This window comes from Cheilinus undulatus, linkage group 16 (assembly GCF_018320785.1).
Source record: "Cheilinus undulatus linkage group 16, ASM1832078v1, whole genome shotgun sequence".
NCBI lineage: Eukaryota > Metazoa > Chordata > Actinopteri > Labriformes > Labridae > Cheilinus > Cheilinus undulatus.
In genome coordinates this window covers 19,439,351-19,509,731 of record NC_054880.1, presented here as the reverse complement: position 1 = coordinate 19,509,731, position 70,381 = coordinate 19,439,351, and the positions used below count along the sequence as shown (strand labels likewise).

Genomic DNA, 70,381 nt, shown 5'->3' with positions numbered 1-70,381 from the left:
CTTTGTGAGAGAATTGATGCTGTAGTTGACTTCTTAGTGTCTTAAAGCACCATGCACTGTGAAGGCTTCATTCAAGAAGTCATGATAACATGTAAATCACAAAAAGTTTTAGTCAAAATCTTAACCATTATTTACAAAAAACTGCATCTTTCTACATTTAAGGTTAGTTAGACCATAAAATTATCAGGACAATGTTTACTGTGGAAGTAAATTAACTCAGAAGTTGAGTTTCTAATAGACTGCAATACAGTCCAAGTCCCAGTCCCAGTCTTTAGTTGCTTTTTTATAATCTCCCTTAGAGATCAGACGTCGGGGGTCAAAGGACCTGTTGAAGGTGTGCGTGTTGATGGAGGCTAATGAGGGAACCATGGAGGAGGGTCAGGCTCCCCCGCTACAGATATACGATGTCCCGTATGAGGGGAGCGGTGACATGATGGCAGCAACACGACCTGAACTGGATCCTCGACCACCAGCTGAATACGAGCTTCCTTGGGAGTGGAAGAAGGAGCAGATTGTTCGAACGCTGTCAGGTATGTCACAGATACCATTACACAGTGAAACCTAAAATGACACAATTTCTTTGTATAAAGTTGAAGTGAGTAAGGTATAGCTTCTTTAAACACCACAACTGAATTTCCTGTGATTTAAAATTCATAAAGGAGCTCAAATAAATAGAAATATATCACTTACTTAAGGCTGTCCTAGTTTGGCTAAACTATTAACCACTGTTATATAACATACTTCTAACCCTGCCTCTTCTCTGCCTTGGATCAATATGAAGCATATTTGTTTCGAAAACAACTCAGGCCTGCTTTTGCATGTATATTTTATACGCTGCATAGACCAACAGCATACTGAAAACATCGTGCATGAATCATCAAACCCCCTGTCTTCTTATTTTAGACTTACTGGAGGCTTCTGCACCCGGTTCAAACTTGGGCTTAGAGACTGTCTTTTCTTTGCATAACTACATATCCTCTCTTGTCGTTCTTCTTCCCTTAGCACAGTTTGACAGCCCAGCTAAAGATGACACACCTCACCCCACACTCAGCAGGAAGCCCCAACATCCACCAGCCCAGCCACAGCAGCAGCAGAACCAGCATCTGAGGCAGAAAAGCTGGACTCAGAAGATCCTACGATCCTCCCCTCCAACCCTGCTGCCAACCTCCACACCTGAAACAGAGGCCCGCTGTGTTGACCCCTCCCTGCCCCTGGAAAAACAGAGGTGAGGAGGAAGAAATGGGCAAAAAGGGGGTTAAATGAAGGGATTTCCCTGTAGATGTCTACTTAAACTGTTTCAGAGGGAATAAATGTGTCAGAATATTTCCTGTTCCTTAATAAACCCCAACAGTTGAATAGCTATAAATTTTAACGTTACGTAAGAATATTGCTCACTTCCAAGGGGTTTTATATGAAAAGAGGCTCTAGACTTGATCGATAACAGATGAAAAATAATCCCTCCTCTGTCTCAGCTGGTACCATGGCTGCGTGACTCGGCAAGAGGCGGAGTTTCAGCTGCAGTCCTGCAAAGAGGCCAGCTTCCTGGTCAGGAACAGCGAGTCGGACCACAGCAAGTACTCCATCGCCCTCAAGTGAGTGTAACCTGAAAGTGCTGTTAGTTGTGTCTTAAGGGATAAAACATAACCTGGAATTACAAACTGTATTGCACAAAAATATCCAGAGTATCATACCCAGTTGTAACTCTTAATTCTAAAAGTATATTTTAAAAAAAACAACACTTTTTTCGAACAGAAACTTTGGATTTGTTAAAAAATCAATTTAAAGGGGAAAAAACAGTGTTAAACTTAAACTTAATCATATTTCAACCTTAATTTCAAATTAGCAACATTGAAAACTATCCCTCATCTGATCTTTAGTATCTTATATCAACTGCTAAAACTGAAAGATCAACTTTATCCTTGAGCTTTCAATTGAATTGACTAAATGCTTGTAATTTTAACATTATTCTAACACTATAGCCTTATTTTTAAATAGCAAAAGTTACAAAATATTAATTCTGTCATGTTTTTCAATTGCAGCAGATAGATAAAATGCTTTTAGTCATTTCACTCTAACAGTCCTGTTTCTGACACTTAGGCACAAAATACAGTAATCCACTGCTTTAAACAGTCTCTCAAAGCCATTAGTTTCCTCCTGTTTGATAAGTCTAGTGAAGCCTGCTGCGTGTGGCTGTTGTAGGAAACCACTTAAACCACAAGACCTCATTTTTGGAAGGTCTGTTTGGACTTAATACATCCTAAAATATCACTGACTAGAGCTACTACTTGGTGGTTTTATGCCCCCATGAGGTATAAAAATTAAATTACAGTGTACAAAGAATAAGGGTTGGGGTGGTTTCAATAGGAATGCAATTCATAGAGACTTTACAAGACCTTTCATTGACCTTTGACCTACAAAAGTAGGTTAATCTCTGACTCAATGTGGTGATATGAGAAAATGTGAAAGAAATTCTCTCCCTCTCTGTGACATTTAACATCGACCTATGAACTTCAAAATGTATTTAGTCTATACTTGACTCCATGTGAACATTTGTGGAAAGTCTGAAGAAAGTCCGCTAAAGCATTCTTGACAAATTGATACTGTCTAGATCTAGATGTACAGTGCCATGATCAGCCCCCTTTCTGATTTCTAATTTTTTGCATATTTGTTACATTTAAACGTTTCACATCATCCAACAAATTTTTAAATTAGACAAAGATAACCTGAGTAAATACAAAATGCAGTTTTTAAATAATAATTTAATTTATTTGATTGATCAACCACATTATGGAAAGTTGAGTTAAATTGTTAAATCAGAGAAATAGGCTCATAAGGGAAGTAGGCTAAAAGATCTCAAAAAGCAAGTAGTCATACCAGCATCTAAAGAAATTTAAGAGAAGTTGAGAAACAAATTCATTGACATCTACAGGTCTGGAAAGGGTTACAAAGCCATTTCCAAGGCTCTGGTTCTCCAGTAATCCACAGTGAGAGCCATTATCCACAAATGAAGAAATCTTGTAATACTGGTGAACTCATCCAGGAGGTCACAAAATCCCAGAAAAGCCTCGTAAAGACCTGCAGGCCTCAGTTAGGGTCAGTGTTCATAATTCAACAATGAGAAAGAGACTAGGAAAAATTGTATCCATGAGAGAGTTCTGAGGCCCAAAACCACTGCTGACCAAAGAGAGTACAAAGGCTCATTTATATTTGCCAATTAGTTATTAGGTTTAGGGGTCAACAACTTTTCCACACAGGGCCACGTAGGTTTGGATGTCTTTTTCTCATAATAAATGGCATCATAATTCAAAAACTGCATTTTGTATTTACTGAGGTTATCTTTGTATTTTGATTTAAAAACAAATTGTTGAATCTATATCTGTGGTCTAGAAAAACATATAAAACCAATGTGATTCCTGTAACAACTTTCCTATTGTTTGTTAATTCCCATCCCTCCTCCCTGTGTCTCAGGACGAGCCAAGGCTGCGTTCACATCATCGTCGCTCAGACCAAAGAGAATGGCTACACCCTGGACCAGAGCAGCTGTGTGTTCCCCAGCATCCCAGAGGTGGTGCACCACTACTGCACCCAGCGCCTGCCTTTCAACGGCGCAGAACACATGACCCTGCTGCACCCAGTGCCTCGCGTACACTGAATTCACCCCAGCCAAGCTTAGGTATACAATTGGACACATCTCCAAGGCCAATATGGACAAAATGTTCCAATAGTAACCTCACCTCTCATCAATGTGTGCTTCTGCTTCCTGTTTAACTTGGCTGTGTGACCCTATATATGTGTTATTTTTATGATCTTTATTTGATCATCAGTTTGCAGCTCGCTCTGAGTTTAAAAACCCTAGATGCCTTCTTGTTCTGTCTTTATTTCCCTTTGATGTGCAGCTGATGCAAATCATCTAAGCTGCTGTTTTGCATGTGAACAAGGGGGAGAGGCACAGCACAGCCGAGGAGAGCTATTAATGATTCAGTCTGACTTGTACCCAGATGTGATGTTTTAATTATCCAATGTGCCTCAGTCAGAAGCTGCATGTTATTTTTTAGTTGTTGTAACTAAGTGAAACTGAAGCAGGAAGTCCTTTTGAAACTCTTACAGCTCTCTTCCTCCCCCTGGTGGATGTGCCGGTACACTACACCAACAAGTCAAAGTCAAAAGAATTTTCTTCTTCCTTCAAAGTTAATTAACCTAACCACAGCGGATATCATTCCTCTGATCAAATATGAACAAAACCCTTCATTTTATCTCTGTGCTCGCAGCATTTTTCTAATTTATGCTCTTAAACTTGTGAGTTGTGTGTAACCGCTGTCCCCTGAGGATTTCCTCTGTTGTACTGTGAATGAGGGAGTTGTTTCTACTCAATTATCTGCACTGTGAAGAGTGGGTGATTCATGCTGATGCAATGTGCTCCAAGACACTTGGATTTACAAGATTTTAGGACCCAAACTGAGACTTAGGTTCATGTGGAGTTTTCTGTAATTTTGACTAATATCTGTAAAATAAACCAGCAGATTATTGGTGTCCCTGCTAAGAAAACATTGTAAAACATGGCTTAAATATGTTTTTATTCACAGGTTCAAATGTAAGAGAAAAAGGCAAGTACTCAGACAAAACAAACAAGGAAAAGAGAAGTTCAAATAATTGAATTTAAATGTGTTAATGTTCATTTAGACCCCTTGTTGCTAAAAAATTAATGCTCTTCTCCCCTAGAGTATATTGTTTCCTTGGTGCTAAAGGGCAGAAACAGAAAAGAAATGGCTGTATTTTATTCACTTTATCTTAAGTATATTAAATGTAACCCAAAAATATAATACTTTATGTCAGTACTTCCTCAACAATGGTATACGGCCTCCTGGCAGTCTATGGAAACACGGCAGAGGTCGTTTACAATAATAAAAACAGTAACTAATTTGAACTTTAGATAATCTTGAAATACTAAATAGCATGTTTTAAAATCCCAAAACCAAATAATCACAGTCAAAAGATTGAACTCACATGTCATCTTTTGAATCATCAACTTGTCTGATGTGGTGTCATGGTTAAACTGGTGTTGAATTGACCGGTGACATTCAGTTAAACATTCTACTACAACAGCTGCTCCCCAGTAATAAGAATTTTAATGGTGCCCTCCAAGATGGAAATGTTAACAGTTTGAGGCACATTTAAAGAGGTGAATATTTGAAAAGTAAATATAGGTGACTTTCCAGATTCCCAATCAAAATGGCACCAAAGGTTATGGCTTGTTAATTGTACTTTGCAAACCCTTTGGAAGAAATGTTAGTGACTGAAAAGTAAGTTTTTTATTGAAGTCCTCTGTTATGTAATAAAAATAGGGAGATAAATACTTTGTGACTCATGTTATGGTTGTGTGAGGGTTTTAGTGGGCCTAATTTGAGATCACTCTGGCTGCATAGCGAAGCTCTCGGATGCCCCCTCTCGTAGACTATTTCCGCGAGGCACTGTATCACTGAGAAGGGAAATACTTGCTAAAACCTTCAAAAGAAAAACAAACAACAACAACAACAACAACAACAAACCATTCAAAATTTAAATTGGAAACTTCCAGTTAGGTTAGGGTAAAGTTAAGGCAACGGATAGGATACCAAAAGTTAAAAGTTAAAAACCTTACCTGCAAAACCCGATTACAAAACATTTAATGAGGCCAAGTAAACTGTCCGCTTACAGGAGAAAAACTTGTCCTCTGTGAAAACATTTTGACAGCAAATGCAGCTTATGTGGCTTGGTGAGTTGCTGAAACACTGTAGATAACTTATCTATGTTACTAAAGTAGCTAAAGCTCACATAGCCAAAGCTAACCTAACTAGCTAACATATGTAAGCGTTGATAGTACATAGTAGCTGTGTTAGCTTTAGCTAAAGCCAATGAAGCTAAGGTGTAATTAAGGTTAGACCTTTGCAGCCTTTTACACCAGCTATGAGTAAGTTCTGTCTAAAGTTATGGTGTGATGTCACACTAAGCTCTACTTTGAAACTACTTGAGTTATAACTTAAGTTGTGCCACTGTTCAGCTGCACCATGGAGACATAGGGTTGATCTAAACTAGCAGAGCTTTACATCCAAATTAACCAAAATATTGTTACAGATGACATTTTCCCTTGATTCAACCAATCAATGAAAGCATTTTTTTAACCGTGTTTGTTACTGTACCGCCTTTCATCTCTAACTGTCTCTAAAATGGCTAACAGCTAAAAATAATTTACACTACAGTGCCGTGAAAAAATATTTGCCCCCTTTCTGATTCCTTAGTTTTTTGCATATTTATCACACTTAAATGTTTCGGATCATCAAACCAATTTTTATATTTCACAAAGACAACCCAAGTAAATAAAAAATGGAGTTCTGAATGATTATGATTTTTTAAAGGGGAAAAAATCCAAACCTATCTGGCCCTGTGTGAAAAAGTAATTTAGTATTTAGTAGTTGTAAGATTTAAGTTATAATTGAAGCCTGCTTTTAAACTATCTCTGCTGTTGCAACATCTTAAATGTTAGTAGAGCGTAAACTCCGTTGTAAGAAGAACTTGCTGTCATGCTAGCCTATGTTTGCCCATAGCTGACCTTTTTTTCTGTTTAATTTATGAAATACTGCTTAGTCGGTTAAGTTTGCAATGCAGTTATTTCATAAATGCAACTAACAGACTTTGTTTATGAATAAAATTGAATTAAAATAAATCTTAAACTGGAAAAACGTTGTACTGGCAAATGATGCCACGCCACTCTGACAGCAACAGTGTCTCACAGTAGTGCTCTGCAAGAGGAGGTGTCTGAGATCTCTGGTCTGCAGCAGGACTGTCTTTCCTGATTTGGCCGGTTTATGTCAATGCTGGGTGATGAACTGAGTTTCAGTTTTAATTCTGATTTTGGCTGTCCATGATCATGAACATAAGATAATCTGTGCCACATGCTGTCCTGCACTTGTTTAATCAGTAGGTCTGCCCAAATGTCCGGGCCCCTGAAAGATCCAGTAAGCAGTCCCTGACTTAGTCTAATTCAATCAAATCAATACATGTGTCTAATTGCTCAGCATCCTCTCCAATACACTAACAAATACTAGTACATGTCTGGCTATTCAGGCAAGGGTAACCACATGAACATTATCTGAGTGTTTTCCTACTTCAGTAAATAAAGTCATGTGTAGCCAGCCCACAATGAAGCTCTTGACATTTTGACATTATATCTAAAAAGAAAAGACTTTCACTGTTTTTAAAAGAGGGTAATGTCCATCATAAAAATGGCTTTATTTGTGGATGTTTGGATTTAAATTTACATTACTTAATTGCCTACATTTAAGATTAACAAAGTCATAGCTGGCCTCCATGGGTCCGCTTAGCAGGTGGGCCAAACAAAGCACCCTGCATGTAAAATAAATAGAGAGCATCCTCCCTTCCTTTAGAGCACAATGTGTACTAAAGATTAATCAGCCATTGGGGGTTAACAAAAAAGATTAACCTTGCTTATATGGAACTACCTTGGTTTTAATTAATCACTTAGATCAATGCAAAATGCTGCCTCAAACCAACAAAACAAATTTATTTCATCATTTCAATTTGACACACAAAGTTGTCTCTTCACAATCATGATCTCAAAATTAATCAAAATAAATGCGGTTAGGATTTTTGCCATCATGGAGCATTTTGCTTCCTGTGCACTTTTAAAGAAGAGATATACTGGGAGTTGTTGCAACACTGCCTGCTAGCCTTTAGGCTGACAATAAATTATGTCAAAACTACGATTAGACGTTATCTTATACATTTCTGGAGGTCTGCCATTCCCACATCTCTCCACAGATTTAAATGATGTTAGGTTGTAGTTCTTGGCAGAGACTTGGGGTGACACACCTGCTTTGCATTTTTCATCCCTGATATGTGGAGGCCTGCTGTTCAAACATTGTAAAACAGATTAAAATGAAAGGTCCTGAATCTCAGTGCTGGAGATCCTCTGTGAACTTCACTCTGATCTTAATAAATCAACATGATAAACAACCAAAATGTGCGGGTGTTTTTTGTCAGGGATGTTCGCTCTGAAAGTCAGTGATCAAAGCATCAAAGTGTCTCATCGTCTCAGAGGAAGAAGCCTCTTCACACATCCTGGCATGACTGAATGAGGGCATTTTTGTGCATAATGAATCTTTAAATGAAGACTTTGATTGTGGTTTCAGCAGTTTGGTAGTTTGTTCGGTTGGTTAGAGTTTAATTTCACTAAAAGGGGATCAATTATTGTGCCAGGCAAGAGAGAGTGAGAAGGTGAGGAGATAAGGTTTTAAGCTGAGGATCATGTTGAGGACAAATATCTTAAGGAGCACCCATGCCTTTGCAATGTGTAGATCAGAGCTAAACGCAGCTCTAAAAGAGACAAGGACTCTTAATGCGACAGATAAAAAGAGCAACTGACACCATCCCTCTGTCTGTCTCGACTTTTATTACGCCCTCTCCTTTACCTTCCTCACTTTGTCAGTGTCATCCGAGGCAGGTATCACCGGTTTCTCCTTGACCTTCGGAGAGGACACTCACACCGGTTGGTGCCAAGAAGAGTTTGGGGTTTTATTTATGAAGGAGAGCTTCCCTCAGGTTTAGTTTCATTACTCTTAAACCAGCGATGACATTCAGGCCAGTCTTGTATGTTGTTTCAACTAACATAACTGTTTGCTGCAAGCTTTGAGAACCTTTGTTCTCTTTGGCAGCAAAAAATAATTATATTAAGTTAAAAAAAAACTTAATCACAAGTAAGGTGAGATTAAATCTGAGTAATATTTCATTCAACATAAAGAAGAGCTCTTTTGCCTTTAAAGGTCATAAGACATTAGTCTGTGTTTCTGTTAAAGAAAGATCTTCCAACTACTTTACGGTTTGGTGGTCTAGTCCAATCAGAAACCTTTTATGGCCAAGAGATAATTCTGAGAAGACTTGAGGTGATGAATGCTGAAAAAAAAGAGATTTTTCAGCAAGTTTTTAAAATTTGTTCAGTCTTTACTTAATCTTGTGTTATTTAGTGTCACAACTACAATAGCCCTAAGTACAGATGCCCTAAAGGAACATAAATTGATGCACTATTGGCTTCTCACATGTTCTCTCTGACACAAAGTAAAGCTGGTTAGATTTTGGCAGCCAAAGGTCAACATTGGGGCTTACGTTCATCTCTTGCTTTTTTTAACTTTGAGAGCCAGAGTAGCACAATTAACTTTAGCAATGTGAGATTTCTGAAGTCAAAGGTCTATGTCATTGGGTCTCATGTTCATCCCTTGCTTATGAATGCTAAAATGCTTTGAGGTATTTTCTTCAAACTTGCCACTCTGACTCCAGTCAAAGCTTGTTAGATTATGGCAGTCCAAGGTTAAGGTCACTGGGTCATGTTCATCCCTTGCTTGAGGATGTCAAATCTCAAGAGTGCCTTGAGGGATTTTCTCCATACTTTTCACTGAAGTCCTCTGACTTAAGAATGAACTGACTCAATTTTGGAAGTCAAAGTGAGGAAATCAGGCCTTATGCTCATTCCTTGCTTGTTAACACGAAATCTCAGGAACAATTTCAGGTTGTTTCCTCAAACTTTGAGAAAAAGTCAATGCTGACTCATGAAGTGCATTAATTTGGAGACTATGTGCCAGGGCAGGCCTGTCCACAGAAAATACTGCGCCGCTCATTGACTCATTTATAAGATATAATTGTAGGCATGAATCAGCAACGTCCTGGCTACAAAGCCTTATTCAGACCAGCTTTGAAGCAGACTGAAAACAGATTGTTAAGCTCTTGTTGGTTGTATGCACCTCCTTTTCATGTTCTCTATTTTCTTATGTCCCAGCTTTTGTTCAGGTCCTGGCATGGCTGTACAAGTTCCAAAATGAAATTGCCTAAAGGTTATGTTGAGATACCCAATCTGATAAATGTTGAAAAAACAAAGTACATTAAATCACATTTATGCTTGTTTTCTGGTATCTTGACTCAATAATGTTGGTTTTTTAGATAAAAACACTGGTTTTCCTGCAAGACATTCTAAGAACATTTAGATTAAATTGTTATTATGGGAGACTAAAGAAAACAACTATATTTTGTAACATGTTGAAATGCTGGACTGAGACAGCATCGCCATTTTGTAGGCTTGCTCTGAATGTTTGACTGGAATGTTGTTTTCACAGGAAACTGCACAAAATGTGTCATGCGCATATTCTCATATATAAACTGAGGGTAACTAAAGATCTAAAATTTAGCTCTAATCAAGACAAAATTGTTCTCTTGACAGGCAGAAGAAAGGAAAAGAAAAAAATAACAGAGAAGTAAAAATGAGGTCAGGAAGGGGAAAAACTGAGGTTGACGTTGAATGTAAGTACGACAGTGGTGATCTATGGGCTGCTTGGATAGGAACATAGATTATGTCCCCTTTAAATCAGGATGTCAGAGATGGTGACAAAGTAGAGAAACCCTAGTATTGTTCTGACAACTTGGCAGTGTTCTGTTGGTGGACTGTAGTCTCATTAGCTCTATCCAGAAGTCTTCTACAGTGGTACCTGTACCTGTCTAAAGATCACTAATCATATAAGCAGGTAAATAAAGCTTACCATCAGTTCAAGCAGGAAGACTGTGTTCATTCCCATTGATCCTGTCTTCTGTTTCCCACCCTGGTAATCAGCTGGTGTGGGTGTTTACTCACTGAAACTCTGAAGCAATCCCATTCTTCTGCTGCTGCCAAATTTTAAAAGCTGCTCTCCTCTCTTCTGCAGTCAGTCTTTTGTTTCACCACAACACCCCCCCCCCCCAGCCACCTCCATTACAACTCATCAGTGTTCAGGTCCAGCTGCTTGTGCTATCCAGCATCTCTTCAACACCCTCCCAAGCCATCTCATCAGTATCTGAGTCAAGCTACTCAGAAGTCCACTTCTCATCTTAACCCACCCCTTCCAACACCACCACCAGTGTCTAGAGTATCCTATCTTGCTTTCAGCCTCACTGTCCCTCGAAGTTCATAATGTCATCACAAAAGAGTCAGCTCACCAAAGACGTTTCATATTTTCAAACATTTCCAAACTTGTAAAATAAACCATTCTGAAATTCAAGTCAAGGCTCTCCTGGTTGAAATTATACCAGTGGCACAAACATCATAGATTATAAAAACCTTTGAAGAAAGAGTGAATTATCTGTGGAGGGTAAATTTAATCCTCTTCACTTCGCTTATGAAGCAGGGAGACGTTTGGAGGATGCAAAGCTATTTATCTTGAATTACTTATTTTACATAACTACACTCAGAAAAGCTACATTCCCACGTTCTGCTCTTGTTAGAATATTTTTCATCCTCTTGTAACACCGTACAGCCTCATCTTTAAACAGAAAGAATGATCTGTGATTTTATCTTATCAGCCTGTCATGGACTTTTTGACTGACAAAACCCACAGGGTGTTAAGACTCCCTAACAACATCTACAGGTTCGCCACAAGGGTGTGTCCTTTCCCCCCATCATGTACATCAGTTGGTTCTTACACACAGGAGTGCAGCTACCTGATCACATTTTCAGGTGATAAAGCTCAGCTGTCTTTCCTTTCCAAGTCCAGAGTCAGAGCATAGAAAGACTCTGATTTCACTTCCTGGTCTGACATTAACTTTTCAAATTTTAATGTATCTAAAACCAAAGAGCTGGTCTTTCAGTTTAGATGCAAAAGAGAGTAAGAAAATGAGTGCATCATGATAATGAAATATGTAGATTTCCCATTAGATATATGGGTAGGTATTTAGGTGATAATCTTATACTAGATTTAAACATTGACACAGTGAATTGATTGGACATGAGTTGGAATGGCACACTCCTCTCTTTAGAGGCCTTACAACTGGCAATGTATATCAGAGCAGAAACCAAGCCATGAGGTCAAAGGAACTACCTGCAAAGCTCAGAGAAAGGACTGCTGACAGCCACAGACCAGGGGGAGGCTACAAAAACATTCAGCTGCACTGAAGGTCCCCAAGAGCACAGTGGCCTCCATAATTCTCAACTGGAGAAGTTTTGCAGAATGAGGACTCCTCTAAGAGATGGTCATCTGGCCAATCTGAGCAATCAGTGAGAAGTGGCCAAGAGCCCGATGGCCACTCTGACTGAAGACGAAGATGGGACAAAGTTCTAGAGGGACAAACATCACTGCAGCCTCCACCGATCTGGGCTCTATGGCAGACTGGTGATGGATGGAGGCCTCTCCTCAGTGCAAAATACATGAAGGTCTGCTTTACATTTGCTAAAAAGCACCTGAACGACTTCCAGGGCTGATGAAACCAAGATTGAACTGTGTACATCTGGAGGAAACCAGGCACAGCTCATCATTTGTACAATACCATCCCAACAGTGAAGCAAGGTGGTGGCAGCATCATGATGTGGGGGGTGTTTTTCAACAGCAGGGACTGGAAGACTAATCAGGGTTGAGGGAAAACTGAATGAGGCAAAGTACAGAGATATCCTCAGTGAAAACGTGTTCTGCAATGTTCACAACCTCAGACTGGGCTGAGGGCTCACCTTTCAACGTAACAGTGACCTGACGCATGCCATTAAGTCAGCATAATCTCAAACATCCAAAAAATAGTCATGGCAATTTTTTGTTTGCCATGAAACAGGAAGTGTTTCAGTCTTAAAACACTGATAGAGCCATGAATCTTAATATAAAATCTTTGAATGAGAAAAGGAAGACTGATACCAGTGTTGGAAAATTCAGCAAAATTCACTCTGTTAAGATTCATGGCTCTACCAGTATTTTAGAATTCTAAAAAAACTACTTCCTGTTGCTCCTGAGGAATCCCGTTTCAATTGCTTGAACCTGCAATCTTGTTCTTTCAGACATTACCTAGAGTTCATGACCATATGTGAGAACTGGGACAAAGACTAACCGGTAAATTGAGAGTTTTGCCCTCTGGCTCAGCACCCTCTTCACCATGATGGTGCAGTATAACGTCTGCAATACCGCAGATCCTGCACCGATCCACCTGTCGATGTCACAGTCTACTTCCACTCTCACTCGTGAACAAGACCCCAAGGTACTTGAACTCCTTCACTTGGGGGCAAAGACACCCTCTCCACCAGGAGGGATTAACCCACCGTTTTCCAGCAGAGAACCAAGGCCTCTGACTTTGAGGTGCTGACCCTCATCCTGACCGCTTCGCACCCAGCCACAAACCACCCCAGTGCCTGCTGGGGGTCTCTGGCTGAAGAGGCCACCAGTACCACATCATCTGCAAAAAGCAGAGATGGAATTCTGAGGTCACCCAACTGAAAACCCTCCTGTCCCTGACTGGGCTTTGAGATCCTGTCCATGAAAATCACAAACAGACTGGTTGGGCTCAGTCTTAGAGATAGGGTGAGGAGCTCGGACATCCAGGAGGATCTCAAAGTAGAGCACCTGCTCCTTCGCGACGAAAGGAGCCAGCTGAGGTGGTTCGGGCATCTGAATAGGATGCCTCCCGGTCGCCTTCCTGTGGAGGTCTTCCGGGCACATCCAACCGGAAGGAGACCCTGGGGTATACCCAGAACTGGCTGGAGGGATTATCTCATCTGGCCTGGGAATGTATTGGAATCCCCCAGGAGGTGTTGGAAAATGTTGCTGGGGAGAGAGATGTCTGGGTTGACTTGCTTAGCCCGCTAGCACCGTCACCCAACCCTGGATAGTGAAAGAAAATGGATGGATGGATACTTCCTGTTTCATGGGGAGCAAAAAAAGTGCCATGTCTATGATTTTTTTATGTGATTTAAGATTAAGATGACTTGAACCCCTGGCAGTTGTAAAATGGCTTCAACAAACAGCAATGGCCATAAACATTTAGTTTTCATTACCTTCTCACAAATGCGATCAACTCCTGCAGATGTCATAGTTATTGTGTTTGTTGGTAACTGACATTGCATTTGTGGGAAATTGATTTTGCTTGTGGGATTATTAAATTAAAAACTGCATGGTATTTTGTTTGTAGACAGTAAATGCGTTTCAAGTGTAACACAAACCTGCTCTACCAACGTAGTTATACAAGCAGCCTGAAATCTGATTAGTTACATCTCACCACAGCCTGGTGTATCAAAGTCCAATCTTTATGAATTAAGAGCACCAGGCTCTTGTAATTCATATGTCTCCTGTCTCCTCTCTGGCATTGAGCTGCAGTCATAAGGTCTTCCTGTGGCCTTCTGTCAAGATGGATTTCATGAACCTGAGGAAAGCAAGCCTTCTCAAATTCTCCCCAAGAGCGATCCAGCTACACCTGGAAAGGAATTAATCATCACACAATATAGACCTGGAGCCACCTCTGCTACTGTATACTTGAATGAATAATCCCATTTCATCTCACATGTTTTGCCACACTCCTCATGCAATCGCTGCCCCATCTCAGGCTTGCATGACAGCCTGGCGTGATCGCACCCTGACTTCGTCTGATGGACGTTGTGGCTTGACATCTGGGTGTCGCTTGACCTGATCTGTTGGTAACCGAAGTGTTCCTTATCAGATGCTTCAGGCTCAGTGCCCGTGACACGGCCCGGCTTTGTGTTGCTCATCTCCTCTGCTCACACAGAGCTGCAGCGTCTGCCATGCACGATCCATCAGCAGAGACTCCTGCCATTAATTTTGAGTCAGCTCACCTGGTAAGGTCAGCCGTGCTTTTAGATACTGTTTGCAGGATGTCCCAGTGCTATTGTTTGTCCCAGTGTGATTAAAAAGTCAAGGATGCAAACAGCTTTAATAATGGAATCTGATAAATCCGAACTATTACCACCTCTCACTCAACTGGAAATTAATAGATACTCAAAATACAGAGGTAGATGTGCCCATATTTCAACAAATAACTTATTTGATACTCCATTAGTTAGCCTCTTCTGATCCAATAGCCACCTCCTAGCTACTGTTAGCTTGTATGTGTGTAGGTACTAAGATTAATTTTGTAACTTTTACATAACACTAATCTCTGAAATGAAATGAGTAGTAAAAATATATATAGAGAAATAAGGCAATATTCTGACCAAAAATATATTAGCTCACTATTTTTCAGGCCACTAGTAACAACCACTTCCTTGCCAACATCACTTTTAGCCTGGAGGTCTTTTAAGCTAACATAGCTTTTCTAGAGTTTTACACAATATAAAAGTAAATGGATAGACTCACTCACTGTTAAACAAGAAACCAGATCTGTAGCAACTTTAAAAATGGGAATTTTAAGTACAAATGACATTTAGGCTACCATATTGGCTAGCACCAGAAAAAAGTCATTGTTAGTATTTAAATACTTAAGCTTACATAGCTAGCTTAATGTTAGCTCTTAGACATGTCCTAGCTCTTTGTTAGTCAGGAGGTGAATCCTATTATTTAGAACATTCTGACTGAAAGCAGCATTAAGCTTTATATGGTGGTCTAAAGGGATAGAACAACAAAATTATATTCATCTAAACTTTAATATTTTTATCCAGCAAATGTTAGCACTCGCACAAGCTACTATATCGACTTTATTAGCTTGGAAGAGACTTGCATGGCATGCTGTGTGGAAGAGACAGTAGTCTTAGCACACTCAAAAAATGACGTTTACCATAATTAAATATTTTATGGAAACTTTTTCCTCCTAAAATGTTTAATTTTATTAAAAGCAAAAATTTTAATTTAATGTTAGTCCATAAACTTGTGCTACAGTAATGTAATGATTTTTAGTTAAGCCCACTTAAAAGATATACTTAACATTAACTAGAGATATTTAAGTTGGCCTGAATTAATTTCTTTATGTAAGACCAACTCAAAAAAGATGTGTTACAGGAGCGCAGATGATCAAGTGGTTTGGGGCGCTACCCATGTGCGCGGGCAGCCCTGGTTTGAGTCCGGCCTGTGGCCCTTTACTGCATGCCTCTCCCCACTCTCTTCCCTGTTTCCGAATCTATCCACTGTCATTCCTCTATCAAATAAAGGCATTAAAAGACCCAAAAATAAATATTAAAAAAAAAAAAAGATGTGTTACATCAACATAGCATGTTGACCTTAATTAAATATTTTATGGGAACTTTTTCCACGTAAAATGTTTAATTATGTTAAAAACAAAAAAATTTAATTAAACCCAGAACATAGTTCAAAGACCACTGTAGTTCCCAAATGCATCAAAGTACATTCTAAAGTCACTTTACCAGTAACATCAAAACAGAGTCAGAGCTGCAATGAATACAAGATATTTATTAAAACTTAATAGTTTTACATTACATGTTAAAGCTTTTCAAACATGAACTGTGATAGCTATTATATCTTTTCTATTAATAACAAACTTGTTTTGGTATTGAAGATAGCATCAACCTAAATATTTAAAATTGATCTCATTAGACTAAATTAAAAGAAAACCAAGTATTCTAAAAGGGGCATTAAAGCGGGCTTTAAGGCCCAATCTGAAATCTACATCAAACAATGTAATGCTGTTTGAACAAAGTTACTCTATTTTTGCAAGGAACTACAGTCACTTATTTATTGTTAGGAGAATTATAGATGAACTTAAAAACACCATGGGTGAGGTAAAAAAAAGGAAATCTGAATTATTACTGTAACTTAATTTAAGTTCGACCAGCCACATATTCAACTGTTGCATTGTATTTTAAAAGACAATTTTAATTTCAGTGAGGAAAATTCTCACCTACAGTACATCAGCTGTTACCTTTTCCAAATATTTGGTACAGAAAAACAATTGGAGCCTGTGAGTGGCAGCTGGCTGACTTTGATAACTGTCAGTAGTTATGAGTAATATCAACCACAAATCTGAATCGACATGTTAAGAAATAAAGCAACTATTCCTAAAGATAAAAGCAAATGTTGTAAAAGCACAATAACCAACGACGTACACAAAATTCCAAATATTCGGATAGAACTTGTGCACAGTCCTTAGAGTCCATTGATAGTCTTAGGGAGGATATGTGAGAACTGACTGAGCTGTTCTTCCTGTCATGGACCTTCCACCTTTTTTGGCTGATGAGGTTTGTTGTCTTGGTGCCTGCCACAGGTGAGGCCAATTCACGCTAACCACCTGAAATCACATGAAAAGAAATAAATGATATATCATTTCAAAATATGTTGTTATTCATTACTCATGGAAGCAAACTTTACAGAAAGATTAAACCCCCCATTCTGCCTCGAGAAGAAAGTTACCTTGTTTGATTCCAGTGTGATAGAAGCTTGCTCTTGACACAGCAGAGTTAAGCTGTAGAAGCTTCAGGAGAAAGCTTCAAGCCATGCTGCAACATTTGGATGTGGAGGCACATGCGCCTGAGCCTCGATGCTGGGAGCAAATCACCTGAAAAAATAATCATATTCTTTACTTGACACTCAAACAAATATACAGTTAATTGATACATGGCTTACAAAAATTTTCAATTATTGCAATGCTTTTAAACAAATTAAAATCAAAGTATGCTTACCTCAGACAGTCTTGGACAGTCAGGAGGCCTTGGTGTCAGCAACTGATGACAATGACTATGACAAAGATGGAGAAAAACAGCAATCAAAATTTACAAGTCACTGCTCTGAGCTTTACTGCTGGAGGTAAATGAATAATAAAAAAATCTAAAACTTTAACATATTGTAATTCAAACTTAAGCTGAAGCATTTAAAAAATGTGTGAAGTGAATGACAGATAGCTTTTAATTTTATTAAATTAGCTTCTCTATTTTAGAGGATAATAAAAAGCAGTGAAACATATCTTCAGTCCACTGTGCTCTGAGAGGCCTCAGACAGAGGTGAGATGATGACAGGGAGATCCTTCTCTCTGATGAACTGCAGGCCAGATTTGGTTTCCACCGTGGTTCTTGCTGTCTGATTTCGGTGGGACTGTTTAACCTCTAGTAGGATAGATAAGTCTGCGAGCACAGCTAGCTCTTCATGATAACGTACCTGAGGGAGTGATAAAATATTATTTTAAAGTTGTACAGATATTACTCCATCTATCAGCTATAATCCTTCTTCTGTGGCTGTACTACAAGAGTTACAGCAACAAAATTCAATAAAGAGATTATTTTTACAAACCAGCTCACTCAGCATGGTGTAGCAGGGCAAACAAACTGAGTTTAATTTCACTAACTTAACAGTTAAACAATCACTGAGTTGATGGTAAATCACAAATATGATTCTACAGAAAATTTAAAACATAAATAAATACAAACACAAAACATTAAATGACCATTGAATGTATTAAAATCATGTTTACTTGATCCCTACTCCATCAGCTGAGTCTCTTACTGCTTATGTCCTACTGGATGCCTGTAGCTTAATGACCAAATACAGACAGAAGACAATTTGGGACTTATTTCTATGTTTACAGTCACTTGACATGTAGATAATATCAAACATCTGTCACTTTACTCATTTCATAGACAGCACCCCTTCACTGAAAACAGAGCTCTGCTATCAAAATAACTTGTTTTTGCCAACTGAGATGAAATGTCAGCGACATTTCATGTTCATGCTGAGGAATTTAACACCAGCTGAATTGAAAAGTGTTAATAACTGAGTCAACCGGAGTCTTACATTGAGACAGACAGTATTATTTTAATGTTGCCTGAGAAATCAATCAATGTATAATTGGATCTGGGTGATAGTTAGCAGCTTTTTAAGTCAAACTCGACTGTTTCGGATCACCAGCTTCATTTGAACGGACTTTTATGTCTTAAATAACAGGCTCCACCAAGTGTTTCACAGTGGAAACAGTTTTTAAAGACATGCAGAGATCAAGTGGTTTCATTTAGGTCAATGTAAGGCTAGCTTAAAATATTCCAAAATCAAAGTTTCATTGTGTCTCAAAAAGACGTACAAAAAACACAAACAAATGCACTCAGGAAAAATACTCAGGTTTAGAGAAGCTTTCTCTTACCTCTTTTAACTCAAGGATAGTCAGATAGTCCACCAAAATGTGAAGATATGAAGCTGAACTACTATGGAGCAGCTGTATGCCTGTGTAGTTGTCATCGTTTCAAATGTCTTCTTCTTTTAAAGTACTGGCCTATAAATCTAACCCAGTTAAAGTAAAAGAAATAGGCCTACTTCATTTAAAGTTTACTCAAAGTATTGAGTACTTGTTACACAAGAAATAATGAATCATTTAAAAAAAAAAAAAAAAAAAATATATATATATATATATTTATTTTTTTTTTCCGATTTGGAATAAAAGGTACTTCTACACAGATCGATAGTGGCACAGTTGTAAACTTACAGGCCTTTCTGCTGGCATTTTGTTTTTAAACCTTTTAAGTACTATAATATAAGAATAATCAAGACAGTCTTGCTGCAGACTGTTTCTGTTGGCCACTCTTGCAACTGTTCATCTGAGACACCATGTATCTCAGAACAGAAATACACGCTAAAACTTTAGAAATACAAGATTAAACTTCATTTAAGGTTAAGGTAAGGGTTAAGTGCTGGGACAACAAAAGCTAAAAGTCAAAACCCTGACCTGCAAAACCTGATTACAAAATATTTAATAGCTAATAAATTAAAAGCCAAGAAAACAGTCTGCTCACAGGAAAAAGCTTGTCCTCCATGAAAACATTCAAATGCAGCCAGCATTGCTTAAGTAGCTCCGTTAGTTGCATAAGATGTGTAGATTACAGAACTACGTACCTAGCTACTTTACTAACTGAGCTAAAGCTAGACTAACAAAGCAGCTATTTAAACTACAAAAGTACGTTATCTGTGTAGCTAACTTAGCTTTAGCTATGTTTAGCTACCTTTGTTAAAGCTCATGTTGCTAAATTTATCTTAGCTACATCTTAAATCTTAACATTAGTTATGAAGCTAGTGTAGCTAACAGATTTATGTCGCAAACAGAGCTTAAGCTCCGCTTAAAAATAGCTATGTAAGCTACATATCTTTACATTTCTGTGTAGCTAAGTTATTTTTAGTTATTTTCTCAAGCTCACCTTGACAACATATTGACAACAACTTATTGAATTTCCCTTAGGGATAAATAAAGTTCTTCTTGTATTGTATTGATTAGCTAGCATAGCTACATAAGCTTTTATTTTAAGCATAAGCAGTTTTATTTATGAAATATTTTCTTAGTCTATAATGGTCACTTTTGGTGGCAGCGGCATGGTGGCAAAAACAGTGACAAATGTGGGGTAAGAGTGGCAGATAGTAGCAAAAGTGAAATTGAAGTGGCAAAAGTGGGTTTAGAGAGGCAGAAATTTGTTAAAAAGGGGCAACAAGTGTCAAAAAAGTTGCAAATGTAGGTTTAAAGAAGAAGAAAGTAGGGAAAAGGGTAAGAAGTGGCAAAAAATCTTGCAAATGTGGGTTTAAAGTGGCAGAGTAGCCAAGACGGGTGAAAAGTGCCAAAAAAATGGCAAACGTGGATATAAAGAAGCAGAATGTAGCAAAAATGGTTGTAAGTAACAAGATAGCGGATGAAATGGGTTAAGTTGTTAAAAGTGGCACAAATTTGTTATTGATGGCTGGAAGTTGCAGAAATTGGTTAAAATCAGCAAATGTGGTGAAAATGGCTTAAAAGTAGCAATAATGGGTAAGAGAAGTGTTAGCACCAATGCTACTGATCCATCACACATACACTGATAAATTACATGTAGGGAGGGCCCATTCACTGGGTTTTTCAGGGGCCCAGCCGATTGTCTGGACAGGCCTGCCTGTATTTAATGTTACAGACAATGGATTGGTGATGAATGTTATATTTGTACAAAATTTTAGCGCACTCTTTACTGTAGGTTAACTTGGCTTACGTTGAACTCTTTGAATTTTAAAGAGGCAGTTTTGTCATAACTTTAAAATAGAGCTCCAGGCCATATTACATGTTGCATTTCTTTCTCTCTGAACAGATGCACCTGCCATTGCTTTTAAACCCAAATTTTATTTCTTCATTTTTAATTTCTTCTCCTCCTACTTCTGCTTCTTGTTATTGTTATCAGTATTAATACTGCAAATGTTTCTGGCTGACAATGTGTCTCTGTTTTTTCTCTTCCTTCTTTCCTGCAGCTGACTCATCGATCCTTTGCAATGAGAAAGTAGGTAACAGGTTATTTCTTTTCCCTTAGGCTACAACAGGTTTCATGTCATCATGGACACTGTTTTGTTTTGAATTGTTTACCTCTCTGCAGGCAGCGCTTTCAACTCAAATATTCAAACCGTCCAATCAGAGGACTTGTTTGGAGAAAACAGCAGGGCTGAGGAATGAAAGCAGATAGGAACCACCCCCATAAATGCTGGCTGACCTGGAATCGGTTTCTTTTTTATTGCTGAAGGTAAGAAGAACAGACGAGTATGATCATTATTGTTCAAGGACAATTACACCCAGGGTGAAGGAAGGAGAGGGTCTGTGCTTCAGCTGCTCAGCAGTTCTTCCTGGCTCATATTTTAAAAGTGACGAGCTGCTCTAAAAGCCAATGAGGTGGAAGAAGACGTGCTGATTTACTGATGTGTGTTTGAGACACCGAGGGACACAAAGTTTGCTGAGAGTCACAGAAACTCGAGCATTCCTGTGTGATTATACCGCTGCTTTCCAGCTTACATACTTGACTAATGCGCTCCATAAATTGGATTCACTCCCTGGGTCTATGCAGCCCTTTCTCCATTCACAAACACCCTTTATCTCCCCTCACACCCTCGCTTTTTTCCCTCCCTCTTCCTCTCCTCTCCCTCTTTTGAAGAAGTTTTTTTTCCATGCAGATCCAAGTCAAACATCTGGGTCAGCTTATATCTAGTGGAACAAGACTTGCAGGATATTGTTGGCAGGATGTGTGTGCTGGAGCAGTTTACTCTGTGGGAATCCCCAATACACACATAGACACATGTGGACATGCACACTGACACACTAACACAAGCTCACTCGCGTAGTTTGCTGACATTGTTTCTCTCTTTCACCATTCAACTTGATTTCCAGGTGCGGCAATTCAAGTCGGACATGTGGACGAAGGCTTCAGCAGCATGAGGGATTGTTAAATATGGGAAAGCAAACACACCACATGGAATAGTTGGTTAAATGCCATGTTTAATATTTTGAAGAATGCTTTGGTTATTACCAAAAAGGATTACAAAAAAGGCGCAAGAAAGGGGAGAATCATCTAATATTCAACACTGAGTACATAACAATAATATGATCATGTTTCAAGTGCAAGAATAGCGCTAACATCCTGGTGTACTTTGTCATACTTTCACGCCTTATTTTGAAAAAAAAAAAAAAAAAAAACGGCTATAATTGAGTAAAAGAAAGTTGAAATATACCCTGTTTTAGCTAGCTAGCTCCAGATGTGCTGTGGTATGACAAAAACACTTAAGTTACTCCCTCTTTTTTTGAGAACCCACAAACTATCTGCTGGGCCGCTCCCCTCATGTGTAGTTTGAGTGTTTACAAATTGCATAAGACAAATCTCTTTCCTCTATCTTCCCTGATTTACAGCCCCCCCCCCACACCTTCTCTTTTTCCCTTTTTCCGCCCCCCTCTTCCTCTCTGATTCAATCTTTCTTCTCCGCCGAGCTGCCGTCTTTCGGTTTCTCGTCTGTTTTGAACTCCAGGAAAAAGTCGTTGCAGGCGACAGTGAGGGCACCCATCAGGATGATGAACTCGGTGAAGTCCACCTCCCCGTCGTTGTTGGCGTCCAAGTCGTTCATCACCTTCTCCACTGCTTCATTATCTTTGGAGTTCTGTCAGTGGAGAGGATACAGAAAGAGAGCCAGCTAAGAATGTGTCTGTAATGTGTGTCGACATACATCACTGCACAAGCCTGTCTTAACTTGCGCTTCTAAGTATGTGAGCGCATACCTTCACTTGCGTATTTAGCATACAACCACATATTTGCCTCTTTCTCTTACCCCTAAGTAAGTCCCCAGCTCCTCTAGTAGCAGCTCCTTCAGCTCTCCTCTGCTCAGCGTGTACTTGTCACCCTCCTTCCCCGAGTACTTGTGAAAGGTCTTTATGAGCATCTGCATGGCACTCTCCAGGTTGGAACTGGGCTCCTTGGACATGCTAGAAAAAGGTCAAAAGGTCAGACTCTGCTGCAATATGCCCGCTCCAGCCCCAGGCTGCATGTGCGGCCACATAGCGAGCCCAGGGTGAAGCCACCTCCAAGATAAAGTGATAGTTGGACAGACAGATAGTTGGATGGATGGGTGGAAAGAAACCAAAGCAGAGAGGTTTTCCCATTTCTGCACAGAGGGGTTGAATAACGCTCTGCGTGTGTGACGCACAGAGGCTATTACTGACCCTAATTTAGGCATTAGCGTGGTCACTGTGTGTGCGTGACCTTACTGGGTGTTACATTTCAGAGGTTTTGGATGGAAAGGTGGAGGAGAGCTTTGGGGAAAGCTTTTCGAACAATCTTACACACATTGTGTCCGGCATCCTGGAACTTCTTGTGCTGGATGCGTGGAGAGACTGTGCACACAACAGACACAGATAAGTCACTGTCAACGATGCAGAACTCGACAAACAAATGCAAAAAAATAAAAGGGTATTTTGAGGAGCTTTTGGCCTGAATTGGCAACCCACGTCTGGGGTTATAAGTAGCAATAAGCACTGTGCAATCAGTGAAAAGGTCTCAGTATAAAACATGTGATTAACCTGTTGAGCATCCTGATCCAAATTTAAAAGCAGCACACAAAAATGAAGGAACTAGCAGTCTGAAATTAAACGACATAAGGTCTCATTTATCCTAAGTGCAATTCATTTACTTAATGGCAGTTAGTTGTTCTTCTTGTACTATTATTGCTCATTTGCACATCTTCACATTGCACTTTTAATCTGAAGTCCAAGTCTGCAGCAGAATTTCAAGGCTAATCCATAACATGCAAACATACAGCAGGACTCAATCCATCCGTCAGTCTACCCTGTGCATGATTTATTAACTATCAGCTGCTCATACAAAAGGAGCCAGAGATGCTCATGTCACTTCTCATCATGCTGCACAGCATGGTTATTGTCAGAGAGGTCAGTGTTGCAGGCAGCAGAGACAAAAGACGAAGTGAGTGGACACCAAAGCTGGCTAACTGGAAAATCTATAGGGGTCATCTGTCTTAGTGCCTGACACGATACAAAAGGGAGCAATGGAGACCAAAAGGCTGTCAGTAACACAATATTGTGTATGGTGATAATGCATATACGCTATGTCAGATTAGTGACGGAGCACATGTATGAGGAGCTAAGAGGACAGAAATAGGAGGCATAAAAATAACTTTGATGCTCATTAATTTTGTTAATGATGGAAATCTACTAGAATAAAATTAATGTAGCAATGACATGCCCATTCACAGCAATGACTGCATTCCTTTTGATGACATTTTGTTCAAAATTAATGCAAGCAGTTTGCAGCAAAAAGCTTTTTGGCTAATGTATACATTTAATGTTTTAAAAGTAGACAGTCAAAACTTCAAGGTGTCCACAAATGGACAAAAAGTCTTCGAATGACCCCCCAAATTTTGCTCTAAATTCCCTGAATCCAGTCTTGATTCGACAGCTACTTGAAACCCTCTTAAATTTTCTTTATTTCCACCTTCATCTGATACAGAGGAGAAAGTAAGGCAAAGCGAGCTGTCTGTCTGTCTTACCTGAGTGCTGATGGAGGGCCTCCTTTGTCTCTGAAGAGGTGCAGGGGACTGAGCCAAGCAGAGATGGATGGAGAGAGAGTTCGCCGGTGGCTTAAATATCACCTGCCCCCCCCCCCCCCAGCATCACCCAACTCCTTCACCCACTTGTACAGTCCTTGCCTCTCTCTCTCTTTGCAGGTGCCCCCCCCCACCCATCTTCTCTCCAACACATAAGCAACACAAGGCCACAAGTAAAACTATGTAAATGTCACAGTTTTATTCATTATTAGCCTTTAAACATGTTAGAATAAGCACAAATGATACAGCTTAACATATGTTGAAATCCAAGCATAGTGGAGTTTATGGTTTTCATGGGAGACAGGAATGGGCCTCACGGTTAAACACACAAACACACCCTCTACTGTAGTACATGGCGGGAAATAAACAAGAGAACATCCACACATAATGAACGCCCGCATGGCATCCTGGGAATCACAAAACATTTTAAGCCTTTAAACATACGCTTGTATGTACAATATGAAGAGAATTTATTAACACAGGCTTTTATCTTCATGGACTGAATAAATGAGAGTTATTGTGAGGCTGCTAACACTCCCTGCTGCAAATCTGCTGTATTTCGTTCCAGCATGTTTTTAATCTACGCGGGGTTAAAGTTGGGTGGGGTTTACACTTTGGAACCGTTACAAAACTGTGCAGACAGTTCAACCTATTGAAAAAAAAACTCCTCATACTTTACATCTGCTATTCCAGAAAGCTTAGAAGAAAACATAAGCTGAGATATAATAAATTCCAGACAATGTTTAACACGGGTTTGCTCACTCTCAGTCTGGTAGGAGTGCAGGCAAACTGTCTGTTAAGTAAATTAAGCTTTGTCCAGTTTCTTTTTACAATCTTGTGCTTATAATGATGGGTTGCGAGAGGAGAAAGAGCACAAAGATGCATGAAACACACCCGGTCTATGGGGAATAGCAAATAATTAATATAGCCTGCCAGTATATACAAGATGTAAGCGCCTGAGGCCTGTGTTGAACAGAAATCTGGCTGTAGATGGTGCAAGAGAGTGATATGTTTTTCATTATTCACAGGAAGTACCATGGTTAGAAAATGTCTGACATAATAAGGATATATGTTTCTCTATAATGGCAGCTATAATACAGATTAAAAAGGCCCAAGTATGTGGGTTAGTAAAGAAGCATGAGTGCAATGAAAGCAGAGCAGAGTGTAAATGAGAGAGTATTTGCAATGGGAGTGTCGCAGTGAGACAGAAGGACCACGTGACAGGTTTATTTGTCTTGCCCGTTTTACTGCTGAGCAGTCTGAAGTGCCAGGTGCTTTTACAGTGAATAAGGTGCACATTTGGTAGCGTGCCCACAACATTGTAGTCGCCTTAAGCACCAAGCAGGCTGGCCAGGTAGACCTAGCAGGGGCTGCAACATGAGCCTTTTTCTCATGGCTGCATTATTGATGCCGAGACAATTTACAAATCATTAAATTGTAATTAACAAATTGCATATAATGTGACAAAGACGTGCATGTTCAAGTGATCTCCATAGTGGTCCAAACAAGAAAGAGTTAGTTAAAAAAATTAAATATAAGGAGACCATTTTCAACTTAAATACTGGTCTCAATAATTGCAATACAATGGTAATACTAGAAAATAAATTTCTGATAGCATGCAACCTTTTATGTATACGCCTTTTGTAAAAAATAATAATAATAATAAAAATCACACCGTATAGATTCATATTGATGGCTCAGTATTCTTTTTTTTTTGTTGCTAAAATTAAAGCACGACAATCTCTCTGATACTACCACCTTGTCTGATGGGCAGGATCACTCGAGCCCAGGATTACTTTCATGTAATTGTTTGTCTCCCAGGGTGTGTTACCCATCCAGTGCCTAATCCAGTTGTTTCCCAATGACTGGGGCTAAAGGATCCAGTTGCAGGTCAAACAGGGTCTTTAAGCAAAATAAGGGTGTGACTGATAAACAAACACACAACCTTGAACAAGTAAAACCAGCAGCAAGAAACAATGAGAACATTTGATAAGAGCTCCCAAAATGATCATTAAGTTTCTGCCACTCCAAGTTACTCAAGATAATGTACCATCAAGCACCATCAAAGCACAAACGGACCATCTAAAATGTTATTTAGTCTGAAATACTGCAAATAAAACGCACCGCAGAGTGCATACAACCGCTTTCAAATGACTTGAATTATAAAAGGGTTACCAGGTTACTTAACATCTTTGTGTTTGTTGTCGTGTTCTGGTTATCCAGGTGGATTAGGTTGCATGAAAACCTTCTCTGACCTGCTCCTCTAGTCACCAGCCCACTCCCATGAGACTATTTTAAGTCCCCTTTTGACTGTAGGGGTCCTTCGGTGTGGATTCCATTCTTCAAAATTAATTATTTAGATAAGGGCCACACCTGATCTTCAAGATCCTAATCCCTGGTTGACAACAAGTGCTGAGAATAAGGCTCCACATGAAGTGAATTATCTGGGAAATACAGGAAAAAAGAGGAGAGAGCCCATAAAATGGATTAGAAGGAGAGAGAGAAGAGGGTGTGATGGGATGCTGAGTACACAATGAAGATGAGCTAAAGTAATGCAAAGCTTCAGCAAAACAACGTGTTTATTGTCATGCCAAATCAGCTCCATAGCACTGTGAATTCAAGGATGAGAATGTAAAAAAAAAAAAAAAAAATGGTGTTATTCATGCAGCCCTTGTGAAATAGTATGAGCTTCTGGGAAATGTATCAGCCACTTTTCTTGCAGAGTGTTGGATGAGAAGACTTGTGCGGTAGAAATTAAGGTACACCAGCAGTGATTAGTAAATGCTTAAAACTGGGGATGAAGCTAGCTTGACGCTAAACTAGTTTCATTGCCATTTAATGGCAAAATGGATAGACTATTGCTCACCTACTTGGGAGTAGAAAATAGCTAAGAAGTGAACAAGCGTAAGCATAGGCTGGCATAAACACTAGAAAGAAAAGGAATGGCTAACTACCCATGAAGATTCTTTAATATGGCTTCTCTGAGTAGTTTAATCTTGTTTACATGTTCTCTTTTGGTAAACTAAATCAGTGATTTCCAAATTTTTCAACCGACAAACCCCTAAAATAAAGGTTACAGAGACTGGGGACCTCACTGTACCTGAAAGCGGTTGAGTATACATTCAACAGTCATGTAAAGACTCACATTTTAAGGATTTTTTTAAACAGAACTCTGATTTCAGTATACATTTAACCAAATAGCCATGTTTTAATTTTACATTTAACTAACTGATGCATTTTTTTTTTAATTTGGTAAGATATTTATACCTGAAATAATTCAAAAATATTATTTGTTTTTGGAAGGCATCTGGTGACCCCTTTTCAGTGTCTTGTGGCCCCTTGAGGGGTCCTGACCCCCATTAACAAGATTAAACATTACAGAGGGGTTAGTGAATGTTTTATGCTAGCTTGTGAGAGCTCTTTCTGTTCTATATATTTAACTAATCTTACAACTTACAGGCAGCAAACTATCTTAATGGTTGTCTGTAGAAAATGAGCTACAGCTAGCATAGCCACAAATGCTTGAAACAGGGTGAAGAGCTCGCTCACCTCTAAAACTTTTACTAGCTGTTGAGTGAAAACAAGAACCTGTGAGGTGGGAATTGAGCTAGCTAAATTGTGGATTAGGAGGCTAAAATGGGGGGAAAAAAAGGCAATGCTACTTTGCCACTCAAGCTAGCTGTTTAATATAATTTAAGGGTTTAATCTTGTTTGATAAAGGAGATATAAAAGTTACTTTGCAACTTTGTAGGGGCTTGTAGATGTTTTTGTGAGATGGGGGGAAGCCAGGCTAGCTTGTTACTTAAACTGTGCTAAGCTATTGCCAGCAGTTACTTTACTTAGCTGTGGAAATAAGATGCTGATTAGCATACAACAGAAATGTGGGAGGAAAGCTAGCATCCAAAGCTAACTATATAAATATTTAAGAAGACTTTCTGACATTTTATTCAAGCAGAGGTGCTTGAAAACACGTTTTATATCTCCAGATAGAGCTAGACTGCCTGGCTTAGTCTTTATGCTACATTTAGCTAACCAGCTGCTAGCAGTAACTTCATGTTACCGTATTGTGAGTTTTGTTTAGTCTTATCAAACATTCAGCAAGAAAATTATTCTCCCAAAATGCCAAATAAATGTTTAAAGCCATTTTTTTTAGCAGAGTTGAAAAGAAACCCAGATAAAAAAAAAAACAAAAAAAGTTGGGAAAGGATGGGATTTACATAAAACATTTTGGCTGCAGTGGTGTGATACCATATGCGTCAGTGTGCTGCAGGTAAACCATATTCTGCTGTAAAGATTTCACAGGGACATGGCATGCATATATTGTACGTCTGCATGCTATCATAGTATATTATCATAATGAGGTAAATGTGCTATATAGTGGGATGGACATGCTGTACATATGAACATAGTGGTAGTACAAAGCAATAATTCTACTTTCATGTACATGTTACATTATTTTTCATCAAATAAAACGTACTGGGTTTCTTCTGTAGTGTTTGAGCTTTTATCAAAACTTGTTTCTATTTGGAAAAAAAAATCTTTAGTGGCTTTCATTCTCTCTTGGCATTAATGCTGTGTTCTGTGTAGTGTTATGTGTAAGTATGTGGTATGATTTTTGGTTATGAAATTGATTGTCCCCTATGAGGTTGCCTCATCTATCTTCTTCTCCACTTCCTCTCCCACAGCTGCCACCACCTTCTCAGCAGCATCCTCCACTTTTTCTGTTTCCCCTGCTTTCTCCTCTTCTTTCACAGGATCTTCCACCGCTGTCGCCGCCGCCTCTACTGCTGTTGCCACTGCTGTTGCTGCCACCACCGCCGCCGCTGGGCTCTCCTCCTTCGGTGCCTCTGGCTCAATCTCCACCTCTGGCTTTGCTTCTACTTTTACTTCTATGTTTCCGTCTGCATTTGCTTCTACCTTTATTTCAGCAGTCGCCTCTGCCTTTGGCTCTTCATTTGCCTCTGGTTTAGCTTCCTCCTTTGGCTCTGCGTTCGCCTCCGGCTTCTCCTCTTTGTCCTGGGTGCATTGCGCCACTTGTCCCGAGGCAGCATTTTGGGCGGGTTCTTCTTTAGTGCGCTGGTCGCTAAGTGAGACTGCCAGGTAGCCAATCAGCTTCATGTACTCCTCAAATCCGACCTTGCCGTCTTGGTTGGCATCCAGTCCCTGGCCCATGTTGTTGATAGCTTCCTTACTGTCTGTGTCCTGGGTTGAAGGTACACACAACCATGAGACAAAGAAGCATGATGATGAGTAACTCTACCTGGACTCTCATTAGATAAATTACCATAAACGCTTAGTAAATGACCCTCTATCAGTGTCTCTATTTGCATTATAATGCTGATGAATGTCATTCTATCATATCAGATCACTTTCCTCATTTATATATTGTACATTGCTCCACGTTTGGTAACAGGGCTCATGTTAGGAAATCTTAATAGTTAGACTGGCAAGTGCTACAGCAAGTAGACATGTCTTGACAGCGTTTTGACCCCTCCTGATACTTATAGACTTGAGTGCTGACTGACAAGGATGCCAATAAGGGAGGAGGGTAAAGGTCAGAGCTTCCCGGGGTCCATGAAGTTCAGGAAAATCATGGTTTATTGTAAAGTTAATCTGCGATATCCATATTTTATTTTATCTATAACAAGATTTATCAATGCAACAAAAAATGAATTGTATTTATATATTTATTTAAGCTTTAATATAGTATAGCCTTTTTGTCAAAATGTAAACCCCTTAAAACAAAATTGCCTCTTTGGTAATGTTAACAATGTGGATGGGCACACTGATGTTAACCATTAGGAAAGTAATGCCAGACTTCATGGCTTTAATGTGCAAAAATGCCAGGGTGCCACAGAATAAAGTATAAGGAACTCAAATAATTTTAAGGGAAAATTAATTTCATAGTTGCAAAAGAGGCAAAAGTAAAAAAACCCCCCAAAAAACAGAAAATTGGCAAAAAAGGCAAAAAATTGGCAGTTAAAAAAAGTGTTAAGTGTTGAAAAGTAGTTACAGAGTGGCAAAATTGGGCTAAGAAAGGCAAAAAGGTGCAAAAATGTGCAGAAAAATGGTGAAAAGCTGTGAAAAAGTGGCAACAAAGGGTTACAGAGGCAAAAATATGGCAAAAATGGGTTGAGAGTGGAAAAAAGTCAGCTAATTCTGTTGACAGGCCTGCTGACTAACAGGATTAAAACACTGCATATTGTAATGGAAAAACAATAATTTGCTTTCTTTGCCAAACAGTACATTGTTGATAGCATCGTTCTGTTATGCTAATGTGACATGGAAAATGATCTAAGCCAGTATTATGGGAAGTCAAATTATTTATAGTAGTGCACTGATGTATTAGCTGACATATATACTAAAAACCAATATTGCCCTTCTGGTCACCATGAAGCCAGGTAGTGGCTAACACCAGTACTAGTATGGGTGGGGGCACAACCCTAAATGTAAGACATTTAGGTGTGTTACTGTGAGGTGATGAACATACAACAAGCGTCGGTGACATTTCAGAGGTTCAATTGAAGTTTTCTAACCGAGAGGATGTTGGAGAGCTGGCCTTTGACAAGGTTCTGGAATTCCTTCTTTCCTAGATTCTCTTTTCCCTTGGATGACTTCAGGTAGACCTTCACCAGCGTTTGAATGGCACCCTCCATGACTCCTCTGTATAGGGAAAGAAGAAGGTCAAACAGCAGTGTGAGATAGATTGATAGGTAGATTAATTCATGGATACATGAGGCAGGAGTGATTAAACTCGCTGCAAATGTTGTGAGCAGCATGAGGCAGGAAGTCCCAAGATGCCCTGATGCGAAACACATTCGAGAGCACATCCAGTGGAAAATGAAACAGAGGCTCTCCTCTTGTCCCTGCGAGGCCTTTCGACTCGTGCGCTGAGCCTGGAGTGGCGGTGAGGGAGGGGGACAGTGACGTGGGATCAGTGAAGAGGGCGAGAGGGAGTCTGATTGAGAGACAAGCCGTGATGCACAATGGAAGTTCTGATCTTTGATAGGTCATCCGATCTACCGAAGCTATCGAGCCTCAGATTACCCAAGGGATTACCTAGTCCCTGTCTGTTTCTCTTGCTCTCTCTCTCTGTCTCTCTCACCTGTTGCACCTACCTCTCTCTTACAATGCCACTGTCCCCTTCTTGTTCTCACCTTGCTGCCCTTTCTTCTTTACACTGTTGCACACAAATAGACATTTGACAGTGACGCTTGATAATGAAGATGCTCTGGTACCCTTTCTTTCTTCCTGATGACATTTCTGATACCTGGACAAGGTATTTGTCCATAACTAGCACTCCTCAAGTAGTAAGGCAAGAAAAATATCCAAGTTAATGGCAGAAAACCACTGATTTCTAACCAGTTTTCTTCTAGGACTATTTGAAGGATAATTTACCCAAACCAGTGGAGCCCAGCTGGTTATGGTACTGTACTGGAGCATTAACAGACAAACAGCCTGATACTCCATGCTGCACTTTAGGCCAATACTGTTCTAGGGCTTTTATTGCGCAACAGCAGTGAGTTCATTCAGGGTACAAACAGGCACAAGTAGCCTATGTAGAGGTTTAACATGCCTTAGACAGTGTCACAATCATGAATTAAGCTCTCAACAGATGCATAGATAAGCTGCATGTTACTCAAAATGTAGAACATGCCAGTAGGTGACACATCTTTGCAGGAATTCCACTCATTGCTGTGTGCGGAGATCACTTAGACAGGAATTTACAGGCCAACTCCGAGTTAGTTTGCCCCAAAGCAGTGCGAGGAAATGTTCCAGGCGACTGTACTCGTCTGTCAACTTGAGCAACACAAACGCTGCAGAGCAAACAACGGTTTGTGTCGCTGAAAGAACACACCGTAAGACTCTCGACAGGATGATTCCGTCGTCCCCGTGTCAGCTGATGGGTCATTTGTAGGCAGCAAACTAATACACCAATTACTGAAGTGGGTGTCGCACTCAAACACCATCCAGCCAGGCAATTTCCCCACAGCCTCACTATAACACGAGAGACAGAGAGCTCTGACGTAGGGCCATTAAAACCTAAGATTTCACTTGACCCCTTTGAGGATTTACGCACTGACCTACTGATCTCTAACTGTCACTTTGCTCTGCTACCACATGAGCACAATAAAACCACAGGTTTGCATGCAGTACAGGAAGCATATCTGGTCTAAATGTCAACACAGCTGCCAGAGAACAATAGTAATAAAGATACACATAGATTCATAAGGAAGCAGGCTGATTTGACAAACATTCCAAGGAATTCCAATCCTTCAGTCATGTTTTATCAGGATTCATTGTTAAAGACACAGCCCTTGTTTTGTAGGAACTTTAGGGGACTTCTTCCTGCTAGGTGACACACCCTCCTAAGCTTGAGTAACTGAACACAGGGGCCTGAGCAGCTCTGTCCAGAAACACCCAGCCGACATTATTCTTTGACTGTCCACTCTTACATCCATTATTCACCTTGTGACCTTTCTTAAGGCGGTATTACCTGATGGGACAGAGTCTAAGCAAGTAAACTCGTTTCAACAAATGAATTCAAATCAAGGAACAACACAAAGCCACAGCCAGTCACGCTCAGGAGCAAAACTACCTGCTTTATTCGCCCTAAAAGGGACAAAAAAACAACTGCGCAAATAATTAAATATACAGGCCTACAACCAGAGGTTTCCCATTTCCCTCCAGCGCCCAAAGGAGATTGAGTGTAGCGTTTCCAAATGGGCGAATGTGATACGGTATGTGCGCAGAGTAATGACAATACTACCGCTCGCGTGGCATTAAATATTAAAAGAGGAACAAGTTAGGTTGTGGCTGTAAATTGCGGCGAGCAGACGTACAGCGGCTGTCTTTCATCCTATGCCTCGGTTACGTTTGTATCTACAGAGGCGCGTGCGCCATCAACCATCATTATCATTAACAGCACGAGCGTTTAAGGCGTCAGGAAACAGGGTTTTAATGCAGTGACATTATAAAGGAGTAAAAATCCAGCTAGTAAGCTAAGCTGTCACTCCAGCAGGCCTCCTTATCCCGTGCGCAAAATGTTGATTTTGCGCAAATTTACGCATTAACGCGCGAACGTGACACCCTTTAGACATACTATCCTAAAACTCACCACACTGTCACCCCAAGTCACGTCAATGTTTGATAGGCTGTTTGCATTTGATCGGCAACTTGACATCTAATCTACATCAAAATATCAAATATCTTTCCGAGACAGGAAGGCAGAGGGAGAAGAGAGAGAGGGAGCATATGGCAATCAAATGCGCTCAATAAAAGCGTGGGAGTCCACCCAAATATTAAAATGAAAAAGCTGCCACCTTGTCTCTTTTTCTCTTTTGTAAAAGTGCGACATGAGCTTGAAAAACCCCTGAACTCTGGAGCCACTGAAGCCGCCCCACAGTCAGTCAGCCCGCGGCCAAGTTTCATGGGATGGCTCTTTGCAAGAGTCTATCGAAACGTGGCAAAAACCTTGAACAAATACAATGCTCACACACAGGATAAAACCCAAAAGAAACCCAGAAAGACGCATTCAACTCACCGTTTACGGTCTGCGGGACAGGAGAATGAACAAATGTGCGCAAATTTCAGTTTCTGCGCTCTTCTCCGCCTTTCTACGCTGCTTTGAGCCCAGAGAACTTGCCAAACTAGTAGGACAGCAGAACCTCTTCCGTGATTTAGTTTTTTTTCTTTCCCTTAAAACTTTTCCCCCTGACAAGTCAAAGGGCGTGTACCTGGAAGAGTGAGAGGGAGAAGTGGGAATGTGGAAGAGCAGAGCGCGAGCTCAAATTCTCAGGAAAAAGGCAGGAAAAGAGTATCAAAACACTTTAACTTTGGCTTTTTATTGGAATTATCTTTGGCTCGTGGGACAGCTGTTTCACGTCATGTGTGATTTGCACAGTTTCACGCCAACTAGGCAGGCTTGTGGCTTCATCTGCTGGGACGAGGAGACATGCAGGGCGGGAGGGATTACTTCATCTGCACAAATCCCTTTCAAAAGTATTTTACTTATTAAATCCAGACAGAAAAAAACCTTTAAGATTTAAACTACGAGTATCATCTACAATCTTGTAAACCTTCGTTGAGAGGATATGCTTTTTTTTCTAACACATCTGTGTATCTTCTCACCAGATGTGTAAAAAAAGACTAAATGCATGGGTTTTTTTTTTTGTCAGAAATAACCAGGACATGATGAACATGATGACGTTCAACCATTAAAAAGTTTCAAACCTTTAATGGAGCTATGATCAAGCATGAATCCTCTCTTAGTTTATATTTTTTGGAACACAGGGGTAAAAAATCTGAAGTGAGGATTTGTAGGCAAGGCCGCTTATAATGGGGGGTAAAGGGGAGATCTTTATGGGGCCCCGCCAGATAGGGAGCCAATGGAGGTCAGTAAAATCATGGTCCATTTTAAAATTAAGCTGTGATATCCATATTTTATTTTTAACCTGAATAAAAATCACTCTTATCAGAACAACAAAATTATTTAAATTATTTATGCTGTAGTACATTATATTACCCTTTTCAAGATGCAAAATCCCTTTTCTTAAAACAGTGACATTTTTCTAGGTAATGTTAATAATGTGAATGGGCACATTGAGCTAAAAATTTTGGAAAGTAATGTCAGACATCAGGATGCCAGGAAAAAAGTAGAAGAAACTAAGACAAATTTGTGGTAAAATATTTATATAATTGTAAAATGATGTAAAAAAATCAGTTACAATTGGCAAAACTTGGTTAAAAGTGGCAAAAAAGTTGTAAAATTAGGTTAAAATAGGGAAATGCGGTAGTTAAATAGCTTAAAATGGCAAAAAAAAGTGTCAAAAAGAGGTTTAAAGCAGCTATATACAATTGCAAAAGTGGGCTACATGTAGGTAAAAAGTGGCGAACATGGGTGAAGTTTCCAAAAAGCAGCAAAAAAGTGGTGAAAATGGGTTAAAAATGGCAAGAATAGGTGAAAATGGGTTAAAGCTGGCAAAAAAGTGTAAAAGTGGAAAAAAACATGGTGAAAAGGATTTGCAAGGAAAAATGGGGATTCAATGGGTTAAAATTTGCTTAAAAAGCATAAAACGAGTAAGAATTTCCCAAAAAGTTGCAAATGTGGGTTAATATGGGCAAAAGGTGGTGAAAATGGGTTTACAGTGGAAAATAAGTGGCATATAGAGGTTTAATGTGGCAAGAGTGGATAAGAAGTGGTGACAGTTGGTTAAAAGTGGCAAAAAAAGCCACAAAAATGGGAGAAAATTGGTTAAAAGTGGCATTTAGTGATGGTTAAATGGGTAAAAAGAGGCACTAAGTGGCAAATCAGGGTAAAAGAGAGAAGACTGCCAGAAATGGAAAAGTTGGAAAAGGTGTAAAAAGTGGCAAAAACATGGTAAAAATGAGTCGCAAAAATAAGCAGGCAAAATATGTGGTCACAATGAGTTATATGTGGGAAAACCGGGTGGGAAAAAGTGGTGAAAAGATGTTAAAAAGTGACATCATCAAACAGTTTCAACATCAGACTCAGTAATATCTTGACACACTTTTCAGGTCCAAAATGAAGTTACTGTTAGCCAGGATGCTAGATCCAATGCTACTGATCTAACACTGATATTGTAAATAAATCACAAATGGGTAGGGCCCATTCACTGGGTTTTTCAGGGGCCAAGCCAATTCTGTTGGCAGGCCTGGTTACAGGGAAGGTGATCGTTATGTTTGAGTTCAAAAGACTTTTCAAAACTCAGCCACAACATTGCAAAACAGAGATGAGTCTGACACATTAGAGTATCTTGTCCTCTTTTTTGTTGCACGTCTGTGTGTCTTGTCCTAACATGTCGGACAAGTCAAAATTCACATTTTACTTTAAAAAAGACCAGAACATGAGCAAAATGATGAACTTCAACCACTAAACAGTTAAAACTTAAATGTAGCACACATTTCTTCCTACTTTATATTTTTGGGTCACAAGAGTAAAAGCATCTCATGTGAAGGGTTACTGGAGAGACGATCGGTATGTCTGGGTTCAAAAGACGTTTCACAACTCACCCATAATCTTGGGAAAGAGGGATGAGTCTTTCCTGACACATTTGTAGACCTTATCCTCATCTTTTCTTTACACATCTGTTTGTCTTTGCAGATGTGCAAGAAAGTGAAAATTCAATACAATAGCTTTTCAGCCACTAAAAAGTGTTCCAGAGTATCTATACATTTACTTGAGTACCATGGCTGTACACTTGTCCACCATTGCCATTTTCCCAAGAGAGTGGGATGCTTTGGCAATTTCTTGAGGAATTACTTTGTTATCCTTGGAAAATAGAGCTTTGTCATCCAGGGAAAAGGAAATAAATTGTTGAAATCTTGGGCAATCAACCAAAATGTACTCCTTATTATAGTGAAATGAAATGAATATATACATGTATGTATTTCCACTTAGAGCCTCTGTACATATTGGACTTTTGCTGGTTGTTTTGTCCAGGCATACATGTGCTACCCCCTGAATAAAGCTCCACTTTTGGGTCCAGAACCACCAGTTGAGAACCGCTGGCCTAGTGGTTAGTTCACAGCTCAAATATTTTGATAAAGTGTAAATTTCTTCCTATTTTACATGTTTTGAACATAAGAGATCAGGAGTCTTGTGTTAAAAATATCTGTAAGCCAGGGCTCTAAAGGGGTTTATAAACTTTTCACCAACAAATCACAAAATTCCAGTGTTGTTGTGTTGAAGGAAGAGTCTCACTGTCACTTTGGGAATATGAGAGTTGAGGAATCTAAAGTGAAAAAAAACTGCAGGAAAGACGAGAGTGGGTGGCAAAAAGTGGCGCAAGACTTACAGCAGTCATGCCAGATTCTTGAAAGCTGTTTGAAGTCAGTGTAGTTTTGAAATTCCCTCGAAAGATTAAATCTGTGTCTCTCCATGAATAAGTGAAGCCTTTACACTGAGGTTATCTGTGAGAGCGCTACTACGTAAAGATAACGTAGCCTTAAGACAGGGTGCTCCTTTTGTCTGCTACTGCTGACTCATTTACCTGCCGTCACCTCTACCACACTGGCACCATGGTGAGTTTATTTCAGACACAAAGGTCATGTTTTTTTTTATCAGTGGTGATATCTGCACTTTTTTAAGTCAGTTATAAGCACCTTTTCTCCTCTCTGGTACAGAATTAAAGCAGGCCTATAGGCTGTTAAACAGCTGGGGAGCACGCCGGCACACATAACTCTGTCTAGACATCAGAATTAACACAAAGTGTCCCAAGATTTACCAGCAAAACCTGCACAATGCATCAAAGGGCAATGCTAAAACTGCTGCAGAGTGAATGGGATATACCTAAGGCCTCATGTACAGAGAGGGACAGTAAAGAGCAGGCTTTGTTTTGCATCACTGCATGCTAAACGCTTGGGCAGGCAGCTTTGTATACGCATTATGAAGCTCTATGGAACAAGACCTGGTCTCAGCTGCAGCAGCGGTGACACATATAGGATTACACTCTGCCTAAATCAAGGCGCTAGCAGGTTGGACATCATATAACGTGGTGAATAAATGACAGGAGACAGCACAACACTGGTGACTGAGCTTTCCAGACAATGACGCCTTTAATTCAAAGTTCCCTGCATTCATGAAATGGTTAACTAAAGAGTTACACATGTGGCACAAGTGGAGGGATAAAAAGCAATGTTGGAGAGATCAATATGAGTGGAGTTGCACAATCAGGCTCAGAGACTAGTTTTCTACTGAGGGAACCCCCCCTGTTTGCTGGCCAGTGTTCCAATCAGCTGCCAGAACTCAGAGAACGTCAGCTCCCCGTCGTTGTTCTCGTCCAGTGAACCCATGAGCTCCTCCACGACCTTAGGGTCGCTGGCGTTCTGTGGGTGATGACCGCAAGTGAAAGAGAGAAAGGGATCATAATTAGCAGGCTCAGTCTGATGTGCAACATTAGACACTCTGCAAGGCTGTCCTGCCACCTAATGGTTAACTGTAGGAACAAATAAAAAGGAAGTGTTTTATTAACAGACACATCAAGTTTCCTGATGCATTAAAAGCGCTTTTTAAACTAATTACCTGTGACAGAGCAGGAAAAAAATAAATCTGGAACTTGAATTTTGCCCCTCAGAAATGCCACCATTAAACATGCATATTTATTTTATTATCATTATTAGAATATTGATACTAATTTTGCTGTAAAGTGTGAAATGACTACATACGGATTTACCACATCTCACTTTTTAATGCGAGAGTTATGAAGTCAATAATCAAATGTATGCCTTTTATCAATAACAGGATGAACATTTGGTAGATCCTTTTTTTGAAATTTACTTTACATTTACATCTTTACATCATATTCACTATGTGTAACATAACCACTTTCTGGACACCATATCACTGCAGAAGCCCACAGAGGAATGAATGACTTTATATTGTTCGATGGAGGGATGTATATAAAAGTTAACAATGAGGATTTCTGCTTGTATTCATGCTTCTGTATTAGGTTTTTGTGATCACAGTAAATATATTTTTAATTTCTTTCTATTTTTTTGTCCGATCACGACAATCTGTAAACAATATATATTCAAAAAAAATCTAAATAAGTAAAATAAGATACAAATACAAATATTAATTTCTGTATTATTCTGCAAAAAAATACATTTTCATGTAGTTTCTGTAAAAATGCATTTATATATATTTTTGTAAAATTACATTTATATTTTTCTGAAAAATATGTTTATATTTCTGCAAAAATGTATCCGTATTTTTTCGGTAAAAATAAATCAATATATTTGGTAAAACCATATTTAGTTTTTTTCTTTCAAAATATATGTATTTTTTCTGTAAAAAAAATGTATTGTCAATAAGAAAGCTATTTGATTAATTTTCGCTGATATATGAAGTAATATGGGACTCAATAAATGTATGCCTCTTATATACATACAATTTACATATACATATTACAAACATCTTTCTTTTGTTTGTATGATCACTTGCTTTTTTTCTTTATCATGTCTGAAAATTTTAATATCAGTTGAAAAAAAGTTGTCATCAATGGGTTAAACAGGTCAAATTAAATATGGATATGTGCTCACTTTATGGCTTCCCTACATAATGCAAACTTCTGATTAAAAAGACTTGTTACACACATTTAGATATTTATAAGTTTAAGCACTATAAAGTAGAATGGCAAAGGAAAAAATCTAACAAACTTCCTGTTGTCAAAGAAATCTGTCAGTTAAACTTCAGAAAATTTGCTGCCTCCATTTATTTAAATACACCTCAGCTTGGTTTTTTTTCCATTTTCAACCACTGAAAATGTACCAGAGTGCATGCTTTTGCAGGCAGACATAATTATTCAAAACATTTTTAAATGCTTATTTTAGAAATGAAATGTATTTTCCCACATATTATTACGATATAAAAACATATATTGGTAGATTACCAAGGAACATTTGCTGCAGCCTGAGATCTTAAATGGGCTAGTCACACACCAAAACCCAACATGAAAATGAAGCTCTAAAGGCCTGTGAAAAGTATTTTCAATAATGTATGGAAGGTTTGCACCACTATTTTTGTAAAAATCAGCACAAGTATAGACTATCTGTTAAATTTTGAGGCTGCAGGTGTGAGATTTTGATGACGATATACTCAAAGTCATGTGTTTAAATGAGATAACAGATATCTAAAGAGGCTTTAGACCGGAGTGTTACATCATAAGCTAGGTTCTTTCTTTCTTGTGGTTGGGATGTGACAGAGATCAGCAAGTACAGAGGTTAAGAGGAGTTCCTGTGGTTTACCTTGACATAGTTTGGCAGCTGAGAGATCACCAGGTTTTGGAATTCATCTTTGCTCAGGGTGCTGGAGGATCCGTCTTTCCCAGCATACGTCTTGAACTGTGTAACCAGGGTGCAGATGGCATCTTCCATGATGGGACCTCCAATGAGAAAAGAACAAAAGACTCAACAAAGATGCAACAATCCTGCACAGAAAGTCAAGAAAAGACAGAATTATGCACACAGAGACTGACCTGTTGTGTTAAGATGCTGTGTTGTGTTAGAGCAGGTACCGAGAACCAAACTGAACATCACAGCTCTAAATTTATACGCCTCATCCTCGCTCACATCAGCGGAAAAACGCTTAACCTGCCCTCTTCTCCCCATCCAGCAGGCTGACCTTATCTCTGCCTGATTTCCACTCCACTGGGGACAAATCACATCACAGAGAGACTGTCATCTAGTCCGACAAAAAGGGCAAATTTGTACTGATGAAAGCACAAAAGCCGTTTGCCTGTGCGTTTGCAGAGCTGATGGCATTTTTTTTGTCAGGCCACACTAATCAAGAGACTGACTCACGCTAGTCTCAGCAGTAATTAGTTTATACCAAATATGACTCAAATAAAATGGCCTTTGGACAGTGCACACTCTAGTGTGCAAGCCCTTCAAAATAAAAGACTTTTTAACATTTAAAGATTTTAACAAGCTAGGAAAGGTAATTTTCTTTTTGATTTTTTTCTTAGACATTTAAATGAAGAAAAAGAGAAACAGAAATTCTTTCAAGGTGAGTTGTTTGTAGAATTCAAAGAATGACAGGCGTCTTAGTCATTTTCTTTGTGGCGGACTGGTCTCAATCATTGCTTACATTCTCGTTCATCAGCATATCAGGTCGATGACTGGTTGGGTTTCTAGTATCAGGAGGACACGCTGAAGAGAGATTGTTTCATTGAACGTGTAAGCTCCTGCTCAGAGGATTTAATCTGGATGTAAATATTTTAGTTTGCCAACATAGCTGTGATAACAGATGCCTGCCATGCCAGTGCTTTCACTTCTCAGCACGCACTGAGCCACACATGAGACCATTGTACATTATTTTGTCATCATATAACAAAAAAAGAAAAAAAAAGATAATTAAAACAAAAAATATGGGGAAATTTATTCAGAACTGTCTTTTTTTTAATCCCCTGTGAAGGACCCTGGGTCTGTGTTGATTTTGATGACCCGTCTGGACAAAATGTTTTTTAGCTGAGCTAAAGTTGTGAATAGATCTGGGAAAATATTGATAATCATTGTCTAACATCATCTGATAGCAGTCAGCATTAAATGACTCCCAGGAAAGCTTTCTTTTCCCTGTGGGGGGTTAACATCTGCAGCAATCAATACAGTCCAAGTTTTTTTGAGTATAAAAAAAAAAAAAAAAAAAAAAAAAATATATATATATATATATATATATATATATATATATATATATATATATATAACTCTTTAATGTCAAAGTGAAAACAGGTTTCTATAAAGTAATGTCAATTAAACAAAAATATAAAATGTAAAATAAGTGATTGCATAACCCCTCTCCCCCTTTAAAGTGACTGATTCAATAGAGGTACAGTCAAATGGTGCTAGTAGTCTCACAGTTAGTGAAATGGGAATCACCTGAATGCCATGTATGGGTCCCAAGTGATGGCAGTACAAAGACACTTGTGTCTGGAAGGTCCAATCACTGGTTAATCAGTATTCCTGGCTACCATTACACCATAAGGACAAAAGAAAACTCCAAGTAACTCTGAGAAAAGGTTATTGAAAAGTATAAGTCAGGATACAAAAACAATCTCCAAGGCACTGAAAATCCCCTGAAGTTCAGGTAAATCTATCATCAAGAAATGAAAGGAATATGATACATGTGTAAATCTGCCTAGATCAGGTCGTCGTCACAAACTGAGTGAGCATGCAAGGAGGAGATTAGTGAGAGAGGCCATCAAGACACCTATGACCACTCTGAAGGAGTTATAAGCTTCAGCACAAGCTTACATATTTTCAATTAACATTACTTTGTAGAAATTTGTTTTCACTTGGACATTAAAGGACTTTTCCTGTAAAAAAAACAAATATTTGTCTAAACCCAAACAGTATTGGCCACGATTGATTTATAAAGCCACTAAAAGGGTAAAAATATCCAAGAGGGTAAATACTTTTTACAGGCACTGTACACTGCTGAGGTTTATGAAAGCCCAGGCTGCTCTGATATCCCTCAGCTCATCTGTATCTTTGAGTGTGGTGACTCTCATCTTCCTCTTGATACTACTCCAAAGATTCTCTGTGTAGTTCAGCTCAGGCCAGTTAACTTGCCCATAAAGCAGAGTAATGCCATTGACAGCAAACCAGTCTCTGGTAGCTTTGGCTCCACTGTGGGCAGGTGTTAAGTCCTGCAGGTAAAAGAAACCAGTTTCTCCATAATACTTCTCAGTGGACAGAAGCATGAAATGCTCTAAAATCTCCTGGTAGACGGGTGTGTCGTCTTTGGACTACATTGACTCAGCATCAGATTAGAGAGAGTCCATTAATGATTTCATGATATACAGTACACACTAGTATATAGATAGGTGAGTAAGACAGGACGGTTGAGCACAGGAGAGGTTGATTTTTTTTTTTAAATAACCCATGACATACCATAAAAACATGGCAAGGCCAAACAGAATTCATAGCACCTTTTCATGTAAGCTAAAATAATTTAATAAGCAAAAACGAGGGCATTTTTTCTTGGATGGTGATGTTTTTTCAACCTGTCGACAGTCTGCTCATTCTGTGCCCCATGGCTGATTTGATATCAACACTGATTAAATTGACTGAGTCTATACATGGAAAAATTGTGTGAGGAATCTAAAAAGGTGTGCTTTTTAAGATGCTGCAAAGAATTGATGAAATGATAAAAGTAAAATAATCAGCCCTCCTGCTGATATCTGTTTGCTTGTATAGTTCACAAAAGCAATTAAAAACTCCTCACAGGGACTTTAAACACAGTCTGACTGAATAAAGACAAACTGATCCAAGTCCATGGTGAAAAATTTATTGAAATTAATACTGACTTCCTAAAAGAGGACAGAACTGATGAAAAAAACTAAAAATGATCCAAATTTGATCAAAAACCATCAATACATTTCTCCAGGGATCAATTACATGCACATCTGAGCCAGTTTCTGCATTCTCCCTCAGCACAGAGCCTCGCTGTTCTCCCACAAACACAAAAATACTTCTCAAATACAGAATAAACTTTCACTAATACAGTAGGCTAAGTGATGCTGAAATTAAGCGTTCTTCTGTTCCCTTTGGTCTAAAAACTTCCAAAAATAATCCTCTGTACGAACATCAGAGAACAAAAATCTTTTTCATGTGTAAACCCGACGACATTCACTCTCTGCTCTATAAGCAGCAGGTTAATTACAAATGGTGTAAACTAACTTCTTCTTGATGCTGCAGAAGCAAATGAAATCTAAGACCTTTTGTCCAGGCTAACACATCTATATTAATAAAGGCACATAAGCAGGAGCTGGCAAACAAATCTCTGAAACCATCACACATTCAACGTGTGCAGCCTGGCGCACAGGATGTGGTTCTTCTTGTCAAAAAAAGGAAAAGAGTTGCAGTGTATGGACAGAATAAATAAATATGAAACACTTCAAGTTCCTTTAAAGCTCCTGTGAGGAACTTAGTCGATTTTGGCGCCCCCTGTAGACAAAGTAGTACCTTTTGTCCAGAACATGTGTTATAGTGTTTTTTTATAACTATAAAAACTATTCTGCTCCTCTTATCATTGAAATGTATCTCTTATGAAGAATCTTCGTGATAAAAAGTCCTACAGCAGCTCCAGACGATAGAAATCACCATTAATGGTTTTTTTGCTTTTGTAGCTCATAAAGAGGCATCAATAGCATTTACAGCTTATTTGATAACAACTTAAAAGCTCCTCACAGGAGATTTAACTACTGAAAATGAGTACCAACAATCACAATCTGTCAATATTAACTTCACATCCACCGAAAAAAAAGGGAAAACGTCACAGTCGAATAGAATCAAACACAAAAAAAGAAAACAACATGTAGTTTCTTTGTGTTAAAGTATGAAACTCTGAAAAGCAGTTCTGCAATACTAAATCAACTTTGCGCTGAACTACATTTTATGGGTTGTCTCGCCTTTAAACTTGAAAAAACAACATAAGAAGCAGCTTTATCTTTTTTTCTTCATCTTTTGATGTGTCAAGTGCATTTATGTCGTTTAAGATAAAGATGTTAACAAAACAACAGGATAAAATCACTGGTTTTGTTTGAGTTTTACCTCAAGGCTAATCAGCAAATCAATTACATGAAACTCTTTGGGTATAGATGTGGATAGCTGAAAGCTCTGGGATGCCAAGTATGTGTGGATGATGCACTTAAGGTCCCAAGAATGAGAATTAACGGTCTCAAAACTTGTAAAAAAAAAAAAAGGAGTTAGACTTAAATGTGAATGTCTGAGAAAAGTGCTGCAGTGGTTAAGCAATCATAAATTCAGCTATGGCTATCTTTGTGTCCTATTGCATTTTTTTTTCTTTGACAAACCAGATCCTGTTTCTCCACACAGCTTTAGTCAAAGAGTGTGTCAAATCTATAAAACCAAACACTCAGGGCTTGCTGTGTTTGCCCAAATCTATTAAAGAGCTGCTGACACACAAGAAAAAAAAAAACTGGTCCGACCTGATCTGATTCTTCTCGCTGAAAGAAGCGGGATCCCATGAGATCCTCTGGGATTGGACAGCTAACAACAGGCTAGAGGCGAATGGGATCTGTGAAAACTTCTCTGATTTGTTTTAACCTGCTCCGAGTACAGGCAGGTTGTTTCTGCAGAGAGGGCAAAAGGCAAAGGCAGAAAAGTATTTAACAGTCCGTTAAACATGTCGATCTGTCATTGTATGAACATTTTAACCATTGCAGTGCTGCTAAACAGAACTAGAACAATCCCCTTGAAGTCTGTTTTTTAGTGTGATATGAGTTTGAATTTACATTATGAGCTCCAACATGCACTAGGTTAAGAGAAAACACTAGAGAGCAGAGTGAAATCCACACAACACATTACTGAGGGGCTTTTCTTTAGGAGGTAGGTAACACAAGTCCAAAATGACAAGAACAAGTCTAGCTTATAATTAAAGACTCAAAGGGACACGTTTTATGAGAGGCACAAGCACTCTGCACCTGAAGCTACTACAATTACAGCTCTGAGGAGGAGAATGTAGGCAAGAAACGTCCTAAAAACCACCACTTGTGCTGCATCTTAGTGTCGTTTTTTTAATTTTTTTACTGTTTTCCCCGTTTGTGTCCATTCAAGCCGTGGCAGCAAACTTCCATAAAGCTTCACGCTCAAACTCCTCCATCTCTTCCTCCAAGGAGTCGTCATCCTTTCCTGCGTCATCCTCCAAAACGTCCACCAAGTCCTCCAGGATGTCTGCCACGTCCTCGGCGAAGTCACTGAAAAGAACCCTGTCGTGGATGAACACCCCGCCCTCGAAGAACTCGGCGGTCAGCTTCCTGATCTTGTCTTTGCTCTCGGATGACGATCCTTCGAGCTTGCTCAGGTAGCCCTCCAGCAGCTCCTCGAACTCAGGCAGCTCTACCGGGTAGAGCCCGTCCTTGGCGGCGCAGTCCTCTGAGGAGCTGCAGCCCAGCTGAGGGCGGATGTTGCGTCGCAGCTTCTGCTCCTGGTCTCTCCAGAAACCGGCCTGGTTGTGCTGATGGGGCTGACGGGGCTGCTGATGGTGGTGGTGATGCTGATGCTGCTGCTGCTGCTGATGATGATGATGATGGCTGTGGGCATTCCTCTCATGCTTGCTATGCCACGGTTTCTCCTTCCTCCTCTCCTCTCTGTCCATCCTCCTCTCCCCCTTCTTCCTCTCCCACTCGTCCTGGTGTTTCCTCCACGCCTCCTTGTGAGAGTTTTGTTTCTCAGACCGCCTGTCCTTCTCCTTCTTCTCCTCTTTCTCCCTCCATCCTCCATCTTTGCTGTGCTTCCAATCCTTCTCTCCTCTCCACTCCTTCTTCTCCTCTTTCTTCCAGTGGTCCCGCTCATTGGTTTTGCCTTTGTTCCCTTTCCATTTGGCCTCCTGCGGCTTCTTCTTCCCCCACTTCTCCACCTGTTCGGACAGCTTCCTCTGAATCTCCTCTAGACTGTCCCTCACTCGTTTCCTGTCTCCTCCGTCTTTTTTCATCCCTTGAAGTCTCTTCCTGCTCTCCTCCAGAAGGACTTTCTGACGCTGGAGTTCTTCCTTCAGCTTCCCTCCATCATTTGTGTCCCGTCTTTTCTCTGGACTGGCTGTTTTCTGGTAGTTCTGACTGTCTTTGCCTGCTGGATGAGGGGTTGAGCTTGAGGCAGCAGGCGGAACTTCCTGGTCAGCTGTAAAGAATTGAAGATAACAAAATGATCAGAACTTTTTCCTTCAAGTTTATCAGAAAAGAAAGAGGCTTGTTGTAATCCAGACTCTAAAAGTTTTTGATTTAATGGCAACAAAATTCAGGCCCTGGGCAAACAATATTTGTTAATTTCACACTTGTAGCTACCAACAAATGCAAGAAAATTCCTGTTCACAGTTTAAACTGCACAAATACGTTGACAACATTTCAGCACAAAGACATTGTCAATTCATTTTTGCAATTAGACAGTAGGCAGGTGCTTAAAGTTAAAACAATAAATACATGTTTGTTGTTTTTAAAGCTTTAGTACCTTATGCTACCCCTGATCATTGAAATTTCAGATTATTTTTGGTTGTAAAAAAGTTGTATCAACAAAGTATCGAGGTACTGAAAATTAGAACAACACTAGGGATATTCTTCCCTCTTGTGTGAAGATGAGACAGTGTTCCAGAAGGACAACCATCACTGCATCCCTACACTAATCTTGGTTTATGTCAGAGTGGCTAGACAGAAGCCTCTCTCCAGTGAAAAACAAATGAAAGCCTGCTTTGAGTTAGCAAAAACCTCCATATGAAAGCCAAGAGGCCAGTCAGAGTGACCATCAGGTTCTTGGTCACCTCTCTCACTAAAGGCCGGCTCAGACTACAAGATTTTTTGGTCATTCATGATTGGACCGTGTTAGACCAGTGAAAAAAATCCCATGCTATTTGCTTAGCAGTGTATCAGTATTTTACCTTTGAAAACAGCTGTTCAGCTCAGTCATAAACATCATGTGTTTTATGTTTGTCCAGTGTGTGAAGATCCTTTTGACCAATCAGTGCACTATAGTGAGTCTAGCTCCACTCTCTAGGGTCAGATAGGCAGGCCTGGAGCCCAACAGAAGGGTACCAAAAAAGTAGGATGGTACAGTTGCGTTTCCTTCTGCGACTTTTGACAGTTGAAACAAAAATACAGAGTATGGTAACAAACCAAAGGCTGTTTTGGTAGAGTGCTGTTAATCTCTTCATCTGATGCTTGCTTGCTTTTACTGACAAAGAAAAACATTCTACTGCTGATGATGTCTTTTGCTTTTTATGTATCAGAAAGAAGCTTCCAAACTAATTTCAGTCTATTTCAAAACATGTTAAAAACTTTTCTCAGGAGCTTTAAGTGCTTTTATTTACTAATAAATGTTTGAACGGATTAATCCACAGCCACAGATATTTACATTATGTTCACCACACCCTACCTGTGAGCTGGGTTAGTTCAGTCACTCGGGCCCTCAGACTCTCAAGCTCTTTCTTCAGCTCAGGCAGCGACGACAGCTCCTCCTTCAGCTTCACATTCTCTTTTTCCAGACCCGCTTTATTTTGTTCGTCCCCGCTTGCTGCCTTCAGAGCTGAATCGAGTTCTTCTTTCTGAGCCTAGAGAAACAAAATAAAAGCAATGTTTACAATGCCGACAAATTCAGAAATCAAAGCCAGGTTCTGAAAAATGTTATTTATTTATTGAGAACATGTTTTCTTTTTATTATGGTACATTAAAACATAAGGACGGGGTAAATCGAGCTCATTAGCATCAGTATCAGCGCTGCACTGACCTGTAGTTGAGCCTCTAGCTGAGCGATTTGTTGGTTTTCCTGTGTCAGCTTATCCAATAGCTCTTTCATATCCTGTGGATCACTGCTAAGCCAGTCCTGAATCCAAAATGGTTGGCAAATGAAGAAAACGCATATTTGTAAGTAATCCTTTCATTATCATTTGGCTTTTATGTTTTTGGACTCAAGTTTTCTTTAAAGTCTTCTCTTTAGACATATATTTGACAGCATATTACACTGAAACTGAGTAAAAAGAAGAGACCAGAGGAACAGACCTGGCTTTGTTCTCCATCGGTCCCATCAAAGTCACCTGTCAGAAGAGGAAACAACACATCAGTGAGTCTTAAATGTCTCTTTTACTCACACATGCAGCTTAAAACAGCAGAAGAAGCAGCTTTAGTTTTGAGGTTCATCCTAAGCTCAGGCATTACCTGTGCACAAATGTTTATAAAAGGTAGATTTTTCAAATTCCATGACAAAAAGAATGAATATTTCTGCCTATCCAAGCAAACAACCAGCAACAGACAATTTCCCGCTCATTTTAGGCCCCGTCAACATCCAGCGAGTGCTTCCACACACAGATAAAGAGTGTTATTGTTCAACTCAAAATGCGTGTTATTTGCTATTTTCTGCTGCAACTGCGTGAAGTGTCAGGCCAGATAAGCGCTTGGACGAGCTACAGAGCATTAGCCAGCTAGCGGTGAAGCGTACACTGCTGTCTTATCTGCAGTACAGGACCTACCATTATCCAGGTCAGAGAGGAAACCTGTTGACACAGTAGAGCTAAGTCGGCAAAATCTAAAAACAGACGTGTGTCCAGTGCTGACGACTGCAAATAAACATGCTGGGATAACGACACTGTCAAACACATCTGATGTGAAGTGGCTTTTTTTGTTTTTTTTAGAATATCTGTAGTAAATGTGAAAATCATCAAACCTCTGCTGGAACAGCAGTAAAAAAATGTTAGAATTTCATCATTTTTCCCTTGGAGGGATGTAGCAACACACTCCAGAATCAAGATATGATATGTAATATGATTCTGGGTTCACAAATTTCTTACTTTTATTTTTCAACAATCGAATCATTTTTATAAAAGACATGAATCTGAAGCCAACACGATTAATGCCGATAATTAGTGCATTTATTTTTTAATTGCATTAATCACATGCTTTATTGTCCCCTTCAGGAGACTTTGATTAAGCCATGTCAGCGTCTCCCTGCAGCCACAGTGATGCCCTTTCTCTTTAATGTCTAGTTTTACTTTAAAAAACTCACAGAAATCTCAGTGGACAAGTCCTCTGCACCTTCTGAGATCAAAAATTTAACTTTTACTGTTCCTATGATTCCTCTGAATCCATAAAAGTTCTTTTTAGTACGCTGAAATTCATGTCATGAGTTCATGTCCTCTTCCATCTACTGAAAGTTCACAGTACAAAAACAGTTTTAAATTTAAATAGTAGAATTTCAAAATACATAAGACACAAGGGGATTACTTGTAAAAAATCTCCTTTTTATTAAATATTTGTAATAATTTTTAATTTTCAGTTTATTTTGTGATATTAACACATTAATGCATACATTTCTTCATAATAATTGACAAATCTTCATGAAACTTTTTAAATAACATAAATTCTTTCTTAAATGAATACATATTTAATACCAATAGGGAAAATAATCCCTAAACAGACAGAGTTGTAGCCTGTTTTCAGAGTGAAAGTGAAGCACTAGACCTTTAAAGACTCTGAACTTGCTTCTACAAGAGGTGCATTACAAGTCTCTAAAGCTGTGTCCATACGCCCCTGACTTGAGTCGTAAGCGTGCCACGCACATAAAGATTTTTAAATATTAACATTTTTCAGTGTGTGACCCCTCACACATGGCGATAAATAATCGCTGAGTTCACAGTTTTGTCGGTAAAGTCTATGGTGTTAGAAAGAGAGCATCAACTCAGCACAGCACACACCAATAGATTCTGTTCACCGACTACTGGGGGCTCGGCCTGGTCTCGTCTCTCAAAATGCCAACTAAAAAGTGGCTTTAGAGTGAAAATACTGCTGTGTTTAGCTGTTAGCTACATGCTAAGTCCATAGTGGTCAAACACAGCGGAGAACAGAGGAAAGATGTTTTAAGAGACATGAGACGTGCTTCGAGGATCAGGTGAAGGGACAGCGTCAGCTGATCATAAATCAACTCTGTAAGCTTGAGCAGCTGTTTATTCCTGCACAAATACATAAAATATTATTACTAATAGAATACAAATTATAATAGCATTCTGTTTCAGTTTGTTAGCTGATTCCAAACACCTGTACATAAAAAAAAAAGTCTGCAGTCTGCATGATAACCCAAAAACCATCTCTCTTGGTAAAGAGCCTTACTATTAAATTATTTTTCAAACATTTGAATCGCATTTAAAGATTATCTGATTGTGAACTCTGTATTTGATAAACATAGATCACTCTAGAGAGTGCCAAAAGCAACAGAAATTAATTTTAAAGATCTAAATTTGAGGATAATATTGATATAATAATATTCAAACCCCACACTCATTCCTCATCAGCCTTATAAAACTTAAGTGACAAGAGGATGGGTGTAAATTGTGTTTCTTGCTGACTCAGAGACTCTTGCTCAGTCACACTTTAATTCTCTTCATAATCTAATTAAACAAGAGCAATGATAAATATATAATTTCTTTTAATTTAAGACCTAAAATGAATACTTCTTTGCTTGACAGAAAATCAGAAAACAAATCTAATAGTTAACTCCATTAATACCCTCTGTCATACTGATGTCATGTAAATTATGTTCAGCACTTCATTCTTAGTTAATATGTCAACTGCTTTTTTTAAAAGTCCTCGCAATCACATGTTTTCTCTTTATAAATTGGAGACGCTTGTAAGTGTCTGTTAAAGGTCGGGTTTTCTCTGTTTTTAAACTCTGCTGATGTGAAGTTTTATTAAAGCTGCTGTGCTGCATAATCCAGTCTGCAAATGTTATCCAATAAGGGTGACGGTTCAAGGACAGTTCAATTAAGAGACTTGAAACACCTCTTGTCTGCGTTATTTTCATTCCCAGCTATGGACGTCAAACAAGAGAAGTAAAAACAGTTACTGCTCTCTGCTGGTGTAATTATTTCAGTATATTTTGTTGAACACTGATTTAAATTGTCCTCTTATATCGACTTTTAATTTTGTTGTAAAATATCGTTGCATCCCTATTTCCTTACAAGAAAATCTTTATTCTAAAAACTATAAATGTGGCTTTAGTTTCTTTCCTGACCCTTGAAAGCAGAAGTTAAAGGAGCTCACCTGAGAGAAAGAGGGAGCCCAAGAAGAGCATGATCAAAGCTCCCACAATGCATTTGTTCAAGGAGAAAAAAGGCTTCTCCTCCTTCTTATCTTCCATCTTAAACTCCACCTCCTCTTCCTCATCTTCCTCGTCCGATGTTCTAGGTCTCAGTGGTTCAAAGGCGGGAACGTTCCTCCTTCTCAGTCCGTCATCAAAGCCGCTCGTGTCGCCTGAATCAAAACTACTGGAAGGCTCTGCGAAGAGAAGAAAGACGAGGGAAATGAACAAGAAAAAGCGATGGCAACTCAGCAGAGGGATGTCATGTTCCATCATGCAGACAATGACAAAAGCCTAAAGTTAAAACACATGTATGTAATGTTTCCCAGACCAACTCGAATAAATCATCCAGACATCTTTGGCTGCAAGTGTCAGAATCAGAGAATATTTCCAAAACCATAATTATGAGCTGGCAGGCTGCCTCACACGAAATACCAAAACATAAGTGAATACATGAGCAGAAAAACACAAACAAAGTGTAAACAGTATGTGGGGGAAAGAGCTAACAGAATAGATGACATTTTCTGAACTAAATTAAAACAACAGTCATTTCATGCATGGAGGTTTCTTCATTTTCTCAGCAGGGTGCACGGCTCTCTGTCAGACAGATAAATCATTTTCCAGCTGCTGGCGTGACGCAGATAAAGATGTTCACCAATTCTTCTGCACAGAGGACACTTATTTTCTGCCTCTATTGAACAGTGTGAGTTACAAAGAGCCATGAACCACTTATGTAGTTTAAGGCCGTGTTACCAACAATCCCAAAGGGAGACACAAAGTCACAAGTGGTTTTTAGATAAGATCAACTGAAGTTCGTTGTCTGAGGCTACGCACAATTTAAGAGCAACAAAACTGGCATGTTTAACTGGTCTGCTTTACTTCCTGAATAAGGCCCTGTGTCTCATTAGTTAGATTAGTTGATGCTTGTTAGTGAAGCCTTTTCTTAAATTTTGTTTATTCATATAATCATACAACAAATGGGTCGGCATACATTATTGCATAAGAGAAAAATAGATTTAAATAGTAGCAACTAGTTTTGCTCTGGGGCATCACTGCAGGTAATTCAAGGCAGGATTTTATGTCAGAGAAGAACCCAATGCTAGCTGGAAGTTTAGGTGTTGCATTTGGCTTCTTCTTAACATATATTTGTTAAATTTTTAAGTCCTACTTTCTTACTATTGAGGCTTTTTTTGTATTTGGACGTCTTGTTGGACACAGAGATCCAGCTGCAGTAGAAGCTGTAGTTGCCAAAGTGCCATGGCAGTACAATAAAAGAAACTTCTTTGTCTCTTGGGGCGACAAACAGAAGGCAAAGACTTTAAGTCTTTTTAAAAGAATGTCTGGTTGACTTTAAGGAGGCCCAGTCTGATTTGATCATGTCCTCTTCAAAAGCCATGTTTCCTAACCACAACACTCAAGACTTTTTTAAACAAAATATATTTGAGCTTTTGGCCCAGGCATCAGTTTTGACACACAAAAAAAGCCTCTTTCCACACATGTACCCCTGAAAATGTCAAGAAAAGTTTGGTACACCTGTCACAAGATAGACTGTTTCATTTATCCATGGCATGAGATAAATTTCACATCCTTTTAAGCAGCAACCCATAGAGAGTGTCTGGAAAGGACAGAGCCTTTCAAAATAAAGGGTGATTTGATAATTGTTCAGTCTATCATATTCACTGGAGGCCAATCAGAGCAACGAAACATGAAATGGTACAGGGGTCATCAACTACACAACAGGGGCCAACTTTTTCTTCTTCTTGATAGAAGCTGTGAGGGACAGATTTCAATGAACATACCTTTTTGGTCTAATTTATATATTATAACAAGAAACAATCGCTGTACCTAATTTCTAACCTTATGCAGTGAAATCAGTTCCTAACAGGTATACTGCAGCCAGCCACAAGGGGCTGAAGGAGATGTTTTAGCCACATATTCAACCCATCACTGGGTTTAATATGAAATTGCTGTGTCTAGATAGGTGAAAAATGTGCAGGAAACAGTTCTGTTGTTTTGATTTTACATTCTCAAAGAGCGTGAATTGGTAAGTTCATGCAGAAAACAGTGGCTTTCATGAAAAATGGGCTGATGAGTATGTCTTTATACGCTAATAATGGCTGACAGCTGGATTTCTGCAAAACAGATCAAACATAAAGCCAATCTGAATGAAATTGTTTAAAACTAACTTGCTTTAGGGGTTGCTTTAATAGCCATCAGGATAAAAAAAATCCTAGATAGCACAACAGATTTTTTAGCCAACAAATTTTCTAGATTTGATAATCTTCTGAGGGCCAGATGGGAAGTTTTGGGGGGCCTGATGTGACCGTTGAGTAAACCACACAGCGCAAGCTCAACAGGCAGCTGTTGTCGTGTAATGCATGATTATTCACTATCAGTGGAGCCAGTTGGCAAATCAAGTCATGCTTAAGCCAGTCAGGAGAAGAGTAAAACCATCTCTTCAATCAAGAAAAGCTTCCAGTGTGGTTCTTTGCTCTTATTTTAATAAAGAAATGTCCAACTCTAAAAAAACTGCTGCTGTAGTTGCATTTTGGCACAATTGTTTACTGGCTTGCATTCACTTAACTAAACCCCACCTATAACTACTGCCTTGTTCTCCTCAAATGAGCCTGATTGGTTGTGCCATTTTCTGACTGTGCTGCAGCTTGAAGCTTTGCAAGATGGATCTGCCTGACAACAAACATGGAATCTTTTTACTTTGCTATGTTAGGCTGTCCTTGAAAACTCATTGATTTGCGTATTCATATGTACAACTATCAAGAGGTTGGATGACGCAGACATGGCAGACAAAGCACCAGCGCCTGATGCTTTGATGATAGTTTTTACCTACATACATTCAGAGAATCAACCAGGGTGGGAAATTAGCACCCACTACCAGCCAAACGTGGGTATTTTTGAGCAGTGCTGGGTGAATTTGCTCAACTACTGACCACTGGGGCAGATAGATAAAACTAATGCAACAGTATGGCTTTGTGACAGTAAACAGCAGAAGTTGAGACCTGGATTTCTGCATGATCCTACCAATTTCATTATCAGAACCAAGCAGACCTACACGCTCTCTACCTCCTCCCCTCTGTGTCAGAGCTGCCGTCAAATGTTTACAATCGTCTGTGTGCTGGGAGGGTTTGATTCAATATCATATGAGTAGTACTGAAGCTGATGTATCTGCTAAAGGTGTCTTTGAACCAATGTTTTACTCATCTTAAGTCCAGGATTATGAAACAAGGCCCTTCTGATCTTACACAAAATATTTTACTTTTGCAAGTCTGACACTTGGGATGCAGGAAAATGCTATTAAAAAATTTTGCTTTATGAAAAGCCTTTAACTTGAATACTATAAGCCTTAGTTATTATCTCATACCTTCTTATATAATTTTGATTGTTAAAATAAAGTGGCTGGTAAAAAAAAAAAAAAAAAGCCACAGTGGCAGGTAGGTGAAAAAGTTACTTTTGAACCTTGGTATGAACAAATATGCTACATGATCGCAACAGTCACGTGAGATCTTCACTTCTTCCCTCTCACTCTTATATAATGTTCCTGCTACCTTTACGCATAAGCTCACCCTGATTTGACATAAGGATTTTCTAGAGGGCTGGCAAGAAAAATTAAAGCCAGGAAGAGCTGAGTGAAAATTTGGCAATGTGTTCACACATGCAGCTAACCCCATAAAAATGTTGGACAATTTTCAGAGGTGTGTCAACAGGAAAACACCAACTTGCATTTTTCTGTCCTTTTGAGTTAAATTGAAGGTCTTCTGAGAGCAAAGTGAGGAGTTGAAAGCATCAACATTTTTGAGAAAAACTAGAAAAATAAGGCTATCAGAAAAACCCCGCAACTGCCAGTTTAGGTTTGCACTTTATCAGCTAAAACTGACCCAGTTTCTCTGAGTTCTCAAACATGACACATCAGGCTATTACAGCCTGATGTGTCATGGTGGCATCATCATATACATGTCTGATTGATACCATACCTTCTTCTTGTCTTTCCTCCTGGGTCACCAACTCAGATGGCTCAAACTCCTCTTCCACAGCCACCTCTTCCTCTTCCACAGCCACCTCCTCCTCCTCCTCCTCCTGCTGCTGCTCTGCCTCCGCTGCACCTACAGTCTCTGCTGCAGGACTATCAGTGACTGGGCTCTCCACCACCGGGCTCTCAGGGACTTGGCTCGGCAGCTCTGTGCTCTCTGGAGCGGTGCTGATATCAGCTTCAACATGAGAGGGGGGATCAGGGGCTGTAAGGGTCTCTGTTGGAACGCTGACCTCAGGTTCAGCAGGGAAGACAGGACTCTCCTCGATAGGTTGCGCAGGGATCAGCGTGGCATCAGCAGCTGTGTCAAACGCTTCTTCTGTGGTAATGGGGACTGCAGCCAGGGGAGGAGCGGAGCATGACTCCTCAGGCGCCTCTAATGGGAGTTCAGATGCTGGAATATCAAGAGGAGCACACAAATCGATGGAGGTGACAAAAGGTGTAACTCCGAGGGGCTCATTGTCTCCAGGGGAGCTGGTTACGATGTCATGGATGACTGGAGGCTGACTCTCCTGGTCGAGGTCTGTGGTGTCAAGAGTGTTTGGAGGAAGAGGACTCAATCGTGATGGACTTGAAGGGATGGGGCCCTCACCTGACTCTGGAGAGGTCTCCTGACACACCTTGAAACAGAAGTCAAACACATTTTTACTTTATATCATCTCTAATTACAGTTGAATGTACATAAATAGCACTTCTTCTAAATCATGTCAACTTCCCCTCATCCTGTTTTATCTACATTTCTCTGTCATTAAATAGCTTCCCATGGAGCTCCATAGAAAGCTGCAGCAGCTGTGAAAAAAACCCTGTGGCCCAATGACCAATTTGCTACACATAAGCAAAGGCTGTAGTCTGCTTAAGTATGCTGCATAGGTTCATGTCTTCCTTTACCGAAACTCCCTCCCTGGTCTCCTATATTATTCACTATCCTCTAAAATAAGGGTATAAAACGCCCAAAAATAAACCTATAAATGTACTTCATAGGAAACTATAAGCTCAGTAGCTAAGTACTTGATTTCTGTGAGAAAAAACATCTGCATCAAACAAGAATTACACAGTAGCATAAAGAATTGTTATGGCACCAATAATCCTACCATTAAGTCAGACACAGCCCACATCTAACACTGATCAGGCCCTTATAATACTTGTTATAACCCAAAAGGTAGCTTACATTATAGTTCATTTAGAGCTGCCATCAGAGAGAGGAATGCTAGTTCAAATTTGCAGAAAAGCAGCAATCGATATTTTCCCATCAACATATACGGGCCTATGAAAAGTATTCACCCCTTGGATGTTAAACCCTTGTATTGATTTTATACTCTTTAATCTCTTCTTCTGTTTCTCTTTAATTTCTACAAAGTAATGTCAACTAAATAAAAGTATGCAGTGTAAAGTGAGTAACTACATAAATATTCACCCCATTCAAGTCAGTGTTTAGTAGATGCACCTTTGACAGCACTGAGTCTGTGTGGACAGATCTCAATCAGGCTTGCACATCTGGACTCTGCAATTTTACTCCATTCTTCTTTGCAAAACTGCTCAAGGTCTGTCAAGTTGCACGGAAATTGAGTGTGAACAGCCCTTTTTTAAGTCTAGCCACAAATTCTCTATTTGATTGATGTCTGGGCTTTGACTCGGCCACTTCACAACATTCACCTTGTTGTCTTTAAACCGTTTCTGTGTAGCTTTCGCTGTGTGCTATGGGTCATTGTCTTGCTGGGGAAAAAAGCTCCCCCCAAGCCATAGTTCTCTTGCAGTTTGAATAAGATTTTCCACCAGGATTTTTCTGCTTTAATTTTCCTCTCTACCTTTACAAGCCTTCCAGGGCCGGCTGTTAAGAGGCATCCCCCCAGCATGATGCTGCCACCACTGTGCATCGCAGTGGGGATGGTGTGTTTATGATGATGTGCAGTGTTTGTTTCTCACCAAGCATAGTGTCTTGTCTGATGGCCAAAAAGCACCATCTTGGTCTCATCACACCAAAGAACTTTCTTCCACTTCACCAGTCTCTGGAGTCTCCCACATGCCTTTTGACAAATTCTAATCCAAATTTAATACAGGTTTTCTTCAACAGTGGCTTTCTCTTCACCACTCCCCCATAAAGTCTTGACTGGTGAAGAACCTAGGCAACAGTTGATATGCAGTCTCTCTTATCTCAGCTGCTGAAGCTTGTAACTCCTTCAGAGTAGTCATAGGTATCTTTGTGGCCTCTCTCACTAGTCTCCTTCTTGCACAGTCACTCAGTTTGTGAGGATGATGTGGGCAGATTAACATGTGCCATATTCTTTCCAATCTTCATGATGGATTTAACTGAACTCAGGGGGATGTCCAGTGCATTGGGGTTTGTTTGTATCCATCCCCTGACTTATACTTTCAATAGCCTTTCTCTGAGTTGCTTGGGGTGTTCTCTTGTCTTCATGGTGTAATGGTAGCCAGGAATACTGATTAATCAGTGACTGGACCTCCCAGACAAAGATGTCTTTATACCACAGTCATTTGAGACACATTCACTGCACTCAGGTGATCCCATTTCACTAATTGTGAGACTACTAGCACCAATTGGCTGGACCTCTGATGAATTACGTCAGCCACTTTAAAGGAGGTGAATATTTATGCAATCAATTATTTTACGACATATGTTTGTTTAATTGACATTACTTTATAGAAACCTGCTTACACTTTGATATTAAAGAGGTTGTTTTGTATTTTTTTAAATCAAAAATGCTTAACTATATTCACCATGATTGATTTATAAAAGCAATAAAAGGGTAAAACATCCAAAGGGGTGAATACTATTTATAGGCACTGTATGCCCTGATTCAACAGTGACATATCTGTGTACCCACCTGATGGCCTTCTTCAGACAGAACGGTTTCCACTGAGATGTCACTTGGTTTGAACTCCACAGTAGCTCCTGGAATAACAACACAGTGTCAAACCAAACCAAAGGACACTTCAAAGCAACATTTCTGGTGTTTATTTTGATCCCCAACTCTGAACTTATCAGTACCTGTCAAGTCCTCCGAGAGACTTGGTGCGTCACCCAGACTCTCTGTACCGTCATCGACTGGCCCGACATTCTCAACGGCAGCTTCCTGTGGGGTGAAAAAAGCCCATGAGATCGGGCTTCAGCACCTTCAGTTACCCCCTCTGATTTGTAACACCGACCTTGACATTTATAGCACACTCAATACAGACATGCCTGCACATGCAGACGAGAGCTCGCTGGGGAGACAGATCATTATGTCTTGTTTACGATCTATCACTGTGATTGAGACACTGACATTTTGATGCCTTAATTAATAATGACCTAGATAAAAACTCGGTTTCTTCTGTAATAAACAAGACATGAATTTTGACGTAAATTTGACATCCACTTCTGTCAAATGTGGCTGTTTCAGATCTAGACATCTACTTTTCCTTCTTTAAAGCTAATATTAGGAACTTTTGGCTTTTTTTAAATTTTGGAGCCTCCTGTGGAAAAAGCAGTACTTCCTTTCCTTCTGCTCATATTTGCCTTACAGCCAGGACATGCAGTGTTATATTTTCTGTCTAAAAAGTAAAATAAGGCTTTTTATCAGTGTGTTGTTAATCACTTTCTTTGACAACTTCTCCACTGGATAAGTTTCAGGTTATAATTACAACTACCATAGATAATTGTTACGCTGATGATGATCTTGTTCGCTCTCCTTTGTCAAAAAGAGCCATTTTATTAATTTCACTATGTTTCACAACCAATTTAAAAGCTCGTCACGGGAGTTTAAACTTATTCTGTTATTTAAACTTCACTGACATATTAAGTCTGCTCTTTGCACTATAGAAAATAATGGAAATAATCCTGAGAGACATCTGCCATTTGGCTACTTAATGGGACTTTTGAAGCATGTGCCATATTGAAAAATAATGTCACAAACTAATGTTAAGTCTGTCTTGAAACAGACATACAGCCATTTGTATAAAGTTTAGGTATGTAGGGTGCTAAGGATCAAGGTGCCATAACCTGGAGCTTGGGGGAGGGTCAGCCAGAGTCAAGCTTGACACATGCTGACACGTGTGTTGCTTGGCAGCCATGGTCAAACTCGACTGCATCTCTTTTGTCCTTTTAACACCTGGTGATATGCCTGGTGACCACCATCAGCTTTCAGGCCCTTGGGACAGCCACAGCATGACCAGGGGCTTGTGGCAACCCTAGTACCTGCCTGGGCAGTACCCTCGGCTGTGTTTCCTCACCACATTCACCCCTTGATCTGCCCCAAAGGTGTAGACTTTGTTATTATATCAAAAGATTATTTTCCCATGCCTCTGGCAATATGCAAGGACATCCAGAGCACGACTGGGGTTGTGTCAACCCTCCTTCCCACCCTCAGGCACTTTGCCACATCTACGCCTTACTCAAGCATCAATTTTTTTGCCCAAACGTGCCCAGAAAATTTGCACATTTCAGTAGAAGTGGAGCTGAAGTGGGTCTTTAACCTTCCTGAAAAAAAAGCTAAACCATACTGTAGACATATCAATCATACCCAAAGCAAAGTAGACCAAAGTAGAGGAGTTATAAATAATTCAAGGAATATTCCAGTTTGTGCCTATAAAGACATATTATTCTGACCAAAATCACTGTATGGACTAGTTTTGTTTCTGTGGTAAAAATTCAAAACTTTAATATGGGGTGTGTATATGTTGTCTGGTACTTCTAGAGACGGCTACAAGTAAAACATCTAGGAACAGAAGTTCGCATGTCTGCATTGATTTCATTTTTGGCCAAGGAGATTGCTGTTTGGGCTGCTCTCATTGTATAAATAGGGTCATAAATCATTACAATGCAATAAAATTCAGCAGCACAGACTTCTGTCAGACATTAATTCACACATCTCTGGAACTGTTTCAACAAAAACTCAACACCTTGATTTCTCTTGAGGTAGGAATCAATGCACAACTGTTAGGTATAGCTGCAGTCCATTTAGATGTATTAGTCTTAAACAAACAAAGCTTTGCACAAATACTCTCTCACGGAGTTAAAATACAAAGATAAAACAAACAAAAATTAGACCTGCAGTTGCTATGGCAGATAAGAATGGGCGCACAACTTTCCCATTTAATTTCACATGGCAGTATTTGACAACTGTTTTGGTTCTACTTGAACTTTGCTACAATTTTACCAGTGTGGGAAGCTTTGGGATGCAAGTGCAGACACGCCATATCTCAAAGTTGTATTCATGAGCCTCCTCCAAACGCTGTGAGTACAGTTCCCTGAGCTGGCTGGCTGTCTTACCTCAGGGGAGAGGAGGGTCCAGCTGTTGGTGGAGGAGCCGCTGCTGCCTGTGCTGTGGCTGTTGTCAGACATCGCCCTCTGCAGGCTCCACTTGGCACAGCACGGTGCAGATTCAGCTGAATGAAATTCTGCAGACTACGACAGAGATAACATTTCTTCATTAATATATTTATGTTTGATGTATGCAGGGATTTCCTTAGCGTTATTATGTATTATAATTATAATCTAACGTTGTTACTAGTGCAGATTCAGACAACCAAATTACACACATGCACAGTTCTGCATACAAAAAAACACAAAATGATAATCTATGCCACAATCTGGTCAATTTATTGATTATGCTGATGTAATTTGCTTCCACAGAGGAAACAATTATGCAATAGCGATACAGTTTTAGACCTACTGCGTCGCACGCAAGGGATAAAGACCAGATTGTCGTTGATGCAAGTTATGTAACGGCGTTGTGGCATCCATCCATAATATACCGCTGCGCAGTACAACAAAGGTTTCAGGCACACGAAACAGCAAATCTACCGCATGCATTAATCACAGCTGCTATTCCCAGTCAACCATTCATTCAGATCCATCCATCCTCTTCATGTGTGCCAGTCAAATTACCAAAAATGGTCAAACCCCAGACACGAGCAGTCATTGATTCAGACACAAGACACACAAACATTAAGAGGCTACTCACTTGTCGACAACACAAAGAATGCCAAGCTTCTCTTTAGCACGTGCAAGAAACAAAGTTAAAGAGCTACAACTGCTGTGAGAGGCTATTTCACAGCTCACACATGATGGTAAACAAAGGATGGTAGCCTCAATATTCCCACTCCCACTCTTCCGCGTTCTCAGTCAGGCCCTGCTGTTCGCGAGAGCTTCAAACACCTGCACGTCTCGTTCACATTGACCACAAGAAGGAAGTTTTAATTACCTCACTTCTTCGTACTCCAGTCGTTCGTTGTTATTTTCCTTCAAAACCTTTTTGTTTTTAAGTATGAACAGCGTTTCTCTCTTGCCCTGAACTTGGGAACTTTGGGAATTCCTGGCTGCGTCACGTCAAAGACGTCCTTCGTCCAATTAGATTTCAGGAGAGACTACGGAGCTCCCGCCCCTGAACCACTGATGGACCAATCAGATAGAAGTGTCGTGTCAGGAAAAACGACGCATATTCAAGCATGATTGACGTCCGCAGGTGGCAATGGCAGGTGATGGACGCGGATCCTTCCCCTGGTATTTAATAATATAACTTCATGTGTGAAGCTCAGCTTTAAAAAGCATGCATGCTCGCATATATATGCAGAAAGGGAGGGCTACGCGGACCAGCCCCACACTGACACGTCTGCATAGCTATATTTGACCAGAGGGACTTACCAAAGCGGACAACCCCTCCGGTTGCTCCAGTGTGGACATTTGTTTCATCATCTGACTCCTTTTCTTCTAAAATTAGAGTGTTAACGGTTTTATCTGTGATGGTACTTGTACTTTTACATACTTTAATAGGAAGCCAAACAAACACACGAACCACTGAATAACAATGCTCTTATTATAATCTACAAATGAAAAATAACTAAAATGATACTTCATGTAAGCTTACCTGATAATCTTCAACATAGAGAAAATTATGTTTGTAAACAAAATTCATCTGCAAAGTAGATTAGACAAAGGAGAGTTAAAAATGCACATGGAGTGTGGTAGGCTTTATGAAGTGTAATGAAATGAAAATCTATCAGAGTTTGAAAAAAACTGATGCCTATACCAGATATGAAACACTTTTAGTTAATGACAGCCCCTGTAAAATTCACAATTAATTGGATCCTTGTTTTTCTCTGTTGTTTGGTAAGGTTAAAGTGTCAGACTGTCAAAACTATTTTGTTAAACTACAATATTTAGAATCAGAGACAGAAATCTTTTTGTTATCACCAGCAGGAAATCTGAGGTTACTTTTGCTCTTGATCACAAAAAATGACTAGAAGTATGGATAGAATGAGTAGTTAAATAAGATATAAAGCAAAGTTAAAAAGTTCAAAACGCACTATGGAAAAATAACCAATATATAAAGGCGCAAAGGAGAATTAAAGCAATATACAAAAAGGTATTCAACAATGGTTGGACATGGCACAGTAGGTTATGATAAGACCTCCTTTTAAAGAGTTATAATAGAAAGCTGTTAATGAAAATAGACATTTTTATTCATTTCTATCAAATCTTTCTGGTGTCTGAGTTAATGTAAGTTTCCATTCTAGTTCATGTATCTATTTTCTTTGACAAGATATTTAAAGAATTTGCATTAAGTGAGCACATATATTAAACCTAAATTTAGGGGGAAAAAAGTAAAACATATTGGTGTAAATTGGTCTTGAGTTTTCAGACTGTTAAATAAAAATGTAGACTTTTTGACTTCTTTATTCTCTCCATGTACATTCTATTGATTTTTGTTAGGTATGTAGTTTTTTAAAAACTGTACATTTCTGTCCTCATCTGTTAATGTATGTGGAGGATTCAGTAATAAATTATATTGAAAATATCGTTTACGTAAGTACACATAATCATCATATAATGGAGAAAAAACTTTTAAATTAAGACTGCAAATACACAATTAAGATAAGGGGAAACAAGGGGAAATTTCAAATGTACAGCAGCAAGAGTGGAGTAAGCAAAACACACAAATGAATAAATACAAAATAGAAAATATAGAAATGTTACAAATCAAAACAATTATAAATTCTACTTACAGATGTTATGTACATGTTGAATATATTATGGATTGGAAATAGGGAGACACTTATATGTACACCAATATACACATATATACATACATAATTGTATATATAGACATGTACAGATTATACATATGAATATGGTTTATTGCACAGATTATTTTGAGCAGTTTCTGTTGAGGAGCCTTACAGCTGCAGGAAGGAAAGACCTGAGATACCTCTACTTCACACACTTCGGGTGGAGCATCCTGTCACTAATGGAGCTCCTTAGTGCAGTGAGTGTTTGTTGGAGAGGGGGTGGGAGTTGTTGTCCATCATGGAGAACAGCTTGGTATAGACAGATGGTAACTGTGGCTACAAGTTATGGAAGAGGCACTGATTTAGCCAGGCAAGAGAAACTGTGTGTTTATTTATTTATTTATTTACTATAGTGAATTGTAGTGGGGGCAGACCAAATTGATTATCACAATAGCAGAAACTGAGCAAATTCTGTGATGAATTGCTTGCTATACATCTATTGCCTGTGTATTTTTATGGTATCATTGCACATTACCCACTTGTTTACTCAGTGTTAGTCAGTTTCATACACCCCTGTTTATAATTATTTATTGCAGTTGTATTTTTGTTCCTATCTCACCACTTGTTTACTAAGTACTAATTCATTTCATATAGCCCAGTTTGTATATTTATATATTTATTTCCTGTTGCAATCCTGGAAAACTTTACAATATAACAATTCCTGTCATCTAATTTTTTTTATTCTATCTGTACAGCTTGCTTCACATATTTAGCCACTGTCATTGGTCAGTCTAAGAGACCTTTATTAAAAATCATGTTAATACTGTTTATAGTTTGTACATAGACATGCAAACCCTGTGTATTTACATTTTATAACTTCTTTATTCATACATATTTATTGTTAGATTTGTACATTCTTAACTGTGATTCTTGATAGACTATTGCCTATATTGTCAGGTCTATCTATTGACTCTTGCTTCTGCTCTTTGCTTTTTGTAATGCTGCTACTCTAAGTGCTCCCTGGGACATAAAAAGTTTTTTTTTTTTTTTAAATGAATCATACCATGGGTGGTGTTTGACTTGTTTTTATGTATCTGTATGGTGTTTACTGTTTCACTTGTCTGTTTGTCTGCTGTCTCGCTAATTGTTTTTTTATTTGCTGGGCAAATTAGACTATTTCCTCTTTTGCATTATTATCTTTCTAGTTTTGGGAAAATACTGTGTTTAACACATTTTGTGAAAATGAAATGTATGTGGTTACAAAAATGCCCTAAATATGACGCAAAAATGTTTTCTTATGGCTATCCTGTTATGTTGCCAGATAACTCTTAAAAAGAGTAAAAATAAGAATCTCTCAGTACCTATGGTGCAACCGATAATAGCTTACATTCAAATGCCAAATATCTTTAAAAAGTACACGTAACAACCTTTTAAACATGTGGGTCACTCGTTACGTAATAATTCTGTAGGCCTATGTCAAGTTTGAATTGAATTCTATGTTTTCCTTGTGCTATGTGTTCCACATTTTTCCTTTTGACCAATCAGAATCCCATATGCCGCTGACGACTTTTTCCAGCGACGAGCTGTCTTGACCAATGGGAAGAAAGTTCTGTAGACCGTTTGACCAATGAAATGAGGCGAGCTCTATTTGAACGGTGAGAAGCGGGCTCGCGAGCATTCTAGAGGGAAACAAAGGAACAGACAACATCCTGCTTTCACTGGACATAAAACCGGAATAATTGCGTTTTTCTCAACAGTATAGCCTGACAGTTTCCTGAGGTAACTTTACAATCTTTACATAGCAAACAGCTCATATTATTTGGCCGTATGCACTCACAGAATTTGTCAGAGTGAGGCTTGTCCTTGGTTAACTTCGGTCACGCTGGCCGAGTTGTCGGTCTATATCTACTGCTTACTAGAAATTTCTCTCAAGTTAACGCTTTTCAAGTTGAGTCCCCCCTTGTTTCTTGTTGTATTTGTTGATTTGTCATCAGTTCTATTCTGTCTACAGGTTTTCATCATGTCTCACAAACAGATCTACTACTCTGATAAATACGACGATGACAAATACGAATACAGGTATGTATTTTATTTAAAATTTATTTATCCAGGAGAACCTCATTGAGATCAAGAATCTCATTTACAAGAGTGTCCTCATGTTTAAACGATGTGACAAGTCAGTTTGACGACCTTATAGACGGTTTAGTATAGAAACTATTTATTTGACATTTTCAAAACAAAATACCTGTCACTTTCATTTAAATACATAATTTATTTGCTGCTAATATTGTCTTTTTCGCCAGGCATGTAATGCTGCCCAAAGATATCGCAAAGCGTGTACCGAAGACCCATTTGATGTCTGAGACAGAGTGGAGGAACCTGGGGGTTCAACAGAGCCAAGGATGGGTCCATTACATGATCCACCAGCCAGGTACAGGATTTTGTTACAATTCTGGGGATAGTTTTTTCAACAAATGATATAGAAATTACTAGTACTTAAGAAGTCACTATGAAGTGACTACTGTATTCAAAAGTAGAGTCAGTTCGGTTAAAAGTAGAAGTAAAAGTACTGGTCTATAATTCTATTCAAGTAAAAAGTAGATCACTTAAACCCTACTCAAAGTACTGAGTAGCTTCTTTTGGCTACCCAAGGGGCTTTCACAGTAAAATATGATCTTTCCTCAATGTGCAATGACAACAACATAACGGCAATCTCCAACCAGGTCAGTTATGAGATATGACATACCAAAGCAAAGTTCAACTGCTGTTTCGGGATGACATGTCAAGTCGATTTGTCTTTATGTATCACTGATCATCATCTGCAGTCAAAACCAAACTACTGGCCAGTTTTATGTTGTGAACAGGGAGCTCAGACCTCATTTTTTTGGCTTTTGGTGTAATTTTTACTCTTTACTTGATGCTTTTTACAACATAGTGATGCACTATTGAAGTACTAATAATGAACAAAAGTTTATTTTCTGAATTTAAAAACTGTTAAAGTGCAAGTACACAAAAAGCTACTCAACTACACTAACTGGAGTAAATGTAATTAGTTGCTTTCCATTCTTGGTCACAAGGCATTTTTGTTTACTCATTGGAAGATCATAGGTGTTATTTTAGAGTCAAATGCATATGGGTTTTTGCATCACCACAATTTAAAGTTTGAAATGCAGTTTTATTTAAAGCTTTGTTTTTTTAAAGCATAGACCATGTAAATATTAGAGATTACGCTGTTTTAAATGTCTGGCATTGAAGTTCAACAAATTGGCAACCTTTATGCACTATATATAATAAAAGCTTATTGGTGCTTACCTGAAAATGCTAAATGTCTACAGCTGTAATGTCTTAACGGCACAGAAACCAAAACTCAAAGATGCAAGTACCACCATTAAGATGCATATTGCATTTACGGTAATCACATCTCTTTAAAAGATGATCACTATTGACGTGACCTTCCTGGCTGAAAGCAAGGCTGTATTCATACTGTTAGAAAAATTTCCAACTCTGATTTTTTTTTCTTTGCTCAGATCTGAATGACTTGTCTATTCAAACCTTTTTCAAATGTGGCCTGTATCAGACTTCTCCATTCACATCAGTGGATTCACATACAGAAGTACTAAAATCAGTTTTATAAAGATCAGATTTCAGTGCAACTTACACCTTCCGAACTGTCAGCTTCGGGTCAGTTTGGCCTGAAGTTTGCATCAGTGATTGAAATTTGAAGCCACTGTTGTTGCTTTGCCCACATATGTCTCACCTATCTTTAGAAGATGAAGGGAAGGTACAAACTTTGATGGGTGGGACAGATGGGGACTAAATGTTTCAATAGACTTGGCGACCACCAGCATATGGACAGCAGGTGTTACGGCTAGCCTCACCCTTCATAAAAAAAAGTAAATGACCGGAGTCAAGTTTCCCCACTAGGATTAAGATTCAGAACATCACAACCGTTAAGTGCCTTATCTCAGTTTACATGTTTCTATGTTTTCTCCTCCAGAGCCGCACATCTTGTTGTTCCGGCGTCCTCTGCCCTCCCAGAAGTCATAAAGGAGAGATTCTCTTGGTCCTCGAAGATCAGCCCGACTTATGTGCCACAAATCAACTCATCAAATTAGGGATCATGATGTCTGGTATGGTGGGTGACTAATGATTATGGCTGATCCCGTTAGGCCTGGAGAAGGACTTTGGCATCTCTGAACAGTGGAGCGGAGTATCTATTGAAGGAAAAAAAAAATCACCGTTTAGGGAAAAGACTTTTTCATGTGACACACTGTCTGTCCTCTTTTGACTTCACATATTTGTCAACTTGTCGAACCTGCTTGGATATTCCAGCTTTGTATGACAACTGCTATAAGATTTGGGGAGTGAAAGCTGTTGAAACATTTAAATAATTTAAAGGAGTCCATTCTGGGTCAAGCTCTGGTCAGAACACGGGTCAGAAATGGAATTCAAGTTTGTCTCTGAAACATCAACCTGCGGTTTAAAGTGACATGTTGCTGCTCGGTTTAAATGACACTGAAAATTGGCATTTAACAATTTTTGTCATGTACATGGAAGGCCGCATCTGAAAACCCCCTTTAATAAGAGCATCTTATATCAGCTTTGACTTTAAACGGCTCTCTTTGATGGGTCTGTTTGAAATGGTGAGTTGCTCGGTATTTATGAATGTGTAGCCCTGTCTGAAATAAATGTTTACTTTTTAAATCTAAATGGGTGTGGATCTCTAGATTAGAAGTAATCATGATGTATTACAAACAGCCTCTTTGACATGAAAATGATCCTGAAAAAGGAGAGGCTAGATTGTGTAACCCGGTATGGCTCCTGCAGTGTGTATCCAGAAGACCCTGACGAGGGTTAACTTGTTTGTGGTGAGGAGTTTTTCATTTTAGCACTTTTTTGGTTAAATTTCTCATGACAGAAGGTATTTTGGAAGAAAAACCCAGACTATTCCACCTTTCAGAATTATACAAAACTAAAATGGGCAAATTTATGATGCAGCCAGTGTTTGATTAAAAAATTAATCTCAAATTATTTCTGTGTTTGATGAAACCCCCAAATACTCACAATTAAAGTGTCCCAGGGGTTTCAGTCATGTCTTGTACCTTTGAAAATATTCGGATGAGTTGTTGAATTTGTAATGGCCCATCATGCACCGAGGCATCATGTGCCTGCATGGAAATTAACTTAACAGTGTTTGCCAGATATCTATTTTAATATCTGTTTGAACAGACTGGCTGGCAAATTTACAAAAAAGCCTGTTTTGGAAAACCATTATTATTTTTTTTAATTTCACCTTTTTCCATTGTCTGTTAAAATACAAATTTAAGGAAAGATAAGTTGTGAATTAACAATGGCTTCAACACAAAGTGCCATAACAATCCAGAAGATTGCCATTACCAGATTTAAACTTTATGATCAGCTTGGTTTTGCATAATGTGAAGTGGTCTACCAGAATTAAAGGAGCTTTAATGTCATTTAATCTGTGGTATATAAAAAAAAAGAAGATGGACAGAAATATAAAGGGAGAAAAACAGAAGAAATTCTCATTACACACTGCAGCAAGATGGGAAAAACAAGCAAACCCACTCACAAGTGTGACAAAAAACATTTTACATAAGCTATAGAGACTCTTATCACAGCTAAAGTTAACTACTCTAGAAATTAGTCTACATCTCTGCCTCACAGCATCCCCAAACTTTTTGTAAACCTCTCAAAAATAACGCATGCATTTTGCGATGGCAAGGAAAATCCATGTTCTAGTTGCCTAAAGTGGTGTATTAAAACCTTGAAATGAAGTGTCCTTATGACACTTAAAAATACATCAAGCTAATGTAACAGTGCTATTAACTATTTTAATTACTCCCATTCAGATACAAAAAAGTTCTACAAAGGATTCCTAGCCAAGGTTGTAGCAAAAGAAGTTTAATACTCTGACAATGGTCACATCAATCAAAAAGTCAAAGGAAAACGTGCATACTCTGGCCAAATGATCCTTATTACTGGTTTTAAAATCTAACTAATACAGTGCTTAATTTTTAGATCAATGGAGATAATGGCCCAAAATATCTAAAGCTGTTTTACCAAATATAGAGCAAGTTCCAGGAATTTCATTCTTGGTGTATCATGAGAACAAAGGCTACAGCTACTCAGTATTTGGAGTCAATAAAATAAATAAATAAAAAGATAGTTTATGTAGTATGGCATTTTCAGTTAGGATTATGTAGCATACATGTAAAAATGATCACCATAATTAATCAGGGACAGAAATGCTGCTTGAATAAGTTTCTTCCTTTCATTAAAAACAGTGGGGTTTTTTTTGTATAGCCGAAACCCAATTTTACCTCGTTTCCTTGTAAGACAATACATGTGCATCTAAAAAAATTAGAATATCATGGGCGTTTTTTTTCTGATTTAATTCAAGCAGTCAATCTTCCAAATATTCTAGATTCATCATTACAAAGTGAAATATTTCCTGACTTTTTTTGTGTAAATGTTGATGTTTACAGCTAAAAAAAATCAAAAATCCACTTCTACAAAATATTACACAATACCACAAAACAGTCCAAAAAATAGATTTATATTAAAGAAATGTTGACTTTGTGGAAAATGATACTACTTATGCACTCAGTATTTTGGAGCTCCTTTTACACAG

The 70,381-nt window shown here is 39.1% G+C and overlaps 6 protein-coding genes across 10 annotated transcripts in view; 2 read left to right on the top strand and 4 right to left on the bottom strand.

Moving 5' to 3' along the window:
- LOC121524477 (SH2 domain-containing adapter protein E-like) overlaps nt 1-8,131 on the top strand; it is an 18,561-nt gene extending 10,430 nt beyond the window's left edge. Inside the window, exons 3-6 of the mRNA XM_041809893.1 lie at nt 300-530; nt 1,003-1,225; nt 1,473-1,592; nt 3,469-8,131. Of these exons, the coding sequence (XP_041665827.1) occupies nt 300-530; nt 1,003-1,225; nt 1,473-1,592; nt 3,469-3,652 (758 nt within the window). The 3' untranslated portion in view covers nt 3,653-8,131. The remainder of the gene's footprint in view (nt 1-299; nt 531-1,002; nt 1,226-1,472; nt 1,593-3,468) is intronic.
- A 13,843-nt stretch (nt 8,132-21,974) lies between these two features.
- s100s (S100 calcium binding protein S) lies at nt 21,975-24,599 on the bottom strand. 3 transcript variants are annotated; one of them, XM_041808102.1, is made up of 4 exons: nt 24,528-24,595; nt 23,312-23,358; nt 22,797-22,950; nt 21,975-22,628 (listed from the first exon to the last, which is right to left on the bottom strand). In XM_041808102.1, exons 2-4 carry the CDS (start codon nt 23,323-23,325, stop codon nt 22,440-22,442), a joined length of 357 nt encoding a protein of 118 aa, XP_041664036.1. In that variant the 5' UTR covers nt 23,326-23,358; nt 24,528-24,595; the 3' UTR covers nt 21,975-22,439. The 3 variants fall into 3 exon arrangements, with proteins under 3 accessions (XP_041664036.1, XP_041664037.1, XP_041664035.1); XM_041808103.1 differs by having other exon boundaries at nt 23,308-24,599; XM_041808101.1 differs by having other exon boundaries at nt 23,312-24,599.
- Nucleotides 24,600-24,766: 167 nt separating this feature from the next.
- s100u (S100 calcium binding protein U) lies at nt 24,767-34,401 on the bottom strand. The gene is made up of 3 exons (XM_041808765.1): nt 34,129-34,401; nt 31,121-31,247; nt 24,767-29,786 (listed from the first exon to the last, which is right to left on the bottom strand). Exons 2-3 carry the CDS (start codon nt 31,238-31,240, stop codon nt 29,223-29,225), a joined length of 684 nt encoding a protein of 227 aa, XP_041664699.1. The 5' UTR covers nt 31,241-31,247; nt 34,129-34,401; the 3' UTR covers nt 24,767-29,222.
- A 3,744-nt stretch (nt 34,402-38,145) lies between these two features.
- s100a11 (S100 calcium binding protein A11) lies at nt 38,146-45,177 on the bottom strand. The gene is made up of 4 exons (XM_041808160.1): nt 45,056-45,177; nt 40,583-40,754; nt 40,353-40,489; nt 38,146-38,432 (listed from the first exon to the last, which is right to left on the bottom strand). The coding sequence occupies exons 1-4, from the start codon at nt 45,092-45,094 to the stop codon at nt 38,298-38,300; spliced, it is 483 nt and encodes a 160-aa protein (XP_041664094.1). The 5' UTR covers nt 45,095-45,177; the 3' UTR covers nt 38,146-38,297.
- Nucleotides 43,379-62,333, bottom strand: pbxip1a (pre-B-cell leukemia homeobox interacting protein 1a). Of its 3 annotated transcripts, none has more exons than XM_041808157.1 (11): nt 61,926-62,333; nt 60,992-61,126; nt 58,733-58,817; nt 58,569-58,636; nt 55,670-56,345; nt 51,644-51,877; nt 49,081-49,104; nt 48,614-48,648; nt 48,342-48,437; nt 47,991-48,165; nt 43,379-46,745 (listed from the first exon to the last, which is right to left on the bottom strand). In XM_041808157.1, exons 2-11 carry the CDS (start codon nt 61,061-61,063, stop codon nt 45,679-45,681), a joined length of 2,532 nt encoding a protein of 843 aa, XP_041664091.1. In that variant the 5' UTR covers nt 61,064-61,126; nt 61,926-62,333; the 3' UTR covers nt 43,379-45,678. The 3 variants fall into 3 exon arrangements, with proteins under 3 accessions (XP_041664091.1, XP_041664092.1, XP_041664093.1); XM_041808158.1 differs by lacking the exon at nt 61,926-62,333 and adding an exon at nt 61,686-61,800; XM_041808159.1 differs by lacking the exon at nt 49,081-49,104.
- A 3,032-nt stretch (nt 62,334-65,365) lies between these two features.
- Nucleotides 65,366-68,439, top strand: cks1b (CDC28 protein kinase regulatory subunit 1B). The gene is made up of 4 exons (XM_041808161.1): nt 65,366-65,508; nt 65,741-65,808; nt 66,033-66,160; nt 67,727-68,439. Exons 2-4 carry the CDS (start codon nt 65,750-65,752, stop codon nt 67,774-67,776), a joined length of 237 nt encoding a protein of 78 aa, XP_041664095.1. The 5' UTR covers nt 65,366-65,508; nt 65,741-65,749; the 3' UTR covers nt 67,777-68,439.
- The last annotated feature ends 1,942 nt before the right edge of the window (nt 68,440-70,381 follow it).

Excerpts from the sequence above, each read along its gene's own strand:
- s100s (XM_041808101.1), bottom strand. The coding sequence starts at position 23,535 with ATGTTTTATACTGAGACCTTTTCACTGATTGCACAGTGCTTATTGCTA. Across the intron at positions 22,951-23,311 it reads TCCAGGATGCCGGACACAAT|CATGTCCAAGGAGCCCAGTT; the intron begins GTGTGTAAGATT and ends ACCTTTTTCTAG. Across the intron at positions 22,629-22,796 it reads AGCTGGGGACTTACTTAGGG|AACTCCAAAGATAATGAAGC; the intron begins GTAAGAGAAAGA and ends CTCCACTGACAG.
- s100u (XM_041808765.1), bottom strand. The coding sequence starts at position 31,240 with ATGGAGGGTGCCATTCAAACGCTGGTGAAGGTCTACCTGAAGTCATCC. Across the intron at positions 29,787-31,120 it reads AGCTCTCCAACATCCTCTCG|GACACAGACAGTAAGGAAGC; the intron begins GTTAGAAAACTT and ends CCTTCAACCCAG.
- s100a11 (XM_041808160.1), bottom strand. The coding sequence starts at position 45,094 with ATGGGATCCCGCTTCTTTCAGCGAGAAGAATCAGATCAG. Across the intron at positions 40,755-45,055 it reads AGCGAGAAGAATCAGATCAG|TGGAGTGGAAATCAGGCAGA; the intron begins GTCGGACCAGTT and ends ATTTGTCCCCAG. Across the intron at positions 40,490-40,582 it reads ACAGCATCTTAACACAACAG|GTCCCATCATGGAAGATGCC; the intron begins GTCAGTCTCTGT and ends TTCTCATTGGAG.
- pbxip1a (XM_041808157.1), bottom strand. The coding sequence starts at position 61,063 with ATGTCTGACAACAGCCACAGCACAGGCAGCAGCGGCTCCTCCACCAAC. Across the intron at positions 48,438-48,613 it reads CCGATGGAGAACAAAGCCAG|GACTGGCTTAGCAGTGATCC; the intron begins GTCTGTTCCTCT and ends TTTTGGATTCAG. Across the intron at positions 48,166-48,341 it reads AGCTAGAGGCTCAACTACAG|GCTCAGAAAGAAGAACTCGA; the intron begins GTCAGTGCAGCG and ends TTGTTTCTCTAG.
- cks1b (XM_041808161.1), top strand. The coding sequence starts at position 65,750 with ATGTCTCACAAACAGATCTACTACTCTGATAAATACGACGATGACAAA. Across the intron at positions 65,809-66,032 it reads GATGACAAATACGAATACAG|GCATGTAATGCTGCCCAAAG; the intron begins GTATGTATTTTA and ends CTTTTTCGCCAG. Across the intron at positions 66,161-67,726 it reads TTACATGATCCACCAGCCAG|AGCCGCACATCTTGTTGTTC; the intron begins GTACAGGATTTT and ends TTTCTCCTCCAG.